This window comes from Cryptomeria japonica, chromosome 5 (assembly GCF_030272615.1).
Source record: "Cryptomeria japonica chromosome 5, Sugi_1.0, whole genome shotgun sequence".
NCBI lineage: Eukaryota > Viridiplantae > Streptophyta > Pinopsida > Cupressales > Cupressaceae > Cryptomeria > Cryptomeria japonica.
Window position 1 is genome coordinate 772,732,745 of NC_081409.1, and position 72,089 is coordinate 772,804,833.

The 72,089-nt window shown below is 37.8% G+C and overlaps 2 protein-coding genes across 2 annotated transcripts; both read right to left on the reverse strand.

Annotated features, from left to right (window-relative positions):
• Positions 1–15,439: 15,439 nt before the first annotated feature.
• On the reverse strand, positions 15,440–25,588 carry LOC131031316 (uncharacterized). The gene is made up of 3 exons (XM_057962413.2): positions 24,756–25,588; positions 21,894–22,262; positions 15,440–20,471 (listed from the first exon to the last, which is right to left on the reverse strand). Exons 1-3 carry the CDS (start codon positions 24,852–24,854, stop codon positions 15,849–15,851), a joined length of 5,091 nt encoding a protein of 1,696 aa, XP_057818396.2. The 5' UTR covers positions 24,855–25,588; the 3' UTR covers positions 15,440–15,848.
• Positions 25,589–35,576: 9,988 nt separating this feature from the next.
• On the reverse strand, positions 35,577–36,458 carry LOC131876154 (uncharacterized). The gene is made up of 2 exons (XM_059220970.1): positions 36,142–36,458; positions 35,577–36,018 (listed from the first exon to the last, which is right to left on the reverse strand). Exons 1-2 carry the CDS (start codon positions 36,456–36,458, stop codon positions 35,577–35,579), a joined length of 759 nt encoding a protein of 252 aa, XP_059076953.1.
• Positions 36,459–72,089: the final 35,631 nt, after the last annotated feature.

Consider the following 72,089-nt stretch of genomic DNA (forward strand, 5'->3'; position numbering starts at 1 on the left):
CATCCAATGGTCCATTCTATGAGGAGAACTAGGGGATACTATCTTTGAAAGGTGTGGTCAATAGAGATAATCCCTACTAATGCCACAATATGTCACCATAGCTTCTTGAGTTTTCCATTCTTCTACCTAACACCACATTTATTGAGTTCCTCAATAGGGAGGTTGGTTCTCAATAGGATGCACAAACATGTAAACACACAAGCATGGTTTCATCATACTTGTACAACAATACAAATTCATTTTTCTAGTTAATTACTTAGTGTAAAAATAACTCCATTACATAACATAGGGCAATAATCACCATAAGTTTTCAAATAAACTGCCCAAACATCAATTGGAGTTACCCTTTCTAAGGTACAAACATAATTTATTTATAACTTCAAAATTAAAATAATCACAATACATCCAAATAAGTTCAATAGTGCATGGAAATAGACAACATGATCCATAATTAAACCCATAAATTACCCTAATTGGATATGCTGATAAAATGGTGTCTCAAATAATAGAGATTATGTTGGACCTATAATAGAGATCTGGACTTTGTTTCATCATACACAAGCATGGTTTCATCATACTTGTATCCAAATACACCATCCATAGATAGGTACTTAGTACCACAATCTCATGGGTACCCTTTTAGCTGAATTTACCCTATATTTAGGTGAATCTACCCTTGTATCATTCCTTGATCTAGTATGTCATTCCACGAATCAATAATTTTTCCATATTCTTGGGAGAATACACTATCCCTTAGGTGAAAATGCCATATCCTTAAATGAATCCTCCTTGTCATCATCCTAAGTCCTCTTTTTGTTAAGTCTTATCCCTTCATCTTTAGGAAAATCCACCTATCCATATGTGAATCTACTTTCCCTTAGGTGAATCTATTTCACATAAATCATTTATCTTATCCATCTTTCTTACGCAAAAGGTGAATTTTTCCTATCCTTAGATGACTACACTCCCATTTAGGTGAATCTATCTAGTTTTAGTCTCCTTCCATTATTTTGTCCAAATTTGTATCCTCTAGTTTACATGAATCTACTTTTTCTTAGGAAAATCAACCCTATCATTCTAAGGAAAATTCACGTTGTCATCATCCTTAATCATCTACCTTTCAAGTCTATAGTCCATCCATCCTTGGGAGAATCTAACATATTATTGGGAAAATCCACTCCCTCTTAGGTGAATCCACCTTTTCCATCTTCTCATTAATCTATTATTTGTTCTAAGAAGGACACAAAAGTGGATAGAAAACAATAGAGGAGATAGTACTCAAACAAGTACTAAGGAATTGCATTAGTGACATGTCACAAATGTGAGTTATACATGTTCCAAATTGATTGATTCTCATGAAGGAACTAAGTTATCTACAATAAATAGCGACCCAAGAAACCCATTTACTTTAGGCAAACTATCTTCTTAGTAGTAGCTTAATTCTTGAGACACTTGATTTAGATATGATCTTGTAAATGGTGTTAAAAAGAGTAATTAGTCACCAACCAACCACACTCTTCATTTGTATATTTAAGAATTAGTTTGGTCAAACCTTGATTGTAACAAGCATAACCAAATCCTCCATGATAAAGTTAACAAACAACATATTATTGCATAACCAAATCTTTGTGGTGGTTGTGTTCAACAAATATATTATTGTGTGAATTGCTTTTGTCCAAAATGTAGGAACTTGATCTACATATCCATGAAGGCATGATTAGGTCTCTATACAACACTGTTTTGTTGATGCATATATGTAGTGGTTAGTTGTTTTCTTTTAGTTGTGGATAAACCATTTTGAGTGAATTTCTCATTTACTTGAGCATTTTGCATTTAGAGAACAACTGGATGACCATTCAACAAGGGGTTTAAACTCTTTGAACTTCACAAATGCTTGAGCTTTTCTTGTCAAGCAATGTACCCACATCTTAAAGACATCAAATTATGAAAGATGATAGTCCCAAATCTACAAATGACTGTTACAACATAGTGAATAAGGGAAATCCATAGATACATTAATGAGTAGCCCTAGATCAATACAAAGAGAGCACATGCATGCTAAGGGAGCATTGAACAAGCCTTTTTCAGGATAATATAATGGTAGTAAAAGAAATCAATAAAGAGCATAAGTTCGCCAAGAACAATTCTTAGCCACAAAGATCTAAGGTAATCATAGAGGAGCTGATAATAAGTGAGTTCAAGAAGACACACTCAAGCCTTCATCACATTCCATAAAAACAAAATCATTATTCCATATAATTGGAAGGAAATGATATATTGCAAAGATTGCTATGAAGGTCTAAAATAGTAAAAGAGATGAGACTAATCTTTTATTTCTACTTACAACAGTGAATTGGTTGAGATATACTCATAGACAAAGTGAATGACATGTATGAGAACAACCTCAATAAAGGTAAAAAGGACAATAAATAGTAGTGATAGATGACAATGCATTGAATGTGCCAAGAAAAAGACAGTGGAAGCCATGGAGAAATCACTATCAAAACAAAGCCATTAAATAAAACTATGTTGGTGCAGCTTGAGAAGCACAGCAGAACAATGAAAAAAGAACACTAGTTGGTCCTTGAAAAGCATGTAGTCGCAATGATTGAAAACCACAATGACAACATAGAGGGCATGAATGTTTGGAGTATTTCCATTCTTAAGAATCTCATGATAGTCCATTATTAGGACAAGTGAAGTGCACTATGAAAGTGTCTTAAAAAGCTAATATGGCCATAAGTGATAGTGCCAATGCTTTGAGTTCAAATCCTCATGAAATACAGTCATGTTTATCTCAATGCAACGTTTGCCAGCATCCTCCCTGCATGTGCCAAAATAGGAGCTTTGGAACAAGGTATGGACATCCATCAAAGCATAATCGAAGGGGGTTTTTGGTGCAGAAGCACCTGAGCACCTGAATGCTCAAATCACAGCAGGTATAGCATTTTGTTGCAAATTAAGCATGTGTGTTTATTTTATGCTTCTAGTAGGTTTAATAGGTTTGTTTTGTGGTGTAATGAGGTTTGGAACTCATTTTGTTTAAGAGTTTCCAAGATTTTTGGTTTTTGCTCAGTGGGCCAAAAATTGTCAATTTCGGGTCCAAATGAGCATTTTTGAATTTTTTGATGTTGTAAAGCCTTGAAAGGCATTGGAGCATGTTTATTTAGTGTTTCTAAATGATTTTGATTCATTGGTTTGAGTGCCAAGTCACCGGAAGTCAAAATGCAATTTTTGAGCAACAAAAGTTGTCAAAAAGTTGTCAAAAGTTGTCAAAAAAGTGGTTTTTGGTGGTTTTGGTTAGTTCCAGCCTGTACCTGTCCGTACAAGGGTTTCAACAAGTTGGCACATGTATATAAACCATGTTCCAATCATTGTATGGGTTGTTCATTTTGGAAAATTAAGAGAAATACTTATTTTGCTCTCATTTTTGTGAGTTTTTAACTAATTTTCTGCACTTTTGAGAGTACAGTCCGTACCATGGCTCCATGAGTCCGTACTACTCCTATTTTTCATTGTTGTGATCTCTCTTGATGTTTTAGTAGTGATCTCTGATCTTTTCTTGGGGTTTGGAACAAGTTTTGTTTGAAGTGCTCTTGAGAAAGGCATTGTTTTGTGGTTCCAATGGAAGATCATTCATGGTCCACCTAATTTCTTCAAAGTCTCTTCATCCATGGATTTGAGGGAATTTGTTGGATCTATACATACTGTACCATACATCCATTTTCCTTTTCTAGCAATGTACAAGTGTTTGTAAGCCCATGGCAAGTGTGTGAAGTGAGCAACTTGGCTTGGGTATTCTCAAATTTGTTTAAATGGTACTTTGTTGTTCATAGCACTGTACCTTGAAATGTTAAAGAAGAAACAAGTTGGCAAGAGACAGCATTGTGCTTTACCATCCTTGTCTCTCTCATGACTTGGTTGGAAGCAAGAGGCAAAGGTGTAAAACGGACTGCAAAACAGTGAGTCACTGTTTCATTGTTAGATCCTCATTGCCAACCTCTCTAAATGGATAGTATGGAATGATGTATTCTTCTTTCTTGCATCATGAAAATGTATTTGCAAGTGGTTTCAATGTGGAGAAGATAAGATACACCATTTTATTGTAAAGGACCTAAATAAGGATCCTAGAAAAAGTGTATTTCTTTGTCACAGTCTTATAAGGCTGTCATGTTTTGTGGCATCCCTTGAATGTTCAACTTTTAAGATCTTTAAGAGGCTATATGTATTGTTTTTGCCTTTCCATTAACACCCCTTTGCAGGCCAGCGACAGATTGAAGAAATAAATTAAAACAAAGAAAGAAAGTGCAAACAGTTTTAAGACTGTTAAAAGTGCAGTGATGGCGGTGTATGACCAACAGTCATAAAAAACTCCTTTCCTACTTGTTTGCAGGTTGCTCCAACTTCTATCAAGTCTTTATTGCATCTAGATTTGACAGTATTACATTGTATTTGGTGTACAAATGTTGAAATGTATGCAAAAACATTAAAATCATTGCTGTCCCAGTCCTCTAGACTATTTTTTCTGTGTAAGGGCAGCAGTATGGCATTTATTTGACATAATGTCAGTGTTCTAAGATAAGGTTTGAATCTTTGGGAGTGCTTGGTATATGTCAAAGAAAGGTTTAAAAATGTTTAATTGGGTCTAGTAACATGGAGAAGACTTTTAAATTGCAAACCCTCACTAAAACCTTCAAAAACCCTTGAAAAGTGCCTATTTTGTGGGGCAGTCCTAAAACAGTCCGTACAGTACTTGCCATAGAAAAAATCCTTGAGCTTTCATCATCAAATGACCACATCTCCAAGGGTTTTCCATGAAGTTTAGCAGATTGAGCAGGGTGAACAAATTTCACTAAAAACTAGGGCTAATTCTAGTAGCCTTTTTGGAGCAAATTTGACAATTTCATGAAATCGGTAAGGAAGGAGAAGTAAATGATTGTTTCAAATCATCAAAACTGATCAGTTAAGACCTGAGACACCCTACTACAAGCTCCACAGCATTGCATTAAGTCATTTGATCAAAATGACCACTTGAACCTAGAAGTTGTCTTGAGTAAACCAACGTTCTTTGCATCCAATTTGGATATTTTTACTATTGAAGGGTAAAGGACAGTCATCATACTTTGCAGACCTGTTTAGATGCTCAGTCAACACATTAATATGATTGAAATCCTTAAAGGTGCAAACAAGGTTAGGTAAACCATGGTTCTCCAACAGTTGCCCATTCCTGGAAGAGAGGAGATTCAGCCAGTTGGACAACCAAACTTGTTCATTTTTGGTGACACACAAGAGGACCTCATTTCAGACTTGAATGCCTTAGCATGGAAGGTTAGGAGGAGTGATGTCCAATACAATAGGGTGCAAACAGTGTTGAATAGAGAGGAGGAGATAGGAGAAAGGTTTGGAAGAATCCCATTTGTGCCTAGGGATTGATTGCACATTGAGAACAAAGCCCACCAACCTCAGAAGAAGACTAACTTCTATTCTACCTTCCTCATCAGTTTTTTGTCAGAAATTAGTTGCAAATGCTCCAATAACAAAAATCGCAAAATGGGGTGGCATACACACGGCATGTGAACTGCATGACGAAACACCTCAAAGAGATGTCATTTCATGGAATTTTAAGATCGCGGGATATGCACAAAATGGATTAATTCGCAAAAAAAAACCAGTTGCCCTTGATTGCGAAAAAAAATTAGTTGCCCTTCATTGAAAAACAAAGAGTTCCTTTGATTGCAAAAAAAACCTTACCTTGCTTGTGCAGAGATTGCTCCAGCAGGGGGGCAGGGAGGCAAGACGGTCGCTGCTTGCTTTGGTTTGCTTTCAAAATGAAAATGCGTTGTATTTTTTTTTTTTAATAAAATGCCCGAGGTCGTCGGAATTCCGACGAACACGAGCATTTTTTTTTAAAAAAATCAAATTTTCACACAATGCTCCTTGTCCATTGGAAACCTCCATCGGAATTTGACCCCAAATGTATTAGTGGCCTTTATGTTGATGATATGATGAATCAATAATGATCTGGTCAACTACTGAGAGGGGGGGTGAATCAGTAGATGGAAAACAAACTAAACTTTCACCAAACTCATAAATCAATCACTGAACTAACTGGTTCAACACTGAACTACAAACTGCAATTGCTCTGATAGTTTACCAGTTGACTGGCATAACAAAATAACAGTGTTACAGAACTGAAACTCTCAAACCATTTAACCAAAACATCAAATCATTTTACTAACATTAGTAAAAGCATATTTCAGATTACTGTCGGTCATCTTAACACATCTAAGTGGCTTTACCAGTTAAATAGATTAACCATATCAAAACATAGCCATAAAAACCATTCACCACTTGACACACTAATTTTTGACGTGGAAACCCAAATGGGAAAAACCACGGTGGGGTTGAATACCCACAAGTATTTTGAACTCTTATGAAGTTCACCCTGTTAGGAGCCAAGCATGTTAAAGCTTTACAAAAATGTCATGTTAGGAACAGATCCGATTAAGGACCACCCGGTTAAGGGATTGACTACAATGCCTTGTTAAAAGCAATACCTTGTTAGGAGTAACCTCGATAGAGGATTTGAAATCCAAGCTAATGGATCACCTGGTTAGAGGATTTAGATGGCACTAAGCCTGTTAAAGCTTACCCGATTAAGAAATTTAACTGTTGTAATTGTTAGAGAACAACAAGGTCTTGTTGATCTGGTAAATAGCACTACTCTGCTTGATCAAATCCTTTTCATGCTCCTATCTGCCTTCAAACATTTTGCAGGTACACCTTCTAGTTCGGCAATCAATCACACTAACACTTAACCAAAATTGCCAACGCTATTACTAACAACTCATCGGCCTTATAAGAAAAACAATAGGTCGGTAACACATCACAAACCTAAGATCTCATAGAGATTACAAACAAATCGGTTCAAACATGACCATTGGATTACATAGAAAGCATTGCACATTGTACAAGACAACCTCGACCGCTCCTTGATCACCGCTTCATCGAATCTAATAACTCATCACGCGGTTTCCACTTCATGCTATGCACTCACTCATTCCCAAGATAAAACAGTTATCTCTACGTGCCAAAACCACTTTGAAACTCATCACGTGCATCATGCATACGTGGCATAATCATCTCCGATCGCCATTTGATCATAGATCAACACAACCGATTCACCAAGCTCCATCGGTTAGGGTTTAGCGTATCAACCGGTAGGGTTACTGATTTATCTCACTGCTTCACTAGTAATACCAGTTTCCTTTACTTGTTCAACTACTGGCTGCATTACAACATCACTACCGGTTGTAATACAACTCTATTACCAGTTACAATTGACATCAATGACAACACTTATACTTCATTAATGCAATCTTCATGCAAATGCCAACATATGTTTGGTAAAAGATCTATTTTCACTAAAAATATACAATAAATGTCACAATTCAATAACATATATTATAAATTATATTTTTGCAAATCTTAATTTGAGGGATCCCATGTTACATAATCCCAAGTCATGTTGACACTATTTGATTGTTCAACCCTTGCTTCAAATGATAATTTTTTTCTGAAAAATTTATGATGGCACCAAAAGGACCTTTAAGTGAAGGTTTTCCTTTGTTTAAAGGTACCTTTTTACTTTCATTTCAAAGTCCCTTCCATAAAGTAGTTTGTACATGAAAAATTATAAATTGCCTACCTTCATTGTGACCCCTTTCATTTGAAGGTTTTGATTATATCACCTTTGAATGAAGGTCTATATGTTCATTTGAATTTCTTTTGCAATTTCAACATCTATCTATAAATTCATTTGAATTTGTTTTGCAATTTCAACATCTACAACTCATTCTTTGTTCTGCAACAACACTTGATCATGAAATGGTGAATTTTTTATGTGTTGTCTTTTTATGTTATGGGGATAAAAATAATTCATCTAGTGACTAGTTTATAAGATATATTTTGTGTGAATTTGATTCATGACATCATCAGGGTTTGATTCTATTGTCTCCAATGATTGATTTTGATATTTATATCCACTACTCATCACTTTGGATTAGATCTATGGATATAGACAACCCATTCCATTTCTATAGTCATAGATCTAAACCCTGAATTCTTAAAATTCTAAAGGACCTCGTAACACAAATGAAAGAATACAGCTTTGAGGTTTGCAACAATACAAGGTTGGACACTCTCCTCTCATGCAAGCAATCAAAAAGCCAATTAAGTTTCACCAAAACTTTCCAAGCAAAAACAACAGAATTGACGACTAAGATGGAGAAATGTACATATCCTTTACATAACCCAGTGCCTTTTGCCAATGGATTGGTTAACCACCCCAACCCCAACATCATGCATAACCAACAATGATGTAACTCAACCCTTCCACCACAATTCCTATCAATAATCCATGAATATTACCCAATTGTTCACGACACTTGATCATTTAAAGTGAGCATCAACACAAGGAACTTTAACCAAGGGTGGGCTTTTCTACATGATAAATGAATCCATGAAGAGGTTGGTTCTTGGTTGAAACTCTCCTTGATGATTATGCTAATGGGAATATTTTGGACTATCTCAATGCCAAATCATTTGTGGTTATCACACATCCCAATCTTGCTATGTCCTATTATTATTATATCATGTTTAAGCTCTTTCCCAAACATGGGTTCTCTTTAGCATTTTAAATACTCAATTGAATTTGTAACCAAATCACCTACACAATGAAGACCAGCCAAAGTAGTTCCAAATTTATCTCTAGACACTAAATATATTTTTATCATATCATTAAAATTGTTTAGGCAAGTTTGGGATGTTGTGTAGCCTGCCTCACCACTAATTAATAGAATATAAGAGGAGACTAAATGTACCTAACTTCAACTAAAAAGATGTTGCACAATTATTGAATAAAGCAGAAGGCATTCACCTTCACTTCAATTTCCAAAAAAATTCTCAATGAAGCATAATGAGAGATCAAGTCATAGGCCTTAAGTTGATAAATGCTACCAAGGTCAATGAACCAATTAGTATGATAACATTGAATATATCATTGATTGGAGAAACTTTACATAGTTGTCAACATTAGTTAGGTCTCCTTCCTTTGACTTATACACCAATTCTTGTAAACGAGTCTTATGAAATTTGCTAAGAATGCAAACATTGTTGATGGATAAGCACAATTATTGAATAAAGCAAAAGGCATTCACCTTCACTTCAATTTCCAAAAAATTTCTCAATGAAGCATAATGAGAGATCAAGTCATAGGCCTTAAGTTGATAAATGCTACCAAGGTCAATGAACCAATTAGTATGATAACATTGAATATATCATTGATTGGAGAAACTTTACATAGTTGTCAACATTAGTTAGGTCTCCTTCCTTTGACATATACACCAATTCTTGTAAACAAGTCTTATTAAATTTGCTAAGAATGCAAACATTGTTGATGGATTAAGAACAAGTTTTCCCCAAGGGATCTTCCTTGGATTTCTCAATTTCTTATTTTTTTCAATTTCTCATTCTTCCTAAAAGCTTTTTTCTCTACTTAGGCTGAGTTTCCCAAATACCCAACTTCAATGAAATTGTTATATGACCTTATTGGGATCTTGCCATTTCAAGTATTAACAATTGACAAAAATACCATGTTCAACTATTATCTAAAGGATTGAGTTATCTTATATTGAAGATATTTGCGGTTATTTACATATTTGTGTAGATTAATAGAATTATGAATTTCTTGTAACACAACTCCTACCTACTAATTGTAAACATAATAAAAATGTACCTACTAATTGTAAACATAATAAAAATGTTTGCATCTTCCATGATTGGATTTCAAGATGTTTTCTAATGTCTTGCCACCTCCTCACCCTCCTCACCCATATCTGATTTGTACATCATCCCAACTTTGAACGGAAAGATCATATGATAACTCTTTCGGACATGGTTTGTTTCGAAATCTTTTAGGTTTACAACGAAGTTGCATATATGCCCCTCTGAATTTTATGACAATATTTGGCTTTTTTCTCAAACTTTTACGTCTTGAAACAAAGTTTGATACATTTGTGCTTGCCTAACCATTTTCTAATAGCAGAATCTTTTTCAATATTTTTATTAATTAATGTCATGATTTTGCTTGGAATACAAAATCAATATTTGTTTTGGAACGTCCCTACTGTCACCATTCCATCTCACCAACCACCGAATACATTTGTGCTTGCCTAACCATTTTCTTGAAACAATGTTGATACATTTGTGCTTGCCTAACCATTTTCTAATAGCAGAATCTTTTAAAATATTTTTATTAATTAATGTCATGATTTTGCTTGGAATACAAAATCAATATTTGTTTTGGAATGTCCCTACTGTCACCATTCCATCTCACCAACCGCCGAATACATTAGGAATATTGTTGAATATTAATTTCACTTTGAAACCCACTATATTCTCAAGAATTTGAATTATCTATTGAATTTTACAAAGTCTAAATATTGATTTCACTTTGAAAACCACAGTATTCTCAAGAATTTAAGTTATCTATTGAATTTTACAAAATAAATCTAACTGGCAAAAGCGCATACCCTTCACTTTTACACCACTTTGCATGTGTCTTAAATGCATGGTTTAGTTCTCAAGCTGTCTTATTTGATTCACCCATCAACTCTTACTCCTGAAGCCACAAAACCCATCAGCTAATCACCACTGCATATCACCTTAAGCCCCATCAATCATCATTTCCTAGCATTTTCCCACCTAAGACTAGGCCACACAATACAATCTAGTCCCATCTTTCAAATTCTCAGGTTTTTGCCCCGAGGCCAACCTTTCAGAATTTTTGCTATTGTCCTATCGATCCAAGGATCAAAAATCTCAAGTTGAACATCTAGGACATGCATTTTAGGACATCTCCTAAGCCATTAAGATCAGAAGTATCATGAGCAAGCACAAACAGAGAGAACAACTAAAATGCATTGAGTCTCAATCATATCAATCTCAATCTCAGATAATAAATTTCAGTTGCATCATAATAGAATTCTCGCTTGGTATATTTTCCAAATCTACACAACCCTTAGGGCTTGACTGTTATCAAGACATGAACCTGCTCTTCATCTAATAACAGACCACAGTCTTTTCAACACAACCACTTCTCAGTGACAAATGCTGAAGACAAGTAGATTCTCTGTTAATAACAAACCTGATTGTAGCCTATTCCGGGACAAATTCACATGACACGGCCTAGTCCAGGACTAAGATGTATGACATAGTCACAATGTGTCCTCAACAAAAAAGAACAAATAACACCTTTGTCACACTTTCCTAATCTGAGATGTGCCCAAAGCCCTTTGTGACATTAAATCAAGCAATCAACAAGGTCGAAGTCAACATTATGCCAAAAATCAAATAAGCACATAAATGCTCTCAGCTTCAGAGTTATCCATTCAACTCCCATTTCTTACTTTTCTAAATGCAATTTGCTTTATTGTTAATTAGCTTTAGCCCTAGACTACATTGTCTGGGGAAGTATAAACTTCCGTCACAATGACCATCAATCATGCCTCAAAAATAATATTTTACTAGTTGAAATCATGAAAATGTATGGATCCTGCTTGCCTCATTTTAGGTCTTACAACTTTTTATATAACCATTACATTCAATTGTGTAAACTGAGGAAATAGTCATTCTATAGACATACATCCATCTGCCCAGACAGCTGTTAACCATCCACGATGTTCATTCGTTCTGAACCAAAATAATCCAAATTTAAAGAAGTATCCAAAGTAAATATCACACAATATCGGTTAGCAAGAATGCATTCATGGGAATTAGAATTCATCATTATTTCCTTGTCTGCATCTTTTGCTTCCTGTTTCTTTCTAATCTGTAAACTAAGAAATTCTATACATAGTTTGTGAAATAAAGATCTAATAAAAGGAATTGAATTACTGCAACATTTAATTCATTATTAAATATGACCTCAAGCAAATCACAAGAGAATGGATTTAGGGATTTACCTTGGAGAACCTAAATTCTGCAAGAAAACTCCTGCAAGTGAGGTCAGATGGCTCTCCCATTCACTGTCTCCAATCAAATGGCATACAAGAAGCAAGAAGAAACAACATTCTATTCCTACGATCAATCACAGGCTCTCATTCTGTTACAAACTTTTTAGTCACAATTGCTCACTAAATGACTGAAAATTCAACCACACATCACTTGTTCGCTTCCCTTATATGCTAATTCACATTTACAATGTTGATATTATGCTTTTATAAGCTCAAACTAAAGATGAAAAGAAGCTAGTGAGTTGAAAAGTGCAGAGTTTGGAACACCACAAATCCTTACCAGATGCAGGATGAAACTGCCACTTTAAGCAGATTGCCGGTTCATTGATCACCCAGCAGTTGCAAAAATTGGGTTTGGAACAGGTGGTTTCATAATCACCCTTAAAGAACCAAAAGTTTTGCACAGATGTCAAAATGTGTCTGTTTTCTGCCCTGCACCATTCGCTTGCTTCATCAAAAGCTGGGCCCCCATTTGTCAAATAAACACGTTTTCTAATCATTTTACAGATCACCATGCATACTTGGTACAATCCTCGTCCAACTATATTTCCCCTCTTCTGTCAAATTTTTTATGCTTCACTTGTTTATGGTGAGTGTCCAACTCTAACACAAACTAGATACACAAATTAACTCGGCCAAACTCAAATGTGTTTTGTCTAACTTTGTTTGCTTTTTGAACTTTTGCGTCTTTATGACAATGCTCAAATTTCATGTACTCTTTAATAATATTAACACCAAAGTGGCTGATGAATTTAATAGCCGTCTGTTCACACACCTAAGTCCTTCGCTGTCACCATTGCCTAGCTGGTGCAGAATGTTGCCTTCCACACTGTCACCTGCCACCAAACACTGCTCAAGTCTGTGTGAGGATCCAGAGATCAAATCCCTCTACATGGTTGTTGAACCATTTGAATACAGCATTGGACAGTACAGCTAGCTTCGAGAAAATTCTTTGAATTTTGCCAGATGTCAAATCTTCATCTCCAGGTAGTAATCACCAAGAAGAAGCAGAAGAATGCACAAGAATTGGAGGTAGTGGATCTTCCAGATGATAGATGTTTTTGGATCTTCCTTCTTTAGCATCCAGAAGGGCCAACAGGGATGTCCATTGGAATTGTAGATAAAGCATTTAACTATAAAACATATTTAAGTCCAAATTTCCAATCTCAGCATTTCATAATGAAGGAGGCCCCATTTTGTTGTCCATAAACATAAAAAGGCAAACCTTGGTTGACTGCCTTACAAGAAGTCAACCATGCTGGCAGAGCACTCCACTGCATTTGCTACTTTGTCCACTCACAGAAAACAAGGTTATAACAAAAAATCAGTTAAAGGGAGATGTTAAGACCTTACAGTCTTGTCACAAAAAGTCGATAGATAATTGTTGGAAGCTGTTTTTCAAGTCTTCAAATCAGGGATGTTGAAGATGATAGCATAGCAAGCTTTACTGCTGGTAAGGCACATAAAACTCTGTATATCAAATTTGACCTGCTACTATAATCAGATGTAATCAAATGGCTCCCAATTATGACATTTTTGTTCCGTCCTTATGTCGTGAAGGATGAGGAGATATCTCACCAGTGTTCCACAGAGACGTGTCACCCCAAAAAAACCTGCGTCCCCTGTAAGGAATGTTTCTGAGACTTGGGGACTTGGGGGAACGTTCCCCCACAGCACCACCTCTGTCGAGGAGGTCGCTGGGTCGCTTGCTATATGCCACGTGCCATTACATACTGATTGCTACCTTAACTTCATGAAAACTAGTTGACCTTTTATGGGGCACTCAGAGATGTTATATTACAGATTTTGCCTTGAAGAATTCAATTGACCTCTATTTTTATATCAGCAATGCTCCACCGCCATCTCCCCGCTGTCCCCTCACCATCCCCAAATTTAGGCCCTTGGTCCCTCCATCCCCGTGCCCCCCTGTCAGGGAACTCCATAAACATTGTATCTCACACATTCTCTAAGCCAGTCCCCACTTTTCAGGATCCACTTGCACTACAGGACTTGGCATAACCATTGTAACTCCTACCAAAATAATCAAGATTAACTCGTCAAGGCAGGAATAGCCAACAGCCAAATTTTCATATACCATCACATCAGTAGCCCCAATGATAGTTAACAAAGATCAAATTTGAGTCCAAGAAATTCCATAGAACACTAAACAAAAAAACGCTAATAAACTTGTCATTGACTGCCATTTTGTTTCTTCCTCTAAAAAGCATTCACAAATATCTGAAATAGACAGAGAAAAGTCATTCTAGAGTACATGAACATACAACGGCCAGATTTTTTCTGTCTAGTACTAAAACATTTCTTATATTCCTTTTATCATTTCTTATTTGTTGCTAGCGATTGTGCCCCTCTCCTTGTTGATGCAGACAAAGCTGATTTCAAGTGTTGAAGAGCTGGTTTTGACAGAAGTATCTGCGAAGCTGAAAACCAATAGAGATTCTGTTAAATAAAACAAATTTAAGGATTTATTTGAGGTGCCTATTAAAGTTCGGAGAAGTTTTGCAATTATGTCTGTTTGCTGGTATCACTAGATAGCATATTCCAGATGTCATGAAATCAGGCACCTTAATATTTAATAGCAAATATCTAAACTGGAACAAATGTCTGCAAAGCTTCTTTGAGACAAACCTGCATCATTCCACACGCCAGGAATTTGAGCCACCTTAGTGTAGTGGAGGTCACAGAATCAATGTTTTTGTAAGTATCTCATGTACATTTGACCAGAGTCTAAAGTTGGCAAGCTACAGCTTTTGGTACATACAAAGATAATATCTCTTATTCAGTACAAACATTTTTAATTGAACCATAGTTAAGGAAGCTTTCTAGTTGTACACAGGGTAGAGATATCCCGCCATTGGTAGCAAGGATTGTTTCGAGCGAACAGTTGTCATGTTTCCTTTGATATCATGACAACAAATACAGTTTATTCTGCCTGCCTTGCCAGTATACATGATGTACATATTTGTTTTTGTCAATTTCTTAACAAAGTTAAACAAAAGGACTTTCTAACAACAAAAAGTAAGCATCTGGTGGTGTTAACATCATTTGAAAACAGCAGAATACAACATTTACAAAGTATATAAAAATGAATTAAAAATCCTGCAGAATGTGTTTTGAATGGATAGTTACCAACAATGAGTAGGCAGGAAAGAAATATGAAGTCAAAATGTAAATAGCATATTGCCAGATCAAAACTAATGTTGAACAACTTTGATGGCAGTTAGCACGACGTTGATGATGAAAAGTTAAAACAAATACAGTAAGGTCTGCATAGAATTGCTCTTCAAGACACTTGACATACAATTTTGACAGCAATTACGCAAACATCCAAAAATTACTCAACATGATGTATCAAGTAAAGAGGATTTTGATATGAAATTTACAGATATTACAATGAGCCTAGACTCTTAACATTTGCCACTGTAACACAGGCAAGAGCAGCAGCAGTCCATGGGGGGAGATTGTGTAAGATAATTCTCAGATTTGTAAACTTTGGTATGCATGCAGCTCAAAGCAAAGTGTAAACCAACATTAGAAGCAAGATGCTTTAGATGTGGAGTATCTGCCATTATGTTTGTTCTGCTTTACAAGTCAAATATAATGCTGTGGGGATTGCAAACACCTTCCAATCACAGCCATGGGAAAACTGCCTGTAAAGCACACAGAAATAGTGACAGATGACAAATTCATCTGTGGTACAGAATACAGAACCAAGTGCAAGCAAGGCTACTACCATTGAGGTGGTACGTATCCAGTTTAATGTAAATCCCAACCTCCTTCAGGTTCTTTTCTCTTTGAAGATGTTATTCCTGAAGCTGCTGTCCGGTAGAATGCTCTTTGCTGCTGCTCCAGTGATGGCTGACTATCAGCAATGGAAAACTGCCTAGAAGCTACTCTATCCTCTCTAACATCTAAATCAATTGTTCCAGGGCCTGCATTTAGATCAAGAATTGGTCTTGACAATTTATGGGATCCCTCTGTCACAGACATATCAGCAGGATTCATCATATAAGGCCTTGCACACGAAGAAGGTGCTCCTGCGCTGACTAATTGGGAGGAAACTGTTGGGAAGCATGCAGTTCCAGACGATTCTGCATATGAAGTTGGCCCTCCTGAGAAAGGATTTGCAGCAAAAGGTAGACTTGAAGCAAATGAAAATCCTCCATATGGGAACATTGGTTGTGTTGCAGCTGGATATGCAATAGCAGAAGTGGAGCCATGTACTGGCCCTTTATAAGAATCGTTACAATACGGAGATCCAGATGTTGAGCTTAAAATTTGTTGTGTTGTACCTGTGGCAACAACTGGATAAGCCCGTTCGTTTCTATCCGAATGAAGTGAGGTGACAGCAAGACCTGAATGGACATTTCCTGGGGGCAACCATGATGTTGCATGTACCAACTCACTATTCATTTTCCACCCAGGTATAGATGGGAGATAAGAGTTCCCTTTACTCTTTGTGCCAGAATTCCATTGAGCAGGTTCTATTCCCGAATCTTCGATGGGCCCATCATTCAAGTCAAAACCCCTGGGAAATTGTGATTCCTTGTGAGATAAGCCATTTGCCAAAGTTTTCAAAGAAGAATCCAAAACTACAGTATTGGGTACAACAGGATCATTTTCTTCACAATCTTCAACTCGATTCAAATCTAAATTGAGCCTCCCAGCAATAACACATGGTTCTCTTCTTGAAGGTAAAAAGTCATGACCACTAGCAGTTGCAAGCTCTGAACTTTTCACTCGTGCAGATAAATGAGTTGTCAATCCATCTTCCACTACTCCTTCATCAGGCACATTAAGATCAATATCCAAATGGAAACGACTTTGACTTCCACTTGTACCATTAGCTGAACTGACTGCATCATTTAAGGAAGGAACTTCATGAGGGATGTGCTGTGTTTTCCTAGGTTCAGCAGGCCGGAAAGCACTGGTAGCAGCAGATCCTCTCCATCCTGTATCTCCATTGCTCCGCAGAGGACTAGCAGGTGGCATCAAAGGTCCTTTTGCTTTAATAGCCACCGGAATTGGTGTTGCCAAACCATTGGGGGTTGACATAGGTGTTTCAGGAGCACTATAAATAGGAACAACCATAGAAGCAGCTGTAGAACATATAACTGCATCATCTTGATTTGTTTCATCGACAGCAAAACCTTCATTTAAGTCAAAATCACATTTTACACTTGAGATGCTGACCTCACAAACCCCTTTTGCAGGAATCACTGTTTCTGTTGCAATCTTTTCAATCCCATCTAATTCACTTGCTTGGGCACTGTGTATTGTAGAGTGTTCAATCTGCTGCTCTTCTTGTAAAATCAATGTTGAGGAGATAGTTGTATTGGTTGCTAGGCCTGTTGAATGATTGGCAATCTCAAACTCTTCATTGCAAGTCTCTCTTCGACTTTCATGGGTGTCCAACCCTGAATCTGTTCTTGCATTTATCTCTGTAATTTTCCTATCGACCACAGCTGGAACATTATTTGTCTCATCTACTTCTACACCACCTGCATTTTTTGCAGTTTTTTCAACCTCTACGCTTTTCTCTTTTTCTGTCACAATTGCTTGATTATCATCTGCGGATGCAGTGCTTTTTATGCTAGAAAGGTGCTGTGTATCAACATCCATGTTCTTATCTTCCTCCACTCCAGAGTCCAGCACTTGTTTGGCATCCTGCAGTTCAAGATCTTGTGTCTGGTTGTTTTTTAGGCTACAGGAGAAACTGACACCCTGATTATCTATATATGCAGTTGATTTTTCATCTGCAACTGCTTCTTGCTCAACCTTTTCTGCAACCGGGTGAGCATGCTCTGATGTTCCTTTATGTAAATCTAGAACACAATTACTTGCCTTTATAGAATATTTACCTGTAGTCACTGCACCTGACTCCTCTTTCAAAGGTATCATTTGACCATCTGCAGTATTCTCTGTCATATCTTTGTCCAAACAAACCTCAGCATTACCCATTTCCATAGGTAGTTGAGCTCCTTGTTCATCATCATTCTTACTTGACTTTCCTGTCCTTATTCCTTCTGTTGGTGTATCTTGACTTATCTCTTTTGCTTCTTGACCCACTATCTGTTCTGTACATTGGTCCATACCTTTGTTTAATGATAAGACTTCTTCCTTTCCATCTGCAACATATTTATGTTCAGACAGCATGCCAGCAGAGACAGGAGCCATGCCCATGCTCTCAGAAGTGTGTTTTGAATCCTCTTGAACACATGAAGGGCATTCCAAATCCTTCGTGAGATCAGATGCATTCTTCTGATGAACAGACATTCCAATTGTTGAAGACTTGCCTGAAAAATCACTGTTATCAGTATCCAGTTGGACCTTTGTGTCAGTAAAATCCTTTAATTCCTTTGTATCTATGGTACTTTTATCATCTTCATTATCAACAGCTTGAGAATTCAGACCATCTATACAGCACTTTATTGTAGACTCAGCCAAACTACCACCTACTGTTTTAAACTCTCGTCTTGTAGAGTTGCCAAAGGAACCTTGCTCATCCTTAGATGGCTCACAGGCCGCCACATTAGCCAGAAGCTTCATAGCCCCATCATCTCTGCAAGTTGCTTTAGAAACATGTGCACGGCTCCTCCCTGATACTACTGTTTGAACTTTTTCACATGCCCTGCTTATCTCTGCATCAACCACACCCTTTGTTGAAATGATCTCTTTAGCTGATGCTGATGATAGAGTTGTTTTAGATGCTTCTGATGTTTTATCAATTTCTTCACCTATTCTACTGCGATCTTCACTTGGAATACCAGTGGATAATCTGTCTCCATCCTCACCCTCTGTGAAGCCATCTTTAACTTCATTGCTCTGCCAGGACTCAGTATTAACCTCTAGGGCAGTACTAGCATGACAAACCTCAACCTTCACTTTTGTTTTCACATTATTTGTCTCATGTTTGTCAGAAGTGATAGGAGAAGACCCTCTACTTGCCGAAATGACCATGTCCTCAGTTGTGCCACCATTGACACTTGGAGCAGGATTCCGTCCAGGATTGGGAAGTTTAACTATTAATCTATGACTACTTGCATTATCCCCACGGCCATTTTCTGTTGCCTTATCAGTTGCATGACCAGATTGCAATGTCTTTTCACATGTATTTTTGCCCAATACATTTACCTTCCCCCCACCAGCTTCTTTATGAGATCCTCCCTTACCAGAACCCACCATACAATTATTTGATTTTCGATGGCGTGAACCTGTACTTGATCCCTTAGCACTCAAAGAACCTGCAGTAGAACTCCTGGCATCCTCTTTCCAAGATGAACCTGTAACTTTTCCAGGTTCACTTGACCATGATTGACTGTTATTCTGAGATTGACTTGAACTGCTACTCTTCTCTTCCTTACAGTGTGAATCCTTGGAACTGATGGTTGATGAATGCAAGCCTGACACCTTAACAGATGCAGAGGGGGCAGATGCTGTTCTTGATAGAATATCTGTCTGCACTGACCTATTTGAGACTGCTTTTACACTAGAATTTAATGGCATTGAGCTTTTCACAGTTTCAGCAGGTCCTCCACGCCTACCTGCATGTGCATGAGACATTTCGCCTGGTGCCTGCTTACAAGGCAATAATACACCCTGGCTTGATCCAGACTTTGTATCACTGATCTTCATTTCTTCATCAACACGCTTCTTCCATGTATCAACTAAATTCCTTGCCTTTTTCTGAATGTCTGCATTCTTATGATTGCGCAAGTGGTTCACCGATTTCCCAACATTACAAGTCTTCAATGCATCAAGATCAACAGGCAGTTTGCCAAGAGCATGTAGCAATGTTATTAGAAGTTCTTCAACAACTTTATCACTCTCTTTTGGGCTGCCAATGTCTCCAGTCTTCCCTTTGTGGGCCTCTTGAAGCCAATCATCCAAAATAGGCAAGCCTCTGAGCTGTACAAATTGGCTGAGGCAGTCATCTCGATCAGTGGTTGCAACCACTCCTACAAGCTCTTTACGCCATAAAGCCAAATCAATTCCTTTCTTAGTGGCATCATTTCTATCCAGCTGCATGAGATGCACTAGCTGTCCAACACATTCTGGGTTTATAAGACTCCCATCTTTGTTAGTGATTTTTGCAATGCCTTCTGGTCTAGTGCTGCAATCTAGTTTGATATGCCCTGGCTCACTGGCATCTGACCTTGATAATCGCTCCCGTTTCACAGGATCTGTATTGTGATCAGAGCGCTCCCTCTTTTTACCCTTAACTTGAGAAGGAAACGAGCCATTTTGCACATTATCTGAACCAGTCTTCAAGGTTGATGACATACCATTCTCTTTAGGGGAGGGCCCTCCAGATTGAATTACTGCATGCATTTCGTGTCTAGTCTTATCCAATAACTGATCTACTTCAGATTGACGTTCCTGCCATGGCGCCAGCAGTCCAACATTAGAACATATAAATGCTTGAAATGAAGCATGCCATTTAATCACATTAATCAATAAAAACAGCTGACTAACCATAGGCAAATCAAATCAAATATCCCAAGACAAAACAAATAGAACAACACTGGAGCAAACAGCATATTTTTAAGTTACAGAAGCCAAGTGATAATCAGTCCAAAGCAGATAAATGAATCTGGTAATCTATTTTTTCAGTAGTTTAGACAATTAATATAACATACTAAAACTCTTATCCCTTGGTAATCAGTTGAAAATATGCAAATCATCGTTGCATGCCCCAACTTCCCTTCATTTACAATCCCATGATGCAAACTTTTATATTAATGAATCTCAGATGGCAGCTCGGACAGGATTCCAGTCCAAAAATAGAGGCAAATCATCGTTGCATTCCCCAACTTCCCTTTATTTACAATCCCATGATGCAAACTTTTATATTAATGAATCTCAGAAGGCAGCTCGGACAGGATTCCAGTCCAAAAATAGAGGCAACTCCCTTTTCTGAGAATTTGACAAGAAAATGTGAATTTGGCATGTCATTTACAACCACAAATACACTCATATTACTAACTTTACCATATCTACCCATGAAGAGAAGAAAATAGCCCATTTTGGTCTGCTTCAAACATAGAATTTTACTTGATATTTTCAAATGCCAAAAAATTGGAAATGATATTCATAGCAAAATAGGATGTACTGAGATTTATCTAAAAAAAGAGTAACTAGGCAGTATCCAATGTCTGCAAGGTTGTAGACACATAAAAAGCAACTATTGACTTGAGGAATCCTCTGAGATAGAGAACAATGAGACACCTTTTGAAGGATTTGCTTGTTTAACTAGTTTACCAAGTTAGTCCTTATATATAATGTTTCATTGGTATGTTTAGTTTCTTGTCTTTCTGATTAATCAACTGACACCACTATTCTGGCATACAAAGGTATTTTTTCACATAAAGGGCAAATCTGCAAGGTATTTTTTTAAATAAAGGGCAAAGTTTTATGACAAACAAATCCAATTTATTATACTAGTGAAGAACTGGCCCTATTTAGAGCAATATTGCTACAACCCTCACCAATTAAATATTGTATTAAATTATGAAAGAGAGAACTTCTCATTTAGTTTGAAACCTCATAGCGAAATCTAAGAATCTTGTTTTTAAGAGGCCAAATAGTTTGGAGTTGTTCTATATTTACACTCCCATGGTAAGAACATTTTTGCATCCAGCTTCAGCTCAAAGGTTAGTTCTAAAAGTATAAAGGAACAGAACTAGATGTGTCTCAAAACAAAATTCTTCAAATAATGCATTCAGAACAGCCAATACAACAAACAATTGAGAAACCTTCCTCTGTCCAGATTTCAAACAGGTAAGGTGCAGAAAAACTTACATCAGTATAGTCTTGATCAGTTAACCACCATAAACATTTGTTTGTAGTGTCATAAACTCTCCTACATACAAATGAGGATACACCTGAAGGAAGCTCAATACCCTTCCTAAGAAATGCGACTTTACATGGATGAAGCAACGAAGCAGCTGATATCTCATCCTTGTGGAATGAATAGAAAACCTCGTTTGGTGCCGCTTCAAGGAAAACCCCCTTCCCTAGCTTAACATCTGCTGGTCGATATAACCAGTTTACACCTAGCTTGACCTGACCTTCCTTGTCTTCTGTCAAGCATCGAATAATCCCAATGAAAGGCGGTGCATTTCCAGCTTGAAAGAGTGCACAATCTCCAGTACTGATTTTACGGCCATCCTGGAAATTCAAATGAAATCAGCCCTTTCTCTAAGCATTTTATGTTGAAAATCATATAGAACAGAAAAAACAAGTAAAATATGCAAACCTTTCAATAATATCAATGCAGAGAAACTCATTGAATACATCCAATAGTTGGCACTCTAGAGATTTAACTACTTTGGGTAACAATTTACTAAAGGAAAGGCAACAGATTGCAATACGTACAAAGGGAAAAATATATTATACAGGCTTCAACTCAAGGGAACACTCTCCAAAATTGATGGTGGGCAGAAGAATATGAATTTGAATGTGCTGATATTCCTGTTTCTCCCAAGCAGAGAGGAAAAATGTAGGAAATTACAGAAAAAGATGATCACAGCAATGCAAACAAAGTCACAGTAGATTAACCAAGATATGAGCTCGGAAAGCCTACTATCCTCAGTTTCTGATTTCTCTGTCACACGTAACTATCAGACATAACTTATCCTTTGTAGCTTTCCTTTGATTTTTAAAGTCTCATGTAGCATCCTTTATCAGCATTTGGTAAAGCATATAGAGCTTTGAATTCAATAGACATCAGTTGCCCACTTGATAACCAATCTAGAGCAATAAAAAATTTATAAGAATAATTCTACCTTTGATACACAAGAAACTGAATATTTTTTAACACAAATTATAGTGCTGCTAAAAGTAACAAGGGAATTACAATCATCTCGACAGAATTCATGTTACAAAATTTTGACAAACTAGAATTGCCCCCAGAAATCTACATGGTTCTGGTATAATACCCAATGTATATTTAGGTGCTGCACAAAAACAATTACAAATAAGGCAATCACAACTGTCTCTACCGCATCCATTTGAGAACATTTGACACATCAGAATTGCACGCAGAAACCCACATGCTTCTGGAAGAAGACTCCACACAGACTGAAGTGTTTCAAAAAGCAAAGAAAGCAATCATAATTGCGCTATGGCGCTACTGGACAATTCAAGCACTTTCCCATTAATCAAAAAATGGTTTTGTATTAGACTGCAATCATATTAACCACAACACCCCATACCATTAATTAACAAAAAATAATGTTCCGAACAATTATTGTTCCGGATCAGCTAACCCATGTTTTTAACCCGATTTATGTTCAAATCTTCAAGGAGCACACGGCCTTTCATTTATTCTTGCTCTGCCATTCTTTCAGAGCTGAATCCTTCAAGTGAAGCCCCCGCACAAGCCTTAATTGTTGACAGATTTCTGTTAGACAGCCACTGTCTCTCAACCCTATAAGCAATCAGTTGGATCGAAATCTTGATCATTGGCAGATTTATATCAGACAGCCATGTCCCCTAAAGCCTCCAACCAATCAAGCGGGTCAAACTCTTGATCATTGGCAGTCTTAGACTGCCACTTTTCCTCAAACCTATAATCAAATCAGGTGGGTCAATTTTTCCATTTTCTGAAAGGTTACAATAACAATATTAAACTTGTACTCTTCCTGCAATTAAGTGTCAATTGTGTGCGATAACCAGGTCATGGGGTTTCTCTTGTAGGTGCCTTCTCGTGGAGAATTTCTCTCTAGCTAAGCTGAGATTTTCTGGTGGGCACCCTCTCTTGGAGAATTTCTCTGCAGCTAAGCTTTGATCCCTGGCTTCGTGAAAAAGCATAGATCCCTGGTGTCTATACCATCTCAAAAAGAATTCTGCAGACAAACCTATAATTCACGCTTCCATAAATAGGTTTATTATTTGAGCCCCAAATGTCACCAGCTCTCAATTAATAATCCTGCAAAATTCTCAATCCAAACGGTAAGCCTACATGAACTGAACCTGAACCACCTTTTTCCAAATAACCCACCTCAACACAACACATACTAAGTACCACAAAATAAAACCATCAGCCTGTTCATAGAACCACTCCAACAAACCATGATTAAAATCTGTTTTCGGATGTTGATCAATAATCTCCCACGTTAAATCATAATCCATAATCTAAGCTAAAAATTTCCAATCCGAAATGATAAAATGACATCCAGTAATATAAATTATTAAACAACTATAGCAGACCAGGGGGTGATGGTGTTTCTTCCTAGAAATTAACAATCTAAGAACAAAAGAAATTCAGGGAGCAATAAATGAGGATTAAATAAAGATATACCCTAAAAATCTATATAGGAAAAAATCTAGACCGAAAAAATAAATAAAAGAAAACTGCAAACTCCCCGTCTCTGCAGGAAAAATAAACATAACCTAGTGACCCACAAACATAAAAATACAAGGAAACTATTTACATAATCTCCAGTTCTGTACGACAAATACAGCTGACTTGCAAATCTGCGGAGTGAGAAATACGAGGAAATATCTGCATAATCTCCATTACACGGCAGAAAACTTCTGCTTCTGTTGGTGCAGAGAGACTTCCTTTCAATACACTTATCATTCCGAATCATTTTGATATCAATTCAAAAATATTACGATACAAACCATCTCTCAGAAAAAAGATTAACAAATAAATACCTTAGAAAGAGACTTGGAAGAATCACCGACTGTAGCAAGAGCAGGGACAGGCCACATGTGCCGCTTTCGTTGTCGCTCTTCACTCTGCCGTCCATGCATAGCCTTGCATCTTCGCCAATTTTTTTCCTTCCTTTCAAAACCAAACAAATGATTGACCCTCCTTTAACCTTCTGAGCTCCTCTTTTCATTGTTCCCCTCAATATTCTCCATCTTTCCACTGCAATCCCTAGATCTCTCCAATTTGCGCGGAATTTCACAAGAAGAAAAGCGAAATAAAACGAAACTTCTTTACAAATGCCAAAATAGCGGTTCTAATCTCGAAATACGCGAATTTATCCGCTTAAGCAGCCTCGGAAATCTGGAAAAAACTCTCACCCAGATAATCTCCTTAAAGAACCCGTCTGGAGTCGTAGAAAACCCGATCCAAAGGCAAAATTCTTGAGAAAACTCAACATAAGCCTGTCTAATCAATGAAAATATTTCACAAAGCTCCGAAAGTATGATCTACCCCGGCTTTCCAAATTAAGGTTCAATACGGCCAAAATTTTCCACGGCGAGCTTCAAAAACAGCTCAAAACGTTCTCAACAAGGCCCGGCTCGTCACAGAGGCTTTGAACTACGATCTCACAGTACGTTTTGAATTTCGTCTCAAAACCGGCGAAATTTCCAACGGCAACCTTCGAGTAAGAGCTTAAAATGTTCAGATCACCGAGCTGAATTCGGATCCATAGAAAAACGGAAAATTTAAGCCCGTATTCGACGACTTCCACGCATTTAATATTTTTTTCTTTCCCCGCTTTAGGTTTTCTATGTCGAAACGTGAGCTGAAAAAATGGGGTGAGTATAGACGACGGTACCTGCTTCTCAGCCGGGCAGCCCGGGCACCGCGGGCAGCCCGCTCTGACACGTGTCGGAACAGTGTACCAGATCGTGGGACGGGCAGCCAGTGATGACGTGTCACCGTCCGTGCAATATTTTAACCGGCCTTTTGGCTTTGCTTTCTGTTTATCGGGTTTATCTGCTTTTTTATAAAATTATGGTTCTTCTCGATTTGTGTGGGCTAATTCTTTTTAATATTCTTTTTTGTCCTCGAGAAGGCCAACTTTAATGCGTCCGCTGCTCTAGGATGATCGGACGGCGATGGCGACCTTCGCCCTCTGCTGCCGCGTTTTCTGCCATCGATTGCGGACGGAAAGGAAGGTGGGCCTTTTTGTATTGGAATTTGTTGTTAAGCTCCTCTTTATTTTAACCCTGCGGTCATATGGAAAGGCGCTTAGAAGAGGGTTAAGCAGGTAGATAAGGTTTGAAATGGGATTTTCTTTTTTTTCTAAACGTGATGGCCAAGAAATTTGTATTGACCAAGGGCATAGAAGTCTTTTTTTTTTCCTCAACAAAATACAATTTAGAATTAAGTTTTACGGTGGACCTAATAATCTTTTGACAAGGTTGGTGAGTTGGATTTAATGTTCATAAGACTATTAGATAGAAAAATTTATTTAAATAATATTTTTTATAACAAGTCATAAAAAAACAATTTAATAAGACATTTAAGTTTATTAAAAATCTATGACTTAGTGTTTAAGTTATAGACTATTTTAGTTCTTTTTATATATAAAATATATTTTACTTGGGCTTCGACCCATAGCTCAAACGGTTGGTAAGGTTGTGTCAAGGCTTTGGGTTCTTTCTATGTAGGTCCAAGGTTCAACTACTCCGCAAAACCCAAATAAAATAAATCTATTTTATTTTTAAAATGAAAACGGTAACATTTATGTTTGATAATAATTCTACTAATGTGAGTTTATGTAAACACAAAAAACTAATCAATAGAGTAAGTCTAACTATGAATTTATTTTCAATGTATAAGTTACTTTTAATTATCAAGTATGCGTGCATATCTATAAATATTTAAGAATGTTTTTTAAGTTAGTTGAAAAACACACTAACAAATGTATGAAAATGTGAATCAAACAAGATAAGGAACAATGCAATGCAAGATCCAAACTCAGAATCCACATGATTATGTAATGAAGGCTAGGATCTATGCATAAAACAAATGATAAACAATAATACCAACACAAATGCCTTAGAGGACTCCTTTGTTACTTGAGATTCACTTGATGTAGATTTGCTCTAAGATTCTATAGTACAACTCCAATGTCATCATGATAGTATGAAGGTTTGATGCTTGATAATATATAGTGATAGTGCTAGCTCTTAATAACAATAATGCTTGGTAATTTGTTGATAGTGTAAGTATTAAAAAGTGTTAGGAGGAAAATGAGTGAATGAAGGTCTTATTTATGTCTCACATTATATTTAATCAATGGTGGAGATTAAATGACAAGATCAATGGTTGATAAAAATTGTGAGAGGGTGGGGGGGTTGCAATGCACATGGTTTGGTGAGGTGGAAGGATAAGGAAAGGTGTAAAATGTATAGAGGTTTATTTGAGGTGGGCAAATTAAATATATTATTTAAATTTATTCAATTTTGAGAGTAGGTGTTAGCTAATTAAATTTTTTTAAATCACTTAATTATGGACAAAAAATTAATTAAATGGTAAAATTATTTAATTAATGTTGGGATAGAAATAATTAAATACAAAGAAGAATATAATAATAAAATTGTGAAAAAACTAAAAAATGACACTCCCAAAATCTCCTACTCTACGCTTAGGGTTTCAAATCGAAATAATTATTGCTCTCTCGATGCAAATGATCGCTATGCACATCATGGCTCCAATCTTCCTGGTGCAAAGGCTCCAAACACCATTTCTTTAGGCAATACCTCCTTCAAATCGGCATCAAGTCTTTGTCAAGTCAATGATGACTTTGGCAATCATCCCTCCTTTCAAGCCTTTTTGCAGTTTGCTCCCTTTCCTCCTAGTTTCCCTGCTTTCGGTGACAAGGTTGTTATGGCGGATGCTCCTTTTCTTAGCGTGGCCTAGGTCTCAAATCTCAAAGCTTCAAGCATTGGGGAGTCGATGGGGAGGGAAAAGGCCCCAATATAACTCGTGTAGGTGATAAGGATCAAATCCCCTCAGTTGGTGCTAAGGTCGCTAGCAACACCATCTCCTTCTCTGAATCGATGGATTATGCTCATATTCTCACATATGTAAATTTGCTCTATGTTGACCTAGATAAAGATGTTGGATATTATTGCTGCTAGGATATGTTGTTGTCATTGATGTCAACATATTCCTATGTTTTGGTGTTGCAGAGAAATATTTTTGTGATCTAGTGATTGTAGTGAGTTGATCTGGTTGGTTTATTTGTTTAGGATGTTGAATCAACTAGAGATATGTTATTCTTTATCGATTCCATGATGCTATGTGATGATTTGATCGGGTTGTGGATTCTGGTATGAAGATTGGCTTTCAGTGTTCAGTGTTGCAGTGTTATGGTGTTTGATCAGTTGTGCTACGGTATGATCATATCTTGTGTTGCGGTTTTGGGAGAATGTTTTGGATGTTCGTGTGTATCTTCATTTCAGATGGTTCATGATTTGATGCTTCACAAGCTATCTTTCTTGATCCGAGTTGTTGTTGTTAAGTGTTCTTGAGTGTTAGTGTGTTGATCGATGAAGATTTGAATAAGTGATATTGGTGCAGCTATTGCAGATGGTTCTAACATGCTTGTTGATGTTTCCTAATCATGTCCTATTTTTTTTGGTGGTCTGCATTGATCCTTGTGCATGTTATTGAAGATCTTCTAGGTCCGGTGATATTTTTCATGTTATGCAGTATTTTTGGTGGTGTAACGTGTTGCGGTTGATCTTGCTGAGATTTTCGATGGTGATGCACGTTTGAAGAGTTGATTTAGGTCCATGCTATGTTATTTATGACATTGTATTGGTCCGGTGGTTGATTTATGTATCGTGTGATGTAATTTTGTAATTAGGTGTTAAGGGTTTGGCCGACCTTGTAGTCAAGGTTGATGATTTGTATAAATAGGTGTTATATTTGTGGTTTGGTGATGTATGGTTGTTGAGTCTGCATTATCAGAAAGTGGTGTATGTGTGATCAAGTGAGTTCATCTTTCAGTGTGGTGTATTGAGAAAATATCGGTGAAGGGCAGACATATGAGCTTAATCGGAACTGTCATTAGGCATTAGAAGATGCTAGTTTTGTACTTCCTCTTTGTTGGATTATAGTCTAAATCTTTTTGTAAGGTAGTGAACCTTCCCTGAGGGTTGTAGCCTTCTAGGTCATTGTAATTTGAGCAGTGAGCTCTAGGCAATGTGCCTAAATGCATGTGCATTCCTCATTGTAATATTTACACATACTACTGTTGAGTATCATCTCATTATGGGTAGGTTCCAACCGTGCTTTTTCCCTTAATCGGGTTTTCCATTTCAAAAAATTGGTGTTATGTGTGTTACTCTTAAACTGTTATCCTTATTTTTACTGCAGTTGATCAGATTTGGGATTGTGCTTAATTTGTTTAATCCAGTGAAAACTAATTCACCCCCCCCCCCCTCTCAGTTTTCCTTCCTTATTGTTGCCAACAAGTGGTATTAGAGCCAGATCCTCCGAAAGAAGCTTAACCGCTTGAGGAGATCTAGGATGGTAACCTATGTGTTCAAGAAGGAGAGTCCTAGATTTGATGAAAATAATTATACTGTATGGAAGGGCCTAATGGAAGTTCACCTGAAGTCTCTTGGATAAGATTATTGGAAGATTACAAAGAATGTCTACAATGTTCCTCTGAATGGACCAGTTACTACTAATGAGATCAAGGAAGTTGAACATAACATAAGGGCTAAGGAAGAGTTGATGAGTGCCTTGATCGATTTCGAGATGACTAATGTGATGGGTTTGAAGACTGCACATGAGATATAGAAAAAGATAGAGGTCTTATATGAAGGAGATGCACGAGTTAAAATTGCTAAGTTGTCGAGTTTGAAGGGAAAGTATGGATCATTGAAGATGGGAGAAGATGGGAATATAACTTCCTTTATGGCTAAAGTGAATGAACTTGTTATGAACACCATATGTGTTGGCGGAACTCTTGAGGAAGATAAGATTGTTGCTAATGTGTTGAGATCCTTGCCTTTTTCTTATAAAGCTAAAGTTGCTACTATTGATGAGTTCCGGAGTGTGACTACTGTGACAAGAGACATGTTGGTTGGTAAGCTAGCTGCTTTTGAGTTGAGAGAATTTGGAGAATCACATGGCAAATCTGAGATTGCATTTAAAGCCTTTGTATTTGGGAAGCAGATGTATGATCCAGGAGAGAGTTCATCTAGGGTTTCGAGGTATGAAAGAGAGATGAGAGAGATGGAAGAGCAAAAGAGAGAGTTTGATGATCTTGAAGCACATATTGCTCGAAGATTGCCTAAGGGAGCCAGTAAGTATGATGGAAAGTTACCTTTGAAATGTTTCTCTTGTAATAAGATAGGACATTTTGCTTCTAGGTGTCCTGAAAGAATGTCTAGACATGATAAGCTTGATAAATTTGAAAGACATGATAGATTTGATAAGCATGATAGATATGAGAAGCATGATAAGCCCTACCGGAAGTACATAAATTAGAAGAGATGCCATTACGTTGTTGATGAAGGTGTGACAAATGAGGAATCAGACAATGAGAATTTTGGAGATGAATTTATATTCATTGATATCAAGGAAGATGATCCTGTACCAGTGAATCCTACAAGCTACGTTGTTGAGGAGGCTGCTAAGATTGAAGAGAAAGATGAATGGGCAATTGACAGTGGTTGTTCACATCATATGATAGGTGATAAAAGTAAATTTGTGAGTATGGAAAGTTATGATGGTGGTATAGTAAGATTTGGAGATGATAAAGCTTGTGTGATTCATGGTAGAGGTTCTATATCCTTTGATGGTAAGAATAATATTGACGATATCTTATATGTTGAAGGTTTAAAGCATAATCTTTTGAGTGTTGGACAGATAATTGTTGGCCATTGACACTCATTTGGTGGCTTCTGGTGATTGATTATTGGTTTATGGTTGTCATTGATGGCAACTCTTCATGAGATTCTTATTCGGTGATCACGGATCTTGATTTTTGAAAGAGGATATCAACTGGTAGCCAGTTAACCGGTATTTTAGGATGAACAGAGCAGTTTTGGTCTAGAAGCTTTCTAGTAATTGCGGAGCTATGAATCATGTATGGGATGATTGAGCCGACATAGAGACATCATTTTATTATTGTTTTGGTGATCCACATTTATCCTTGGTGATCTAGTCTAGCCAACATATGACTACACATTACATTAGCAGGCCGACATGGTAAATGGTCTATTTTGTGATTGCGGATATATAAGACCAGTGTAGATGATCTTTTTGGTGGATGATATGATTGTATATGAGTGAGAGGTGATCGAGAATCCGATTTGGCATAGTTTCACGTGCGCATTCTTGATCTGGTAGCTGACTGAGACAGAGAACATGGTAGAATAGAGCATAACAATAGAGGTGATTTAGTCGGTGTATTTGGCACTTAACTGAAACTCATCCAAGCATTGTAGATGCTATCTTGGAGTTCATTTTGTTGTAATTCATCATTGTAATTGATTTGTAAGGCAGTGAGCCTTCCAGGGTTGCAGCCCTTATTGTATTTGAGCGGTGAGCTCTGAGCAGTGTGCCTAAATGTATGTGCATTCCCATTTTGTAATATTGTTTTGCTACTGGCCATAGTGGAATAATATTGTGGGTTCAAATCCCACCGTAGTTTTTCCCATTTGGGTTTCCACGTAAAAATCTGATGTTATGATTTTATGGTTGACTGTTTTATGTTTCTGCATTTCAGTTTCATGTGTATGCTTCCGGTCATTTAAAGTTAGATCTAAAAATTTGCTAACCGGTAGATCATTGATTCATCCCCCCCTCTTAGTGATCCTTGATTCCAACAATTGGTATTAGAGCCTATTTCCTCTGAGGAAGCTTAACCTCTTGAGTAAGATTCGGGAGATTGAATCAATGGATTCTAGTTTTCAGAGACAGCTTAGTGTGGCACTTGAGGATCTTGATCCAGTTAAAAATGAGATCAGTACCTTGAAAAGAAACCTGAATGTTGCTGATGAATTTATTAATGACTTGAAGGATCAGGTGAGCACTTCAAGAGACGAGAGGAAGGAATTGATGGACAAGCTAAAGGAGAAAGAAGATCAGGGTAAAGCTGATGAAGTTTGTTTTCCTCGTAGGGTGTCAGGTTAAGACATTGCATAAATGACAGAAGTACAGTACACAAAATATATGGAACTCACAAGTGTTTTATTGATTCATAATAAGCCAGTACATACAATGATCACAATATGTTCGACTACAATAGCATGTCCAAAGACTGGGAACATATACAATATAAAGGAGTCGGTCAGTTACACGGTGCCAACTGCTAACAACCGATGGGTTAATTGTCGATGCTAACACAATTTACCTTAATGCTTAATTACCCGACAACATCATCCCCCCAAAAAAGAAATGTCATCTCCGGACGACAAACAACCAAAATGGGAATGATGGACAAGCAAAACTGAAACCCAAAACAACAACTAAGGGGGTGTAGAGGGCGTCCCTGATGAAGAAGGTGTCGGTGGTGGGGTAGCGGTGGACGCCAACCGCCCACGTAGCTCGTACACTTGCTCTGTCCTCCTCTTCAGATCCCGTTCTACCACCATTTGTTGCTCCATTGCAGTCTTCACCATATAGACGGCCTCCAACACCTCCTTATCCTTCTTGTCCACGCTCTCCAGTGCACTGACCAATCGAGTCTCCAACTACTCTCTGGATGCCTTTTCCTTTTCTAGCTGCATAACCAAGGTAGACTTATCTGCCACCAGAATGTCCATCATTGTCTGAGTATGTGCTATGGTAGCCTCAACCTCCTGAAACCTGGCAGTCAGCTCCTCCCGAGTTGTCATTGTTGCTACGTGCAAGGCTTCAACTGTGGATGCCATGTGTTGTGTCCTTCAGAGCTCAAGATAGCCTTCGCGGAAGGCCTGCTCCACCTCTCTCAACAAGGACTGCATCTAGGTCTCACCAACCCCCTCAGTGAGGCGCCAAGCCTCCAACATCGCCAGGTTCTATGTCTCAGGCCACCCGATAGACTCGAAACACCTCCTAAACTCCTCTTGGCATCTGGTGCGGGAAAAGGTCAACAACCTCTCCATCCCCTCGACCATGGCAACATCCTCCTGGAGTCTGGCAGATGACACAAGTCATTGGGCTCCTAGAGTCGTCTCAGCAATGAACTGCTCAAATTCTCCCGTACCCTGATGTACTCCCACAGGCACCCCCTCCTCTCTGTAAGGACTGGTTACTACATCCGTCAGGGGTGACACATCCCTCTAAAGTGCCCTATTGCTCGGAGAACTCCCTTCCTCCAGATCAATGATATCCAAGGAATACATCTCCTTGTCTGGAGATAGAGTGGCCTCCCTTACAGGTGTCACAGGTGTGAGCTGGTAACGTCTCAACCAAGCGTTGAGGTCATCATGGAGAGCGTTTGCTTCCATCATTACCTCCTGCATATAACCTGGCACACCCGGCACATCCTGCTCCATGGAAGCCCCTGCACTCACCAAGATACCCAACCCATCCTGCTGAACGAACGCTGCTCCAGAGTCGGTCCCTATTGTGGTCTCAACCCTCGGTGGTGTCATAGTTATCGTCACCTGAGGCTGCCCAAAACTAGGTATTGGCACCGTGGTGACTACGCTGACTGTCTCGAATGACCGTGGCACTGCCAACTGACAAGTCTTCGGTAAGTGTGATGGTGTAAAGTGGACCCGAGCTTGGTGAGATGCTAGAACAGACCCTTATGTACCTGTCGATTCCACTACCTCCTCTTCAGGTAACTGGTCCCCCCTCTACCTGCTAACCGAAAGCTCCCTTTGCTCACCTGGGAGATGTCTGCGGATTCCTCCCTACCGCTATCAGCATCCTCCTCTGCGTCAGACTCTTCTATGTCAGACTTCGTTTCTAACATGGCGGGCTTCTTCCTTTTTGTGCCCAGACGTGCCTCTGCGCCATGTGCCAAGACGTCCAAGTGCGACCAATAGAATATAAGTGGCTGGTCCAGTGCAACACGACCTTGTGGCTCTAATGGTTGTGAGCCTGGGGTGATCAACATGCAGACTACATCAAGAAATAACCCAATGGCATGATGCGGCATGTAAAATTTCTTGTACTGTAGAGTCATGAACTCGTCCATCCTATCTGCCAGCAGTGATGCCCAATCATACACCACCCCATTATGTAGCCCATTCATCAACACTATTTGTGCGATAACTATGTCACACGCGCGGCTGTCACCTGTAAGGCGACTCTTCACTACGGACAACAAGCAATCGCCGTACTCCCTTAGCTAAAAATGTTTTCTTGACCCCCTTACTCTTGCCTGCACTTTTTAGGATATATTTTTCTCCCTGCGTGAGGTTATCCCTCAACATCAATTATAGCAAGGTGGCATGATTTTCTAGAGTGATTTTCTGTGAAGTATCAATTTTTTTCCCTTTCAACACCAATATGCCAAACACCCTACTGAACTCGTCTGCCATGTAGGAAATAGTTATTCGTTGGTGCTGATAGTCAAATACATACTGGTGGCGGTGTCTATCATAGCTGCCAATCATGGCACGCAAAACCACCTCAAAATCTTTTATGCAGAAAACTGGCATTTGGACAACCCAGTGTACCTGTACTTAGCAAAGGTTTTTCTTTATTAGGTCATCATGAGGTGTCTTTGCCCACCAATTCATGCAGTCTATTCCATTAAGAGCCTCGAACACAATATTGTCCGCTGTTACCTCTTCCTTGTCCTTTGTCGATTGGGTTTTTGGACGATGCGTCCTGCTTTTCTGACTGCTGCTCATCCTGAGGCTACCTGCAATACGCACACCAGATGGCAAAATTCGCTTGCCTGTGTCTGCACTTGATTCTAAAGTTTTTCGCCCTCCCTGTAACTTGTCTTCTAATGACTGGAACTGTTTTCTCCAATCCGCCTTGTTCCTATTTGTGTCCATTGATTCTTGATTAATTCCCTTAATTTTCTTTTATAGAGTTTTTAACCTTCTTGCACGTGTTGCCCTTCCTTCCAAATGTCAAGTACGGTGTACGACTGTGGCATGTGGTGTACTTGGCCTGCGCGTGTGCGGTGTATGGCATGCAATCTCCTTCCTCTGTGATTTTTCCTTTGCTTGTAATCTCCTTCCTCGGCGATGTTTCCCTTATTTATTTATTTTTGTTTGCCTCTTTGATGTTGTAGGTTAATATATGGCATGCAGGTAATATAGCCACCGCACGGTGCCACTGCACGGTGGGCACGCGGTGCCACCACACAATGACCCCACAATGCCACCACACAGTGGGCATGTTGTGCCACCATACGGTGGGCACGCGATGCCACCATACGGTGACCACGCGGTGCCACCGCACGGTGGGCACGTGATGCCACCGTACGGTGGATGTGTGGCCCCACCATACGGTGCACTTTTCCCTTTTTTTTTGGGTCATACGGTCATATGTCGTACGGACTCGTACGACTATGCTTTTTTTTTAATAAAAAAATTATGATTATTTCGTCGAGAGGGTTCGGGATCGGTCGTTTGTCTCTGTTCGTGGTACTATTTTAATTTCGACCCATTGACGACGTCTGGTATCTCCTTCCCGTCGAGCGTCCACAACTTAATCGCCCCGTTGGCATTGACCTCGCATACCTTGAAGGAGCCTAGCCATCGTACTTTAAATTTTTCGGGTTTGATTTCATTCCTCCCATTGAATTTCAACACCAATTGCCCCGGAGTAAACTTCATTTGTCAAAGATGCTTGTCGTGACAAACCTTTCGTCTTTGCTAGGCTGCCTTTGTGGCCCATTGTGCCATCATTCTTTTTTCATCTAGCTTGCTCAAGGCATACAACTTCTCTTGAAGACTCTCCATGTCGCCTACTCTGTTGTCAATGGTGATCCGAAGACTCGGCACCATGAATTCCACTGGTACCACAACTTCCTGTCCGAACATTAACTGGAAGGGGGTTTGTCCTGTGGTGACCTTATACGTCATCTTGTACGCCCACAATACCGATGGTAAGCATTCCTCCCAATCTTCCTTCTCCACTCCACATGACTTGTAAATCGCTGAGATGATTATTTTGTTTGTCACCTCGGTTTGCCTGTTTGCCCGAGGATAGTAAGGGCTTGATAAGGAGTAGAATATCTTGAACTCCGTTGTGAGCAACTGGATTATATGATTGACAAAATGTCCTCCCCGGTCACTCGTCAATTGGATTGGAATCCTGTACCATGTAATGATTTGCTCGTAGATAAATCTTGTCGTACTGACAACCGAATTGTCTGGCAGAGCCCGTGCCTCAACCCACTTGGTCAAGTATTATGTGGCCACCACGATGTATCTGCACCATCTAGCTCGACTTGCCTTCAAAGGTCCGATGAAATCCAGCCCCCATCGTTCAAACAGTTCCTGGGCATTGGATGGGTTGAGGGGCATAAAATCCCTCTTCAGCGGCCTCCTCGCCCATTGACACGTGTCACAACTCATCACCCACTCCCGGGCATCATTGTGCAGTGTCGGCCAACATAGCCTTGCCAATAGAACTTTCCTGGCCGTGGTGTCGGGCCCCATGTGCCCTCCTGTCGGCCCTTCATGTGCTTCCCATAAAATAGCTTGAATTTCTTCCTCCAGGACACATCGTCGTAGGATCTGGTCAGGTCCCATTTTATATAAAAGGCCATTAATGAGTTGAAACATCTTACTCCTTAGTGCGAGCTTCCTTCGCTCCCCTGGTGGAATCTCTCTCGGGAATTGTGATGTCGATAGATATTCCCCGATGCTTGTGTACCAGGCAGGAAGAACGACAATGCAGAATAAGTGGGCATCCGGGAAGTCTTCATTTACTCCTTCCGCTAATTCCCCTGACTTGATTCTAGATAGTTGGTCGGCTATCACATGGCTTTTCCCAGGTCATACAATAATGTTGAATGTAAACTCTGTAGCAGCAGCAGCCATCGGCTTATTCGCCCTTGAATGATTGGCTTATTCGCTAGGTACATTAACGCCTGGTGGTCCACATAGAATGTGAATGACGTGGCTAGTAAGTAATGTCTAAACTTCTGGACGGAGTACACCATCCCCAAGGCTTCCCTCTCTATCATACTATAATTTTTTTTCGCTTTTGACAAGAGTCTGCTCGTGAAGTATACCGGGTGATTTAGCCCGTGATCACCAACCTGCGCTAGTGTGGCCCCTATGGAAAAATTTGATGCGTCGACGTGTACATGGAACTCTTTGTCCCAATTCGTATATGTCAAGATTCGCACACCTACCAACCATGACTTTAGTTCTTGGAAGGCTTCCTCCTGAGCCGTCCCCCATGCGTACGGTTCACCTCTCCTCATCAGCTTGTCCAGAGGGCAGGATACTTGAGCAAATTTTTTGATAAAACCGCTTGTAATACCCTATGTGTCCTAGGAAGGATTTGACTCCCGTGACATCTGTCGGTGCCTCCATTTCCACTATCACTTGAATCTTGTCTAGGTCAGTCTTGAGTCCATCCTTACACACTGTGTCCTAACAACTTCCCTTGAGGCACCATGAATCTGCATTTTTGGGGATTGAGTGCTAGGCGAGCTTGCCTGCATCTCTCCATGCATTCGCCAAGTGCGGCCAGATGTGCATCCTGGTTGTTGTAGATGGACCAGTCGTCAAGGAATGCCCTGAAGTTCCCTACTGACATCTTGTCAAATATGTGAAGGATTATCCGTTGGAATGTCGTTACCGCGTTGCATAACCCGAACAAAATTCGGTTATACATGTACACGCCATCTTCCACTACGAAGGCCATTTTTAATTTGTCCTCTTCAACAATGGATATCTGGTTATACCCAGAAAATCCATCCATAAATGAATAAATTTCATGACCGACCACTTCCTCCAAGATGCTATCCGTAAATGGTATTGGAAACGGGTCCTTTATGGTGACTGTGTAAAGGCATCCGAAATCCACGTAGATTCGGATCTGGTTTGTCTCCTTTTTAAGGGATATCACTATGGGCGACACCCACTCGTTGGTCTGCACTTTAAAAATAATCTTGGCTTCGAGCATACGTTCAATTTCATCATTCACTTTCACAGCATAGCTTTTATTCATTCCGTACGACCTCTTTCATACATGTACGACCCCAGATACGAGTGAAATTTAGTGTATGCGCAGTTCTGGCGACACCCCTTTGAGGTCCTTGTACATCTAAGCGAATACATCCTTGTATTCCATGAATATTTTAAATGCGGCGGCTTTCAGGACTGGATTCCAGTCGTCGCCAACCAGGATGTTCCTTGACTCTGCTTTCATGTCGAGGTTTGTAGGTTTTATAGACTCTTCATACCGGATTGGTTTCATCATGTCAAACCTATGTGCTAGCGTCTCGTTGACAGGAGCATCCCCTTCCATGTATTTCCTGTACGCTGGCGAAAATTCATTTTCGTCAGGCTCCTCATCAACCTGCAACATGTTGCACCCATACAGTAGCTCGTAGTCTTCCATTTGCCAATGAAGAGCCCATTAAGGGAATCGGTCTCATCTTCTGAACATCCTTGGATTTCCAGGATGCCTTCCTCATCTGGTTCCCTTCCGTACTTTCCTTCGTCAACTCCACCCTCGTCGTCCGATTCCGATTCGGACACGAGTCCTTCACTCACGAGTTGTGTTTTCAGGTCGATAATAAATTTTTGCCTGGCTTTCTCCATGGACAACATGTTACGCTTCCAGTTGTGATTTGCTCTGGCCGCCACCAACCACCCTCTGCCAAGAATGGCGTCGTATCCTTTCTTGGCGAGCGGAATCACCACGAAGTCGAGGATAAATGGTTGTGTCCCGATGGTCACTTGTTGCGCCATGAGCATTCCAAGAGGTTTGATACCATGTTGATCCGCTCCCAGTAAGTTGAAGGTTGACGACCACAGTGTCGGCTTGCCGAGCTTCTTCCAGGTTTCTTCCAGAAGCACATTCACTTCCGACCCGCCGTCGACAATGGTGTCAATCAAAATGGTGCCAAGTATTCCCATTTCTACCACCGTCGAGTGCCGACCACTGTATAGTGTCAGGACCAATGGGTCTGTTGGTGTTCCACCAAGAACATCCGTATTCTGGGTCACCTAACTCTGTGGAGTTACTTGCACCATATGTAGGAGTGTTGTATGTAGTTACGGCATCGTTTCCAGGAGGTCCTTCATTTTCACAGGTACTTCAATCTGCAACATTTGTTTCATGATATTTTCCTCAACCTCAGAGCAAGAAGTACTTGCCGCTCCCTGAGTGTTCCCTTGTGCCAACATTTCTTTCACCACTTCAGCCTTCACCTCCAGCGCCCGCTGCTTCTCCGTGCGAGGGTCTGGGTATGTGGCCTTCTTTGCCTGTAACCATGTGATTGCCAATACCCATTCCTCCGTCCTGTCAATGTTGAGCAGATTCACTCTAGACTTTGGGCAAGTTCCATCATCATGGTCTCCAGGCCCACACCATTTGCATAGTTTTTGTGGAGTTTCTAATGAGGTGCATTCCCTGGCAAAGTGGCCCCATTAATTGCAGGCTTGACACTGAATCATTGGTCGTCCCTTCGCATCATATGGGATCCGACTCCTATTATTATTATTATTATTATTAGTCTTTCCCCCTCGTCGATTGTTCTGGTATCTGCTAGATGATGCATTATTGTTGGCGGATTGCGAAGTTCTAGTGGTCGGCTGCTCTTGCATGAAGAGAACTTGTTGGCTCCTAGTTTTCATATTGTAGGGACATTCCTTTGTCAAATGTCCGACAATCTGACAAATGTCGCAAAAAGCCTTCTTGGGGCAGGACCCCTTGGTGTGTCTGTCACCCCTACAGTCTGTACACCACACGTTGTTTTCTTCAGTCTTACTTGTACTCCCCTTCATGGCTTTGAATTCTTTCAACATTCGTTCCATATCCTTTTGGAGCGCGTGCACCTTTTTACTCGATTTGCCACCACTGTTGCTTTCCCTGTCAAAGTTCTCATCATCGTCAGATGAGTATTTATTACTTTTCTTCTTCTTTGACATTTTGTGCTCACTCTCGAGGTCCATCGTCCTATTATAGGCGTTGTCATATGACGTTGGGGGTACAATTTTCATCTTCTTCCATAGGGAAGATTTCAACCCTTCAACGAACCATCGTTTCTTCAACCCATCTGCGGGTTGGCTTTCCATTTTACCCAGCAATTCTTTCAGCCTCTGGCTGTATGCCTATACTGTCTCGTTGGGACCTTGTTTGGTATTGCATATCTCAGCTACGATTTGATTGTCATCACGGAGCAATCGAAACTCCTTGAATTCCTTCTGTAGATTGGCCCATGTGACCACTTTTTGCTTGTCAACATCGGAGTACCAATCTATGGCAACTCCACGTAACGTGGCTGGGAACTGTTGTACCCACTCATCCTGGTCCATTACTCTGTTGGTGAACCAAATATTTTCACATGTACGGCAGTCTCATACGGGGTCTTCCTTGTCATCCCCTATGAACTTTGGCAATTTTTGTTTACTTACCATCCCACCGCTGGGTCTCACTCCTCTGATGCCTTGTGTGCTTGTACTTGGTGATCCGCCTCTACCTCCTGCACTCGACCCTTCACTCGTGGGTCCTCCGGAGAAGGTTGCTGACCCCGAACCGAACAAATTGGCTCTCGTACGGTACCCTTGTGTTCTCACACCTTCGGTCGTCTCCTTCTAGTTGGTTGTCTCCCTCTGGTTGTCCTCCAAAATGGACAAGTTCTTTAGTAGGTCTCTGGTAGCGTCAATCAGGTTTAGATTTCGCCTTGTTTGTTCCACCAACTCTTCGCAACTTCTTATCCTATGGTGGTATTCTAGCGAACTGTAGAGTTCTCCTTTGGCACCCTTTGTGACTTCTTCTAGGTTCCCTTCAGGCAACCCTACAACAGTGTAGAGAGTGTAATTCTATCTGTCTATCTTTGCCTCTGCAACCTCCGTGACACCTCCTAGGTTCCCTTCGAGCAACCCCTCAACCGGTCGTCCGTTGGCAAGTTGCCTTAGCCTATGCCTTCATTCTATCTGTTGTCTGAGATTCAATGCTCTTTGTGCCACTTCCCATTCGTCACTTTGTATCTTTTTATTTTTGTCTTTATTTAGTATATTGGGTATAAATCACTTCCGTACACAGCAAGCACATACCATGTACACAACCAAACAAAAAAACTTTTATTATTTCATCCCTCGTACATAATATATGTCACTGACATACTCATTACAATGGGGGTGTTCTTATTTATTCTCGCTGACCGTTAGAGTTCATGTATTGCGCTCCTCTTCTTGGCACTCCCTAAATTCTCGTAGAATTTGTTGTCGGTGGTTCTCTCGGTAGATGTCTTCCCTTCTGTTCTGGAGAGCCAAAAATCCTTGTGCCAAAAGGTTAGGCAGTTGGCTCATCAATCGATTCACAGCGGGGCTTACTCCGAGCGAACTCCACACAACATCTTCTGGGACATCTTCGGCGGTGGCTTCCCTCCGTACGTGTGTTTCGATTGCCACTTGTAGGATGCAGGAGAAATCCTTTGTGAGTGTCATTTTCCCCTCGAACAATTCGTCGGGTTCTCTGTCAGGGTCACTTGTTCCTTCTGGTAATGGTTGTCTCATTATCCATGTACCATGTAGTACGTCCTTTTCCTGTTGCTCCCAGGTTTTTACTTAGGCAACTACGCCAAATTTTTTCCTCGTAGGGTGTCAGGTTAAGACATTGCATAAATGACAGAAGTACAGTACACAGAATATATGGAACTCACAAGTGTTTTATTGATTCATAATAAGCCAGTACATACAATGATCGCAATATGTTCGACTACAATAACGTGTCCAAAGATTGGGAACAGATACAATATAAAGGAGTCGGTCAGTTACTCGGTGCCAACTGCCGACAACCGACGGGTTAACTGTCGATGCTAACACAATTTACCTTAATGCTTAATTACCCGACAACAAAGTTGACAAGCTTGAGAGAGAGAACGTTGCCTTGAAGAATGAGATGCATTCCATTGTGATGAGGTTGACTAAGGAGATTGAGGACTGGAAGAAGAATGAAGAGAATCTGGCACAATCATTGAAGGAAAGAGCTAATGAATGCTTCAGGCTTACCTATGAGAATGATCAATTGAAGCTTGAGTTGACACAGTCAAGAAATAATGGTCAAGAACTTGAAATACATATTGTTTCCTTAAGAGATGAACTTGCTACTGCAAATGAATACAAGGAAAAATTCAAAGCTAGCTCAGTAAGGCTTGATCAGTTGCTAGAAAGTCAGAGACATGGAAAGGACATGCGAGGACTTGGATTTGAGAAAGTTGAATCCTCCAGATCTGGACAAGGTGATGCAAAACCTAACTAGAAGAAGAGCAAGAATCCTCTAGTAAGACAATCTAATGCTCATAAATTCAATGGTAGATGTTTTACTTGCAATAAATTCGGTCATATGGCGAATCAATGTAGAAGTAGGATGAATAATGGAATGAACAACAATGTGAATAATGTTTCTACCTTTACGAATTAGTGTTTCATATGCAATAATTTTGGTCACAAGTCAAATATGTGTAGAGAAGTAATGAATAACTTCCAAAACAAGAGGTGCTATGCTTGTGGGATGTTTGTACATGTCTCTAACCAGTGCAGGATGAGACCAAATCAGATGAACTTCATACCTATGCAGAGGAATGTTGTTTGTCATGCATGCAATAAAATCAGTCACATTGCAAAATACTGCAGACAAAAGAATAGTGCTCTGGTAGACAAGAACAAATAAGATGAGAAGGGAAAGGCAAAGGTATAAGAGATCAAAGACAAACATGAGAAGATGTGGGTTAGAAAAGATGAATCCAAAGAAGACAATGGATCTGCACCCAAATCGGGTGCATGATCTTCATCTGATAACTAGGACTTTATGCCTTAGGGGGAACTTTTCATGTAGATTCTAAGAACCCCCTCTTCGGTGATCTGCAATCGATTCCGGAAGGTTGCAGAAGGCTTAAATTGTATAGGTAGATGTTATCTAGAAGTTTCAGTGACTTGATTTGATGCTTCGGTAAGCAACTCCATGAAAATTGAGGTAATCCGTTGTAGCATTTATTGCAATGAAGGATTAGGTTTTCGAAGGTTAAAATTTTATTTCAAAGCTTCATTTGTCACAATGTGATCAAGAGAATAGTGCAGAGAAGAAGAGCACAGTGATTTGGCGATCACAACAGTGACTTCAGCGATCCTAAAGTGAATTCCAGCGCCTGGTTGTGAATTAAGGTATTTATCTATTTCAGACTATCTATTTCAACAAACCCTAAGATCAAAATGACTTCAGCTTCTGTTATTGCTACCCCATTGGTTGTTGAGATTAAGGATAGAGCTAGATCTGTTTTCAAGAAACACCCTTTAAAGTCTATTTAAGACGATCCAAAAGGTGCATTTTCTTTGATACCCTACGACGTCCTTCACAATGAGGATATTAGGGCATACATCCATTATGATCTTGAGGAGCTTGGAAATGCTAGAATGATGGACCTGTATAACAAACATTTGGTGGACAATTTGGGAAACATCAAACCAGAATACAAGGTTCTTCAGAACAAGGGTTTTTTCGCATTTCGTCCATTTTCCACTGTTTGACGAAGCAGAGTGGATCTGGTTTATTCTCAATCGATTCGATGATGAGTTCATATGGCTTGATAGGCCTCATAAGATTACCAAACATGCAATTCGAGTTGTGACATGCCTTAGTGAATCTTGTGAAGTGCCTAGGTTAAGAAAAGTATTGAATAACACAGTGATAGCGACTACTGGTTCCAAATTCGATAGCAGAGCAATGACCATAAATGACATTTTGGAGCATGATGTGAAGTTTGTATCAATGGTGGTTGGATACAAAGTTTACCAGTCAAGCAGACACAACTCTGTCTCTAGAACTGCCATATACTTTGCATATCAGATGTTGAAGAATGACATGAGGTATGATCTATGTAGAGTCCTTCTGAATGAGTTGATGAGTAATTTGAAGAAAATTAAGCAAGACAAGAAGCACACTTTTAAATATGGAACTCTTCTTATTTTCTTGGCCTTATATTTCTTAAATGAGATACCCGATGTGAATGGAAAGGTCCAATGGGCCTATGATAGACCGGTGGCAATGCAAATCAAAGAGGGATTGTAGGGAATAGGAGATGCTACAATGAGAATATTTTCTCTCTGGGGTTATTTCAAATATTTCTAAGCTATAATGAAGAACAGAGAAAGAATCCCTAAGGAGATTGTGGAGAAGTATGAGCAAACTATTTGCTTCATGGTTGATAAGTATCAATGTCAAATGGAAGTCGTGGAGCCTAGGACAGTGTGGATCATGCCCATGGGGTATGAAGTTGACTCTATCACGCTTGAGGCATATGCTCAACACCTACTAAGCCAATCGGTTGATCCTAAAGAAGGAATATTTGGAACATTCAAGGAGAAAGACCTTGAATTGAACAAACAATTCACTGCACCTGCTAGAAAAAGGAAAGTTACAAAGATGGCTGAGGAAGTGGCAGTGCAGATGGGATTCACCCAAGAGGAGGTGAAGCAGGCAAGAGAAAAACATGCTCAGATGGAGACCAAAGAGGAAACCAAAAATCCTAAGGCCAACCCAGTTCCCTCCAATGCTAAACCTAAAGAAACCAAGTTTACCCCTGCTCTAGTGGCACCATCTTCAGGACTAAGCCCCTTCGGAAAGGGAGTGTTGAAGCAGAAGGAGAAATATAAATGGACTTATTTTTTTGTGTCTCGGGTGGCCTCTGAGACAAAATATGATGAAGAAGCAGACAAAGCTAAGAAGAAGGGTGAATTTGTTAGATCGGTGAGGAATTCACAGTCCGGTGGAGCCCAGCAAAGCAAGAAAGCAAAATCTGATCCTGCCCCTACCAGAAGACCATAGAAAGGAAGTAAGGTTAAAACTCAACTTGAGTCCGGTGATAAGAAAGGTAAATCTACATCTGTTCCTTCGTTGTCAACATATCAGTTAATTGATGAGGTCATTGTGGATGGTAATTTGAAGAATATTAGAGTGTATTATGAAAAACTGAATGAGGTTGATTAGAGAAAAGTAGAAGTTGTTGTTTTATACTTGAACAATTTTAGTAAAACATTAATTGAGCTGGAGAAGAGAATCCCTAAGGACCTATACAACCTTATTGATGCAAGAAGACTGACTGCTAGTAAAGAAAATATGGAAATGGAGGAAAGAGGACTGATAAATGTTTGTACCTGTATCACTCGAGATGAAGTCAAAAGACTCATTGAGGAAGCCAACAAGAAAGAATTTAGAAGCAAAAATAGGGCTAACAAGTTAATGATTGGAAATGTGGAGGAGGTAAGGAAGGAGATAGAAGATATATAGAGAAAAATAATTGTGAATGATCCGTTGTATAAGGATGCATTTAAGTCTTCTCAAGCGGAAGAAAAAGAAGGCGTTTCCAATGATCAGAAGGATGAAACTCAGACTAAGGGACATTTGGAAGACCAAGGTAACACAAATCTTGATGTTGAAACCGGTGATAATCCTCTGGTGGTAGACAGTTCAACAACCCCTGAGATATAGAAGGATGATACTGCACCAAGTGGCAACACCGATGCACAAGATAAAGGGGATAAAGCAGAGAAAAAGGAAGCTGAGAATGCAGAGGTAGACAAGGGTGAAGGAGTTGTTGATCTAGAAATTGACACTCCTCAGGTTAAGACCCTACCCCAGATATCAATAAATTTTGATGGGTTGTTATATATTGGAAAGATGTCTCCCACGAAGAAGTTAATGCTAGCAGCAACGGTTCAAGTCCAATCCAGTCATACCCTAGTTAAGTCAAAGAGTGATGACATAATGCTTATTCAAATGTCAGTTGATGTTTTGCAGAGGGTGGTTTTGAATGTACATTTAGATTCTAATGTTAGCACCACTGGTAAATTGTCACAATTGATTAATATTGTAAATACCAGTTTTGATTCTTTAGAGAAGTCTGCTACCAAGAGAGTTTTGGATTGATTTAAGGATGTAAGGATGCAAACATTCTAGAAGATGATTGAAGATGATAGGGTGAGATTGAATAAAAGCATATAGATTATTTCAGATACACTAACATAAGGTGGTAAATTGTAAAAGTCTTGTCTAATTTTGCCTAAATTCACTGTAGATATAGACAAGCAAATAAGTGTTTGCCAAGGAAAACTACCTAGTATTTCACAGTCCTTTGATCCCAATGTAGCTCCAACCAGCAGTGTTGAAGAACAATTTTTGGCTCTAAATGATCAGATCTCAAGTCTCTATGCGAAGAAGGATAGGATTTTGAGGAGATTTGGTGAACTCCGAAACTTAATTGCCCCCCGATTGGACACCATGTTAAGCAATAAGGTAGACTGTATCAAGGCAATGGCTCAACCTATTTCTTCTGATTTGAAGGAAGTAGAGATTCATGCAACTGTATTTAGCGCATTCATTACAATTTTGGATAAATTGAAGAGCAGGTGGGATACCCACCTAGGATTTTTGAAGAGCATTTTTGCTGAGATCATTAAGTATTTCTAAGGTCTCTATATATAAGTTTTGGGCAGCACCCCATCTTTGGCATTGCTGTCAAAGGGAAAGAGAAAAGATGAAAAATATACAGAAGAGTGCAATTACAGTTTTAGAATTCTTGGACTAAGGGGGAGCCTTAGAAATTATTTTGATCTGGTGTACAACTCTCAACACTTAGCCATTTTTCACGAGTGTTGCCATCAATGCCAAAAGGGGATATTGTTGGCAATTAACACTCATTCGGTGGCTTATGGTGATTGATTATTGGTTTAGGGTTTTCATTGATGGCAACTCTTCATGAGATTCTTATCTTGTGATCATGGATCTTGATTTCTGGAAGAGGATATCAACTGGTAGCCAGTTAACTGGTATTTCAGGATGAACAGAGCAGTTTTGGTTCGGAAGCTTTCTGGTAATTCTAGAGCTATGAATCATGTTTGGGATGATTGAGCCAACATAGAGACATCATTTTATTGTTGTTTTGGTGATCTGTATTTACCCTTAGTTATCTGGTCTAGCCGACATATGCCTACATGTTACATTAGCAGGTTGACATGGTAAATGATCTATTTATGATTGTGGATATATAACATTGATGTAGACGATCTTTTTGGTGGATAATATGATTGTATGCGAGCAAGAGGTGATTGAGAATCCATTTTGGCATAGTTTCACGTGTGCATTCTTGATCTGGTAGCTGATTGAGATAGAGAACAGGGAAGAACATGCCATAACAACAGAGGGGATTCAATCAGTGTATTGGCACTTAATCGGAACTTATCCAAGCATTGTAGGTGCTATCTTGGAGCTCATTTTTCTGTAATTCATCATTGTAATTGATTTGTAAGGTAGTGAGCCTTCTGAGTTTGTAGCCCTTATTGTATTTGAGTAGTGTGCTCTAGGCAGTGTGCCTGAATGCCTGTGCATTCCCATTTTGTATTATTGTTTTTCTACTAGCCATAGTGGAAAAATATTTTGGGTTCAAATCCCACTATGGTTTTTCCCATTTGGGTTTCCATGTAATAATCCACTGTTATGATTTTGTGGTTGATTGTTTTATGTTTCTGCATTTTAGTTTCATGTGTATGCTTCTGATGGTTTAAAGTTAGATCTAAAAATTTGTTAACCGATAGATCACCGATTCACCCCCCTCACTCTCAATGATCCCTGATTCCAACAAGATGGTTTACAAGGGATATGATTTGTAATTCAAGAATGGTAAATGCAAGATTTTGAATGCCTCCATTATAGAGATTGCAATAGGGACTAAGATTAAAGGTAATATCTTTCACTTGAATGTTGGTGAGAAAAGTTGCTTTATTGCTCAGATAGATGAAAGTTGGTTGTGGCATAGAAGGATGTGTTAAGTTAATTTTAATTGCATGATAAGGATAAGTTCTACTCAAGTTGTTAGAGATTTACCTAAGATTGTAAAGCCCTCTAATCTGGTATGTAAAGAATGTCAGTTGGGAAAGAAAACAAAAACATTTAAAAGTAAGTTGTATACATCTAATGGATTGTTAGCTCTTGTGCGTATTGACTTGTGTGGTCCTACAAGAGTGAGAAGCATGCGAGGTGACAATTATTTCATTTTGTTGATTGATGACTACTCTAGAATGATGTGGGTGACTTTTCTAAGGGAGAAATTAGAAGCATTGGAGAAATTCAAGATATTCAAAGCTAAGGTGGAGACTAAGACAGGGTTGAAGCTGAAGTGTCTGAGATCTGACAGAGGAAGAGAATTCATGCTCGATGAGTTTGATACATTTTATGAGAGGAATGGAATTAGAAGACAGTTATCTACTCCTATAACCCCTCAGCAAAATGGAGTTGTTGAAAGAAATAACAAAACTATCTTGGATGCTGCTAGAATGATGTTGATTGAATCAAATGTTGCACAAACCTTTTGGAAAGAATTTGTTAACACTGTTGTTTACACATTCAACTAGGTGCATAGGTGATTCTGGTAAGACTCCCTATGAGCTATGGTTTGGTCATGTTCCTACACTTAGATATTTCAGAGTTTTTGGAAGCAGATGTTTGATTTCAAAAGAGATGAGGATATAGGAAAGTTTGATGCAAGATGTGATGAAGGAATATTCTTGGGATATTCTACTAAGAGCAAGGCCTACCGGTGTTACAATAAGAGGTTGAAGAAGATAGTGGAAAGTGCAAATGTGGAGGTTGATGAATGCCATGGGAAGCAGATTAGAGCATGTGGATATTAGATTGATGATCATGATATTATTTCTAAGCCTACATAGACTGAGATCCTAAAGTAGAATGCTCTGGTAAAGAGAGTTAATCCAGATATTACTGTTGTTGGTGAAGAAGTTCAAGAGGCTGAGAATTAGAATAATCTGAAGACTCTGAGGTATGTGAAATTGAATCATTCTGATAATCAGATTATTTGTGATAAGAACAAAGGTGTAATGACTAGCAGAAGACTTGTTGCTAAAGAGATATGCCTAATTTCTAAGATTGAGCCTAAAGATGTTGTTGAAACATGTAAGGATGAGAATTGGATCAAAGCAATGGAGGAAGAGTTGAATCAGATTGAGAAGAATAACACATGGGAGCTTGTTCCGAGACCTAAAGACAAGAATGTGATTGGTACTAAATGGGTGCTCTAGAATAAATTGAATGAAGTCAGTGAAGTGGTAAGAAACAAAGCAAGATTGGCATGTAAGGGATGCTATCAGATTGAAGGTATTGATTATGAGGAAAATTTTGTTGCTATAGCTAGAATTGAAGCTATTAGATTGTTGCTTGCATATTCTGCTTATAAGAATTTCAAGGTTTATCAGATGGATGTCAAGTCAGCCTTTTTGAATGGTGATCTTGAGGAGGAAGTCTACATTGAGAAACCAGAAGGATTTTCATTATCAGATGAAGGAGACATGGTATGCAGATTGAAGAAAGCACTTTATGAATTAAAGCAAGCCCCTAGAGCCTAGTATGCAAGATTAGATAAGTATTTGATGAAGTTGGGATTTTGTAAAGGTACTGTTGACAGTAACGTATACTTTAAGGTTGAGAATGATAACATTTTGATTGTTGAAGTGTTTGTGGATGACATTATTTTTAGAGGTGGTGATGATTTGAGTATGAAGTTTGTTGATGATATGCAAAAGGAATTTGAGATGTCTATGATAGGTGAGATGAAATTCTTCTTAGGACTGCAGATTACTCAGACCGGTAAAGGTATTTTCATTTATCAATCTAATTATGTGAAGGAACTGTTGAAGAAATTTGGGTTAGTTGATTCTAAACCTGTTGGAACTCCTATGGTGATTGTATGCAAGTTGTCTAAGCAAGAGGAATCTTAGAAAGTTAATCAAACCTTATACAGATCTATGGTTGGTGGACTGCTACACCTGACTCAGACTAGATCGGATATCATGGATGTTGTGTCTTTGTGCCAGATTTGAGGTTGATCCTAAAGAAACTCATGTTACTCTTTTGAAGAGGATTTTCAGATATTTAAAGGGAACTATTGATTATGGGTTGTGGTATTCAAAGAATGATGATTTCATGTTATGTGCCTATACTGATGTTGATTGGGCAGGTGATGTAGATGATCAAAAGAGCACTACCGGGGGAGCTTTCTTTTTGGGAAAGAAGTTGGTTTCATGGGCAAGTAAGAAACAAGATGCTATATCTCTATCTACTGCTGAAGCTGAATACATTGTTGTTGCTAGCAACTATACTCAAGTATTTTGGATAAATTAGATGTTGAAAAGACATTAGAGTTATGTATGATGAGCCTGTTGTTATTTACTATGATAATTCAAGTGCTATTAATATTTCTAATAATCTGACACTACACTCTAAAACAAAGCATATATCAATTAAGTATCATTTCTTGAGGGAGAAAGTCAGTGATGAAGAAGTAAAACTAGAATATGTATCTACAAAAGTTCAGATTGCAGATATTTTCACTAAGCCTTTGCATGTAGATACATTTGTGTATTTGAGAGACAAGTTAGGGGTCTCTGCCCCTCCTGATGAGAACTAAGTGCATGGAGATGCATCAATCCGATGGACTTCACAGTCTTATCCTCTTATCTAGGTTGATGAGTTGGTGTTGCTACTCAACTAGAGTAGTTAGTGTGTTGTTCAGAGCTGTGAGTTTATTCTTAGGGGGTGAGTTTATGTAGTTTGGGAGAGAAGATTGATTAGTTTATATCTTTGGCATTGTTATCAAAGGGAGAGAGAAGCATGTGAAAAAAATTGCCTTATCTTTGGAGCTTTATGTGCATGATCTTAGGGGGAGTTTGTTGGTGTTGATTTATGCCTTTGAATTGATTGTTTTTCACATCATATGTTGCTATCAATGCCAAAGGGACAGATTGTTGGATATTGTTGTTGCTAGGATATGTTATTGTCATTGATGTCAACATATTCTTATGTTTTGGTGTTGCAAAGAAATGTTTTTGTGATCCAGTGATTATAGTGAGTTGATTTGGTTGGTTTATTTGTTTAGGATGCTAAATCAACTAGAGATATGTTATTATGTATTTATTCCATGATGCTAGGTGATGATTTGATCGGGTTGTGGATTCTGGTTTGGAGATTGCTTTTCAGTGTTCAGTGTTGCAGTGTTCTGGTGTTTGATCAATTGTGCTCTGGTATGATCGTATCTTGTGTAGAGTATTTGGGAGAATGTTTTGGATGTTCGTGTGATATCTTTATTTAAGATGGTTCATGATTTGATGCTTGGCAAGCTATCTTTCTTTATCCAAGTTGTTGTTGTTAAGTGTTCTTGAGTGTTAGCATGTTGATCAATGAAGATTTGAATAAGTGATATTGGTGTAGCTATTGTGAATGGTTCTAATGTGCTTGTTGGTGTTTCCTAATCATGTCCTATTTATTTTGGTGGTTCGCATTGATCCTTGTGTGTGTTATTGAAGATCTTTTGGGTCCGGTGATATTTTTCATGTTATGCGGTATTTTTGGTGGTGTAACGTGTTGCGGTTGATCTTGGTGAGATTTCTGATGGTGGTGCATATTTGAAGAGTTGATTTAGGTCCATGCTATGTTGTTTATGAAATTGTATTGGTCTAGTGGTTGATTTATGTATCATGTGATGTAATTTTGTAATTAGGTGTTAAGGGTTTGGTTGACCTTGTAGTCAAGGTTGATGATTTGTATAGATAGATGTTATATTTGTGGTTCGGTGATGTATGGTTGTTGAGTCTGCGTTATTAGAGAGTGGTGTGTGTGCGATCAAGTGAGTTCATCTTTCGGTGTGGTGTATTGAGAAAAGATCATTGAAGGGCAGACATATGAGCTTAACCGAAACTATCATCAGGCATTAGAAGATGCTATTTTTTTAGTTCATCTTTGTTGGATTGTAGTCTGAATCTTTTTGTAAGGTAGTGAACCTTCCTTGAGGGTTGTAGCCTTTTGGGTTATTGTAATTTGAGTATTGAGCTCTAGGCAGTGTGCCTGAATGTGTGTGCATTCCCCATTGTAATATTTACACATACTACTGCCGAGTATCATCTTATTGTGGGTTGGTTTCCACCGTTCTTTTTCCCTCAATCGGGTTTTCCACGTCAAAAAAATTGGTGTTATGTGTGTTGTTGTTATTATTGTTATCCTTATTTTTTCTATAGTTGATCAGATTTGAGATTGTGCTTAATTTGTTTAATCGGGTGAAAATTGATTCACCCCCCCTTCTCAGTTTTCCTTTCTTGTTGTTGCCAACAAAAGAGGCATCAAAGGATGCTCTGACTAACACAAAGCATGCCCTAATTTGTTGATTTCATAATTTTTGGCCCAATCTAGTGGAGATAGATAAATGGACTAGGTAGAAATAGCAACCCATTCTTGATAACAATATTTATATCAGTCACTGCACGAAAGGGTTTCTTTTAAATGTTATCTGTGTATTTCTTGAATATATAGATTTGTTGTTGAAAAAGGGTCCATGGATGTGGGATGATGCCATTTTGTGTATGAAACCTTGGTTTCTAGAATTCAATCCTTTTTTCTGAAATATCAACCACAACTCCAATCTGGGTACACCTTCCCAACCTCCCACTACATTTCTAGGGCTTCTCCTACTTGTCTGCAAAAAAGAATTCCATTGGCAAATTTCTCTTTGGGCCTACACTCTTCCAATGTTAAATCTTCTTTCACTCTTCAAACGACATTCACATTTTCTCACATTTTGGTGGAAATGTATATTTCCAAACCTTTACCTACAAAAATTGAGCTCAAATCCTACAAGAAGGTGTGGAAGCAACTAGTCAATTATGAAGGAATACCATTTAGATGTTGAATATGTTACTACATTGGACATAATGCTTCAAAGTGAAACAAATTTTTTACTGATTCCAAGAGAAGGGGCACTTGGTGGGTTGGGGTTGAACCATATCACCAACATTTTTCTCCAATTATTGAAGATGCTCCTATCATGGATAGGTCTCTTGTGATGTAAGAGCCTCTCATTGAACAGGCCACAAAATATTCTAGCAAAGTTTCTTCCTTGCTAAATTCTTGTAATTTAGCACTTAATAAGGCCTCTTCCCTTTTTGTGGATCCTCCACAACTCAACAACATGGTAATCTTGGCCCCAGTCTACAGGTATCCTTCAAATTCTTTAGCCCCAGATGTGGGCTTCCACTCCCCTATAGTGGATAAATCTCCTCCTTAGGCTTTTTCTCACCCTCTAAAGAACTCTATTGAGGGAGATGGAGCTCATGCGTGGCACACAGTCCAGACAAAGAAAAAGAATTCCAACAAATGTGCAAATGTTAGCAACAAAATTCTTTTGCGGTTTCACACCGAATTTGGAGTTTGACCTTTTAGCAATGATTTTTAGGACATTTTTTGTGTGCCTCATTTGTTGATGGGACTGTAGAGTTTTATTAGTGTATTGAGAGAATATTAGGTTTTAATAGTGGCATAAAAAACCAATAGGAAGTAGTTATGATTGGTCTATGGACATCTAAGTTATAGCTTCACTCTTTGTCATGATTTTTTGAAGCAATACAATTCTCGCAACCTTTGGATGCACATTACCTGGCAAAAAAAAATTAAATACAAGTATTTAATTAATTATGGATAGAAAAGGTTAATGAAATAATTAAAAAATTATTTAATTTAATTAATACAAACAAAATAAATAATGAGAAGGTGATGACGATGACAAGATGAAAATGAATTAGCCACTTTTAAATGTCTATATTTTTTATGCAGAGGAAGGAAGGACACATTAAAGTGTTTCAATTCACAATGGCAATGGTTTCATAACCTATCCCTTATAGACACCCTTGGACACACCTATTGGTCTCTAGACTTTGATCACCATTCACAGCTTGATCCAACATTACAAGGCAATGTGAACATCATGGTACACTAGTCTTGGGCTTGTGACATCATAACAAGTACAACTTGGTGGCTTCCAACATTGTCACACACACACACACACACACACACACACACACACACACACACACACACACACACACACACACACACACACACACACACACACACACACACACACACACACACACACACACACACACACACACACACACACACACACACACACACACACACACACACACACACACACTCATTATGTTAGGAATGCAGTTACTTTGCAATTATGATATCGTAAGGAATGATAGGTATGTATTGAGTATATTCCCTATATGTGTAGAATGACGTATCTTTCTCTTTTCTTGCATATGTTCTCTTACGTCTAAGATAATTTCATTAACTTCATGTGCACAAAAATATTGCATTGTAGAAAAATATATGTAGCTAACCTAATAGCCTAAGGTGTCTATTTACATTCTCTAACTCACTCAGGACTTGCGATCTTGGGTGTTGTGTAGTGGTTACTCCCTGCAACGTGGCCGAAATTGGTCGCCTCGTGTTGAGATTTTATTGTGACTGTGATTTCTTTGACTTGCTTATGAATTGTGTTTTGTGATTTTGGGGCTAACATTATTCTTTTGAAATTTCTTATGAAAGGAATGACCACTAAATCCTCTTTTCTTTCCATTTAATTTATAACACTTGTCGTGTTTTTGGTGTTGTTGGTTGTCGAAATCGCCAACACTTTTCATTATTTAATGTTGAGCTTGATAGTGTTGCTTCTTGGATTATTATCTCTTTTGAAGTTTTGGTGGTCATTCTGATTTTTTTTTATAGCTAGCCCTAGTTATGTGTTAGTGTTATTTCTATCACGTTCACTCGAACCTCTGATAGTGAGCTAAGGGAGAACACAACAAAGATTGGATCTGGGCATGTTGGGTAATCAAATTGTATTAATAGTAATTTAAGAAAATAAAAAGTGTAATCTCTATGGGGCTATCCCACATTAATGGTTCCCACGTTTGCCAACGAAGAAAATTGGTGGAGGTGGGGAATTTTATTTATTTTATTTATTTATTTATTTATTTTGGGGGGGGGGTTCAAATGAACTAGGGGTGTTCGAGCGAACCCCCCCTCAGGGTTTGATCGAACCCACCATCGGACACGGGTTCAATCGAACCCCAGGTGGGTTTGTGGGTTCAATCAAACCCGTTAAAATATTTATTTTTAACGGGTTCGATCGAACCCCTTTTTAATTTTTTTTTTAAACTTCTATAAAAACTGAAAATGATAGTTTAACTGTCATTTTCAAGTTTTTAGTTTTCTGTGTCCAGAGGGGGTTAGAGAGAACCCGATGTCAGCACCACGTCATCGTGCCCTATCAGCAACAACTAGCGCATCTCACCTTTCAACTTTCGACCAACATTATTTCAGGTGCACAAAATAACCTTTTTTTTTGTTTAATAATGTTTCTTTTTATTAAATTTAGTTAAAAATTAATAAATAATTTGTTTGTTAATTAATTTTTTTAATTAAATAATTGTATATTTATTGTTTTTCAGCATTTTAGAAAAACATTTGAAAATTTAATGTTTTGATTTAACGTCAATTTATTTTTAAAATTAAATAACTGTATATGTATTTTTTTCAACTTTTAAAAAAAATGTTATGAAAAACTTAGAAAACTAAGGTAGTAAATTAAAACTTAGAAAAACGTTAAGAAAAACATTAGCAAAATAAAAAATTAGAAAAATGTTACAAATCTGAATATAATAAATTAAAACGTTAGAAAAATTAATAAATTTAAATTTAAAAAAATATTATAAAACTTAGATAACAAATTTAAACAAATTAGATAAAATAAATCCTCTACATGACCCCTTTTCATATTTTATTACACACACAACATGACCCCTTGGGACCCCTTAAGACCACACATGCCCCTGATGGCACTATACACCCCGTTAGGACCATAGAGGATCACATAGTGGACCCTAAGGGGTCACACATGTGTTCTAACACATGCGTGACCCCTTAGGACCGCATGTGACCCCTTATAAAATCCTAGTGTGTACGACATACCCCTTAGTCCATCACATAGTGTCCTAAGGGGTCATATGTGGTCCTAAGGGGTCACACATGTGTTAACAAATTCATGACCCCTTAGGACCACATATGACCCTTTATAACATCCTAGTGTGTACGACATGCCCCTTAGGATCACATAGTGTCCTAAGGGGTCATATGTGGTCCTAAGGGGTCACGCACGTGTTCTAACACATGCATGACCCATTAGAACCGCATATGACCCCTTATAAAATCCTAGTGTGAATGACATAGCCCTTAGTCCATCACATAGTGTCCTAAGGGATCATATGTCGTCCTAAAGGGTCACACATTTGTTAACACATGTGTGACCCGTTAGGACCACATATGACCCCTTATAACATCTTATTGTATACAACATGTACCCCTTAGGATCACATAATGTCCTATAAGGGGTCGTATGTGATCATAAGGGATCATGCATGTGTGTTCTAACACTGTACATGTGTGACTCCTTAGGACCACATATGACCCCTTATAACATTCTAGTGTCTACGACATACGACCCCTTAAGATCACATGTATAGTGTCCTAAGGGGTTGAATATGTGGTCCTAAGGGGTCACACATGTGTTCTAACACATGCATGACCCCTTAGGACCACATATGACCCCTTATAACATCCTAGTGTACATACAACATTCCCGTTAGGATCACATAGTGTCCTAAGGGGTCATATGTGGTCCTAAGAGGTCACGTGTGTGTTATAACACATGCGTGACCCCTTAGGACCACATATGACCCCTTATAACATCCTAGTGTACATACAACATTCCCCTTAGGATCACATAGTGTCCTAAGGGGTCATATGTGGTCCTAAGAGGTCAAGCGTATGTTCTAACACATGCGTGACCCCTTAGAACCACATATGACCCGGGCTTATAAAATCCTAGTGTGTACGACATATCGGTCCCTTAAGATCACATACATTAGTGTCCTAAGGGTTCAAGAATATGTTCTCCTAAGGGGTCATGCATGTGTTCTAACACATGTGTGACCCCTTAGGAGCACATATTACCCCTTATAAAATCCTTATAAAACCGCATATGACCCCTTATAACTATTATATACAACATGTACCCCTTAGGATCACATAGTGTCCTCGAAGGGGTCATATGTGGTCATAAGGGATCATGTATGTGTATTCTAACACTATACATGTGACCTCTTAAGACCATATATGACCCCTTATATCATCCTAGTGTCTACGACATACGATCCCTTAAGATCACATGTATAGTGTCCTAAGGGGTTGAATATGTGGTCCTAAGGGGTCACGCATGTGTTCTAACACATGCATGACCCCTTAGGACCACACATGACCCCTTATAACATCCTAGTGTACATACGACATTCCCCTTAGGATCACATAGTGTCCTAAGGGGTCATATACATGGTCCTAAGAGGTCACATGTGTGTTCTAACACATGCGTGACCCCTTAGGACCACATATGACCCCTTATAACATCCTAGTGTACATACAAAATTCCCCTTAGGATCACATAATGTCATAAGGGGTCATATACATGGTCCTAAGAGGTCACACGTGTGTTCTAACACATGCGCGACCCCTTAGAACCACATATGACCCCTTATAAAATCCTAGTGTGTACGACATATTGGTCCCTTAAGATCACGTACATTAGTGTCCTAAGGGGTCAAGAATATGTGGTCCTAAGGGGTCATGCATGTGTTCTAACACATGTGTGACCCCTTAGAACCGCATATGACCCCTTAGAAAATCTCTCTTCCCTTAATTTGCTTAGCTGGCATGTGTTTTAATTTTTAAAAATTATGTCTTAATTTAGTGCATGATGTATATATCTTTAATGGTCTCTCTCTCTCTCTCTCTCTCTCTCTCTCTCTCTCTCTTTGAAATTACTGTTATCTCTCTCTCTGTCATGAAAATGATCTCCCTCTCTCTCTTGAATTGATATTTTAATAATTTAAAATGTATGTATGCAATCTATATAGATAAATTTATATATGTTTTAATTTAGTAACTGTATGTATATATCTTTAAAATGATCTCTCTCTCTCTCTCTCTGAAATTAATGTTAGATCTCTCTCTAGATGTCATGATTTAAATGATCTCCCTCTCTCTCTCGTTAATGTTTTAATAATTTAAAATGTAGTTATGCGATTTATATAGATAAATTTATATATGTTTTAATTTAGTACATGATGTATATATATCTTTAACGATCTCTCTCTCTCTCTGAAATTAATGTTATCTCTCTCTCTCTCTCTATCATGAAAATGATCTCCCTCTCTCTCTCTCTCATTAATGTTTTAAGAATTTAAAATGTATATATATATATATATTATGCGAGAACTTCACATGTGTACCTTTTAATTTTTGATGAGCTCGAGATCAATGATCTCTCTCTCTCTCTCTAGAATTTAAGTGATTTTAATTTTTAATGTTTTAAATTGAATGCACTTCATGTGTGTTTGCTTACGTATTTATTTTAACTTTATGACCTACCTAGATAGATGGCGTCCCAGGATCCACCTACACAGGCTTCTGATCAGGATCCACCTGCACAGGCTCCTGATCAGGAGCCACATGATGATATAGATCCTCCACACCAGGATCCCCTATTGCCCGATATTGCTACCATTTTCCAGTACAGTGACTGTGAGCTACATAGGTTGAGGGTCATATTAGATGACCCCTGTACTGATGGAGTGTACAAGAGTACATGCAAATCCATTTTTGATAGTTTGCAGACATTGAGGGACCTCTTAGTTTCTCACACCTCATTCTCACTTGAGGTTATAGATGATATTTATAGACAATTGAGGAGTGAGGTGAGGGGTCCTAATTCTTTTGCTGATGTGGTGAGGGTGGTCTCAAAGGAGACCATCAAGGAGATATTTTTTCCACAGTATCAGGAGAAGAGTAAGGTGAGAGGATATCAGGTCATGAGATGTATCGATCCACGAGTTGCATTGTTGATTTACCCATGCTTCTTAGCTACCCATGGTCATTATCCTAATAACGACTAGATACCGTTATACTTTTCACAACAGGTATTTGCTGAGGTTCATTATCAGATGAAACCAAACTACATTGATATTCTAGCATATTATGGACAGGGGAGAGGCATGATTGCTGATAGAGATGCATATCGTAGGCGTGATAGAGCTCCGCCTAGACACAGGGACCTTGTTGGCGAGAGATTTCTGGCAATAGTCCCAACCCTCACCCCCATAGCAGATCACATTGTGATTGCTTCTGAGAGAGAACAAACTGATAGGATTGGAGAGATTGCATCAGCAGAAGCCACCATATCATCTGACAAGCTGGGAAGATATATGATGAGCTGAGCACGTTCGAGATCATCCACAGATCATGCATCTTCTAGTCATGGGGTGGTTTCATATTCAGATGATCAGTATATTACTATTGGCATCCCCTCCCCAGATGAGGTAGCGACTATAGTAGGAGGTGGTAGACATGTACAGATGTCGCAGTATTTAGCCGAGGACCTACTACATTCTTACCATTTTATTTCATCTCGACTTGGTATACCATTGGCTGCTGTTAGAGAGGAGATTCTTAGAGACGAGCAGGCTACTACTACATCGATGCATACCCCGAGGTAGTCACATCATTCTCATCACTCTACGCATGCTCCGAGCATCGACCCACCTACAGATCACTATGTTGTTGCAGAGGAGGAGATACAAGCTGATTAGGTCCATATCACAGATGAGGGCTTGGATTCATTTGAGGAGCAACAATGAGGTTTGAGCCATACTGGGTTTATGGATATGCTACTACAGTTAAACACTTCATCCACGATGCCTAGTCATCTAGTTAGCCCCTTACACTCCTCAGTCATACGTACAACCAGAGAAAGATATGCAGGCACCAATGATGTGGTTGATATGATCACAGGACATGATAGACTATACAACCTACTCCTGATACACAGGTATGTACATGTGCGTTTAAATTTTTACAAGATGTATATGTTGTAATGTACGATAATTCTATATATAGATCATTTAATAAATAATAGAAGTTAACTTGTATCATTTAAATTGATCCTGGACAAATCCTTAAATACATCATGTATATATATGTATATGTATAACAGTTAGCTCATGTCACTCATAGCTTGAGCTCTGAGCGTGTGCGTAGGAGAGATTATTTCGATGCTACACAAGTTATTAGTGGACATGTTAGTTATGGTTTTTTGTATATATGTACATGTATGTATGTGTGTTACAATTTATATTTTAATTTAAATTTAACTAGTCAAATAATTTGATTATATTTTAAAATATGCACATATGTATATATGTGTCTAGAGATATTTATTTAATATTTAAATAAATTGTACTTTTACAGGCGTCTATTGGACATCCAGAATCTCACCAGGACTCTCCCTCAGATGGTCACTCTGTTCGTGGCCTAGATGATGCATGTTGATTTGCTGGACTTTATAGCTCATTTGTTTATCTTTTTATATATGGACATCTTAGACTTTCATATTATATATTCATGCATGTATGAAGTTTCTAGATTATACTTTATACAATTTGTGTTTGATCAGATTATATATATCATGCACGTATGTTAGATTATGTACTTTATATAGTTTGTGTTTGATCCTGGATTATATATATCACGTGCATGTATGGTTAGATTATACTTTATATGTATAGTTTGTACATTTGATCCTGGATTATATATTGCATCATTTGTATTCAAATTATATATGATCATGCACATGTTAGATTACTTACACACTTTATGTGTGTGTGTGTGTGTACAGTTCAAGTGTTTGATCATATTTGCACATTTGATATATATACTTTAAATATTTATTTAAGTTAAAAGATGTGTTTGATTATATGTAACTTATTAGATCACATGTGTACATATGTATGCGCATGTTGGATTATTCTTTTAAATTATATTATATAAGATCATCTAGATTGAATTGGTGTAAATGTTTAATTTAAAAAATGTTTTTAAGAGTTCTCTAAAACTTTCAAATATATATATATATGTGTGTGTGTGTGTGTGTGTGTGTGTGTGTGTGTGTGATTGAATTTGTGTACATGTATCTATAGATTTAAAAAAGATTGATATGTTTATAATTTAAATTTTAAATTTTAAATTACACTACATGTAACATGTATATGTAGACATGCATTGAATTTAAATGATTTTGTGGACAATATATCCACTCCACTGTGCAAGCTATGAACAATATAAAAATCACATGCTTGTTCATATCAAATGAACAAACTCAAGTTAATGAACATATTCAATAATTTAAATTCTAGGTGTACTAAATAGTTCACACCATGTACTTCTAGGTACATACTAAATAGTTCACAATACATCAAGTGGTTCAGACCACTCTTCAATTATTACACACATGTCCTAATTTAATATCAAATTTACACATACATCCTAATTTAATATGCATTTTTAATTCAATAAATACACGTCCTAATTTACTTTACATACATGCTATATTATTTTAACAACTTACAAATTACATATGCATACATGCATTTAGAATTAGATAGACTATACATCCTAATCAAGTGCATACATCGGGCCTTAACACATTTTCAACTCATTCACATGTCCCAGATTACTTTACATACGTGCACACAAGTATTATTTAACACATGTACATTAACTGCATACATCCTAATTTAATATAATTGAAAATTTCATATTTAACTAAACAATATATGGTCCACACAAGCCATATATATATATATATATATATCAAATATTAAATTCAAACACTTTAATGTATAAATAATAATTTATCCAAGTTTCAAAAAAAGTTAAGTTCTAATTTATCAAGTATTAATTCAATTCATGGGTTGAAACACATGTACTTTGGTTTACTAAATAGTTCATACCACATCAAGTGGTTCAGACCGCTCTTCAATAACACTTAATATTTTCTCACGATCTTCACTATCTAGTCTCCACTTTTGAGACTGCTTGCAATGTGGAACTGTATGAAGAATTAGGCCAACAACAATGACCAAGTGGCTATACTGATATACCTTGTTGTCATTTTGGTATTCAGTGAAATGAATCCCATGTTGAACAATTTTAACTTCTTTGAAATATGTCCCTTGAACTACAACTGAGCCTGCACATGTACATGTATATAAGAAATGAGAAATTAAAAATTTGCACATAAGCAAGCCGTGTACATATAGAAAATAAAACATGTACAAATGTGTGCATGTTTAAAATAAATTTATTTAAAATAATTTAAACGTTCAAATCAGTTCAAACATGTGGGAAAGGACATTCCATCGCTCATTTCAGATTTTGTTAACTTCTTTCTCTCTTTTGTGCAACGCAATAAATAATAACTAACACCTTCTATATTTTCATCTTCTGCTATGACTGCAAAAAATCACCTGCAATTTGAAACAAGTTAAATAAATTTAAAATATGTATGTTTGATTTAAAACTTATATAATTTATTTACATGTACACAATATTTTTAAAGTAAATAAATAAATATAAATATATATATATATATATATATGTGTGTGTGTGTGTGTGTGTGTGTGTGTGTGTGTGTGTGTGTGTGTGTGTGTGTGTGTGTGTGTGTGTGTGTGTGTGTGTGTGTGATATACCTTTTTTAATCAATCCTGAAATATGGTCATAATCACCAGAAATCAAAGGAATGATTTCAAATATTTCGTCCTCATTTGAATCCTCGTATGTGTCAGAAACATCTAGTGGCACCAATTTCCATTCACTAACATATCAAAGCTCTTGGGTTTTGCAATCAACATAGTTTTCCAAAATGCAATCAGAACAAAAACATGAATAATCCCTAGTGTACAATGTCCATGGGCGATTATCTGTACTCTTGACACAATGCAAAGATCTTGTCCTCTCCACGCTCTTGCATCCATGCATTGATATTCTATCCACATCTGCAAAATATACATGTGTAGACGAACATACATGTAGATCAAGTTGTTAAATTAAAACATTCGAACTAGGAACATTTTAAAAAATTAAAAAAATATTTAAATAAAACACTAAAAGAGAACACGTACCGGTTATCTCCCAAAACAGTCTATATGGAATGGGTCTGTATTTTCTCGATGATGATTCATCGGGATAATTAGGTTGCACAAAGTGTTTCTTACACCATTCAACAACATCATCTGCATCATCTATACGATCTCCTGTATAATTTATTTGATGCTTTCTTAGAGCACGTTTGATACAAGCTCCTGCACCATCATGTTTACCCTTTCCATGACCACTCTAAAAAAATAATCCAAACATGTGGTATTTTGTCATTTTGATGATATCTACATAGTGCATAAAATAGCCTCGAAGATTTGAATTGTGTCGCACATCCATAAGACCAAACAAAATGTTTAAATATTGTTATGCCTCTCTCTTTCAAATATTCAAAAAACTTCTTAAAGCAATGTTGTACAAAAAGTGTGTCATGCTCCTTATCATCATTGATATAGAAGTGGTACTCTTTCTTAATGACACTATTTTCAAATGTACTATCAACACCATCCAAATCCATTTGTGCATGTCGATAACACACATGTACCATAATAGTGATTTGCTTTGAAAAGTAATACTTTGATTGAATCTCTTTTTGATGTGTAAAAGAGTAATTTTCTGCGAAGTCCACTATGGATAAAACAATTCCAAGTGAGAAAGTGTCTCTTAATCTTTTAAATTGTTTTGCTTGCCACTTGGCAAAAAAACCATGGCATATGTATGGTTTTATCAACTTATGAAAATTTTCCATAAATGTTCCAATAGGTATTTCCTCTTCTACACAATCTAACCTTGTAGATTCCTTTTCAAATTTTGTTTCAAATTTTTTGTACTTGTAACTCTTGCAATTTATCATCTTCCTCATGTCAGTATATTCATCTCTCAAAGGCAATTTAGCCAGCTCCCTGCATGTTCCACAAATTCCTTTTATGCAATTTATTTGATCGGTTGCATTATCATCTGATTTATCACATAAGATGGATGTTATGAATTGACTTGTTCCTTTAGGAGGAGCTTTTTCATAACCATCACTATCTTCTCTAATATTTCAAAACACCTGATAGTATAGATCAAATTCGATGTGATAACGACAATAACAAGTTTCGAAGACTTTGTTTACCCTCACATAATATGGCATTAACCATTCAAACATGGTTTGTCCAATCTTTATGAGGGTTGGTTTTAGTAAACAACACATACAATTCATGTTTTGTTGTGTCTAACCAATGTTTTACATGGAGATCATAACGATCAGGGCCAATCCTTTGCTTGATAACATCTCTACTGTTTGATGAAGGACGAGTATTATCATTCCAAAAACTTGTCATGAAGTTCCTAACAACATCTTCAATTTTATCAAAACAAGGAGCTCTACACATAATTGCCCAATTCCCTTCTGAGGTAGTATCATCCAAACTCTTTCTCCTTTTCACATATTTTGATATTGTCCTTCCACTAAAACCAAACTCAGATGACAGTGAAGAGATTTGTTTTTTTTGAGGCAATCTTTCATTTACTAAAGATGTCAACATCACTCTTCTTGAAATGGTCTTATCTACTTTTCGAGATTTTTTACCAATGTTCACCAAACCTTTCTTAACATTATCAACAATAGATTTTTGTAGATGAGAAGTTTTCCTCTTTTGACTTTTTGTATCTATACCCAACAATTGAGCTTTCTCTAGTGTAGTATCAATATTGTAAAAATGAGACATTATTTCTTTTGCACTTTTACTCATTGACCTCCTTTTAGTATGTCTAGGTTATCACTGAAACATTTCAAGTAAATGATCTAAATTTTTATAAGAAATATTTCTCTTCACCTGTTTAGCTAGATCCACAATATGCTCATCCATACCGGTGGTAGGAGGTAAGGAGCCTGACCCCTCTCCTTCAACCTCAATTGGTTCAACTTGGGAAAGCTCCTCCCTATGTTCATCAACTATATTGTGTTCTTCAGCAGGTTCGTTTGCCTCGACTCATGCTTCAGAACTCCCTTCTTCTCAAGCCCGTTCTGCACATAATTTAAGACGACAAAGAATATTTTTGATGCAATGAAACTCCAAGTTTAATTTGAAACCAAATTTTCAAGACATTTAGTAAGACCTAAAAATCATGTCATAACAGGTGGACTATTATGTCATATTTAAGACCTATTATTGCATAATAGACCTCCTAATATCATGTATGTAATAGGTCCTAATATGATATGCATAATATAGGTCTTACTTGAGGACTCTTGAGTATAATGTGAAATGTTTTTGCATACGTCCAATCATATAAATAGAGCCTATTATGACATAATAGGTTCTAAATTTATGTCATATTTAAGAGGTTATAATCACATAATAAGTCCTAATATCACATAATAGGCCTTATTATTACTTAATATGACCACGTATGCAAAAACATTTCACATTAATATACTTGACTCCCCTTAAGACAACTATTTTATGTGATATTAAAGGACCTATCACATGAAATTAAGTAGGTCTTAAATATGATATAAGTTAGAACCTATTATGACATAATAGGTCTTATTAATTATGACTTAATACATGGCCACATATGCAAAAACATTTCACATTATACTTTCAACTCCCCTTAAGACCTATATTATGCAAATATTAGGACCTATTATGTATGTGATATTAGGACCTAAATTATGCGATAATAGGTCATTAATTTATCACATGTACATAATAGGCCCTAATATATCATAAATATAGGTCTTAAGGCCCAAAATCAAGTATATAATGTGAAATGTTTTTGCATACGTGGTATGTGAAATGTTTTTGCATACGTGGTCATGTTATTAAGTCACAATAAGACCTATTATATGTCATAATAGGTTCTATTATGTCATATTTAAGATAGGTATTATCGCATATAATAGGTCTTAATATCACATAATAGGTCCTATTATCACATAATATAGGTTTTAAGGGGACTCAAGTATAATATGAAATATTTTTGCATACACTTGAAAACAAAGAAGACACAAAGTTTGTTTGTTTGAAAGTGTTTGATTGTTTTGATCATGCAAGCACAAATCCTAGAGCTAGATGAGACAATAGTTGTTGAATCTCACTTGGGGGGTTACGCCGAGCTATGCAATTCACAGCGGATACTTAGGTGCTTGACCCCACTAGCTCCCCTCCACAACATTCATTTCTCCGGGGCAGCCAAGCACCAGTCCCCATGACAACTCCCCATGGCGAACTTTGTATCTCTACTAAGAACCGTAAGAATGTGAGCCGCTTCAGAGGTCCGACCTCCTGTGCCAACAACTAGAAGGTTTTTGGCTTCTAACACAAAAGGTGTCTAGTAAGGGCATCCGTTCGAGTGGCTATAATCAACAACATGTTACACTCCGTTAAATGGAAGGCCTCCTATCCTATAGAGGTTGCGCTCTATAGGGTTTATGGGGAGTCATAACATTGTTATAGCAGCATGTAACACCCATTGCTTACAACTTTCGTCACAAACACATTTATTTATAGTGGCTTGGAAGAGCTTGGCTTTAGCTTGTTACCACTTTGGGTTGTTCCCTCTCATCGAGCCTTAAGGGCTACTTGGGAGGTAGGCCCCTTTCTAAGGATAAAACAAAAAGAGCCTATTGCTGAAGACACAAATGACAAGTTTGTTAATTGTAGATCACCAATTGAAGTGTTTTCTAAACTATAGAGACATATGGTTTCAAAAACTAAATTAAATTATATATTTATGGACTATCTAAATTAAATTATAAATTATAAATAATAAATGGGAAAGAGAGGGGTCCTAAAGATCTAAATTTTAAATTAAAACCATGATCTATTATAAATGGACTTAAGGGGGGAGAGAAAATGTCAATTACACAACAAGCAAGTTAATGGAATTTGAAATTTGCAAATACACATATTATTTCAAATTAAAACATAATGATTTTTAATTAAAATGAGATTATTTTTAATCCTACCATTTCCAATTAATTTAATGAAAATAACATCATTTAGAATTAATTAAGATAGAATTATTATATAAATTAAATTAATTAAATTAATATTATTTAAAATAATTTTCATAAAAATATTAGATAAAAAATATTTAACTAATACTAACAAATAAACACCAATTACCGATCAAAAAATATATAAAAAAATACTATCAAATAAACACAATTTTTGGTACGTAATACATATAAAATTAAATAGAAATAAAAATAAAAATACATACTTGCATCATGATATCTTTGCCTTCTTTGTTCTCGATATCTTTGTTCCGTTTCGGGAGAATAATTCCTTGAAGTCTTGTTTTGCCTTTTCTTCTTGTTCCCCATGCTTTTAAAATAACCTTCAAATTATTTCCCTCAAAATATTTTTCAAATGTCTTCTTTCATTCAAAAATGCGAATTTTTTTAATTATTTGTATGTAAAAAAATGAAAAAAATTATGTATATTTATATGACTATTAAAATGTAAAAAAAAAAAAAATTTGGGTCGGCCAGGGTTCGAACGAACACCGACAGTTACAAAAGGTCGGGTTCGTTCGAACTCGGTCGTTACATGAAAGTATGCATCATAATTTTGCCTAGGGGGTTCGAGCGAAGGGGGGTACGATCGAACCCTAAGGGGTTCAATCGGACCCCCCTTCGCTCGAACCAGTGTTCGATCGAACCCGCTTGTTAGAGGTCTCACCCCAAATTTTTCAGAATTCTGAGAAATTTTTGCCTTCAGACCTTTGTTTCAAGGCACAAATGAAATAATCTTGATAACTCAAAAATATAAGATGGTAGTGCTTGGAGAAAGCTTTCCAACAAGTATAATTTTATTACATTGTTAATTTATTATGTTCTTGTTTTTTTAATTTTATGGAATATTGGTTTTTCACCGAACACGAACTTCTCTATTCAACGCATTGGGAAAAATAGGAAACTAATTCAAAAAAATTCTGAAAAATATCTATGCCCTAGGTATTGATGTCTTCTTTCTAACAAAAAAAATAAAATTGAATTTCGATATATATAGAACAAGTTATGTGTTCAAACTTAAACCTATGTCTGAATTATGACTAGTCGGACTTCAAAACTTAATAAAATGAAAAATATTCAACATATCACGATCAAAACAACAACAAGCCCTGGATATTGATGTTAGAAACCAAAATTCAAAAGAATTTATTTTTTCAACATATCACGATCAAACCAACAACAAGACATGGATATTGATGTTACAACCAAAATTCAAAAGAATTGAGTTTTTATCATTTATAGAAAAAAAGTTATGCGTTTCGGGAGGCACATCACTCTTAAAAAATGTAGTTTGTTGTAAAAAACTACTTTTCGAAGGAGATGGAATTTTTTTAAAAAAAATCTTCAAAAAAAATTGAAAAAAATATATTTAGAATCTACAAACAAAATGCTACAAATTACTTATTTACATCATCTTCAAATTCTTAATAGTTTAAAAGTTATAGTTGTCGAAAGTTGAAGATTATTTAAAAAATGTTCATCTCATTGTCAAAAGTGGCAAAAAAGTGGGAACCATTATTTTGAGTTCACCCATAGGTGAGATGCTTATGTAATTTAGGTGTCGGTATTGTGTATGCATTATCAGAGAGAGATGAATGTGCGAACAAGGATATATCATTCAACAAAGTGTTGATGTGTGTTTGGTGTTGTAGAGCAGACAACTATACTTAACCAGAACTGTCATCAAGCATTTGTAGATGCTATCATTGTAGTTCATTCCTTTCGGATCGTAGTCTAAATCATTTGGTAAGTCAGTGAGACTTCCTTGAGGGTTGTAGCCTTCTGGGCATATATCTTTTGAGCAATGAGCTCTAGGCAGTGTGTCTGAATGCATGTGCATTCCCCATCGTGATATTTTGACATACTACTGCAGAGTATCATCTTACTATGGGTAGGTTCTGACTATGTTTTTTCCTTAACCGGGTTTTCCACGTCAAGATCTTGGTGTTGTGTGTTGTGCTGTTAATTTGCTTGTTGATGCGGTTTATCAGTTTATGTTTTGAAGTTTAATTTGTTGTGATCTGGTGAAGACTGATTCACCCCCCCCCCCCACCCCCCCCCCCCCCCCCCTCAGTTTTCCTTCTTGATTGTTGCTAACAATTGGTATCAGAGCTAGATTCTCTGGTAGAATCTTAATTGCTTGAGGAGATCTGGGATGGCAACTCAAGGTATTATTTTCAAGAAGGACAACCCGAGGTTTGATGGAATAAAATTTACTGTGTGAAAAAGACGGATGGAGGTGCATCTGAAATGTCTTGGAGAAGATTATTGGAAAATTACTAAGAATGCCTATGTTGTTCCTCAAATTGGACCATCCACTCCTGATGAGGTTAAGGAAGATGAATATAACATCAGAGTGAAGGAATCATTGCTTAGTGCCCTGACTGATTTTGAAATGACAAATGTAATGGAACTTCAGATCGCACATGAGATCTGAGTGAAGCTTGAAATCCTGCATGAAGATGATAGTCAAGTGAAAGTTGCTGAGTTGTAGATTTTAAAAGGAAAGTATGAGACATTGAAGATGGGAGATGATGAGAACATACATTCATACGTGGCTAAGGTGAATGAGCTTGTTCTTGGTATCAGATCTGCCGGTGGAAAGATTGAAGAATATGAGATTGTTGCTAAGGTACTGAGATCTTTGACTCCTGCTTATAAATATAAGGTTTTCGCTATTGATGAGATCCAAAGTGTAACTACAGTGACAAGAGATGTGTTAGTTGGAAAGCTTGTTGCATTTGAGCTGAGCGAATTTGGAGAATCACATGGAAAGTCTGAGACAACATTCAAGGCATCAACATCTATTTCCAGTAAGAAGAAATATAATCCCGACAAGTGCAGGATATCCAAATATGAAAGAGAAAGAAGAGAGGTAGTAGAGAAAGAAAGAGAGCTTGATGAGCTTGAATCATTGATTGCCCGAAGATTTCCTAAAGGGGTCGGTAAGTATGATGGAAAGTTGCCCCTGAAATTTTTTTCTTATAATAAGATAGAAAATTTTGCTTCTAAATGCCTGGAGAGAATGGCTAAGTCTAACATACATGATAAGTTTGATAAGTTTGATAGGAATGATAGATATGAGAAGCATGATAAGCCTTATAAGTCTAATTGAAAGTTTAGGAACTAGAAGAATTGTTATTATGCTATAGATGAAGGTGTTATAGATGATGACTCAGAAGGAGATGAAGTTGTGGTTATTGCCATCAAAGAGGATAGACCTATGCCTATTAATTCCACTAGCTGTTCTGTTGAGGAGAAAGCTTTGGCTGCTAAGGTAGAAGAAAAGGGTGAATGGGTGATTGGCAGCGGTTGTTCACATCATATGACCAGTGATAAAACCAAATTTGTAAGCATGGAAAGGTATGATGGTGGAGTAGTTAGATTTGGAGATGACAAAGCCTGTGTAATCCGTGGGAGAGGTTCTATTTCTTTTGATGGTAAGCATAACACTGATGATGTCTTATACGTTGAAGGTTTGAAGCATAATCTTTCGAGTGTTGGATAGATGGTTGACAAGGGTTACGATCTACAATTCAAAGATGGTAAATGCAAGATCTTGAATGCCTCTAGTATAGAGATTGCATCTAGGATTAAGATTGAAGGTAACATTTTTCATTTAAATGCTAGTGAGAAAAGTTGTTTGATTGCTAAGTTAGATTAGAGTTGGTTGTGGCATAGAAGAATGTGCCATGTAAACTTTGATTCATTGATCAAGATTAGTTCTACACAAGTTGTTAGGGATCTGCCTAAGATTGTTAAACCTGTTAATCCGGTATGTAAGGAATGTCAGTTGGTTAAGCAAACAAGGATTTCTTTCAAGAGCAAATGGTATACATCAGATGGATTGTTAGATCTTGTGCATACCGACTTGTGTGGACCTACAAATTTTAGAAGTGTGAAGGGTGATAGATACTTTATGCTGCTAATTGATGATTATTTCATAATGATGTGGGTTGTCTTTTCGAAAGAGAAATCAGAAGCATTTGAGAAATTCAAGATATTCAAAGCTAAAGTTGAAACCGAGTCCGAATTGAAGTTGAAGTGTCTAAGATTTGACAGAGGTAGAGAATTTTGTTCTGGTGAGTTCAATTCTTTCTGTGTGGTGCATGGAATCAGAAGACAACTATCTGCTCCTAGGACTCCACAACAGAATGGGATTGTCGAAAGGAAGAACCATACTGTTTTAAATGTTGCAAGAACTATGTTGATTGAAAGAAATGTTCTGAAGGTCTATTGGAGATAAGCTATTATCACTGCAGTCTATACATTCAATAGAGTTCATATCAAAGATGATACTTGTAAGACTCCTTATGAGCTTTGGTTTGGTCATGTTCCTACTGTGAAATATTTCAAAGTTTTTGGTAGAAAATGCTATATCAAGAGAGATGAGGATATTGGACAGTTTGATGCTAGAAGTGATGAAGGTATCTTTTGGGGATACTCTACAAACAACAAATCCTATAGGTGCTATAATAAGAGACTGAGAAAGATAGTTGAGAGTGAAAGTGTGAAGGTGGATGAGAATCTTGGGAAGGAGATCAGAGCTTATGATGAAGGTCAACATGTTGTTTTAGTTCCTATTCAGCCTAAAGAACCTAAGCATAATGATTTGGTAGAGACTGTTAATCCAGATGTTACTACTGCTGGTGATGATGTGCAGGAACCCGAAGATCAGAACATTCAGAAGACTCCAAGGTATGTAAGATTGAATCATTCTAAGAATCAGATTATTGGTGACAAGAGTAAAGGTGTGATGACTAGAAGAAGGTTAGCTGTAGAAGAAATATGTTTGATTTCCAAAGTTGAACCTAAAGATGCTGTTGAATCCCGTAAAGATGATAACTGGATTAGAGCCATGGAAGAAGAGTTAGATCATATTGAAAATAACAACACTTGGGAACTTGTGCCTAGACCTAAGGATAAAAATGTTATTGGTACTAAATGGGTTTTTAGGAACAAATTGAATGAAGCCAGTGAAGTAGTCAGAAATAAAGCCAGATTGTTCTGCAAGGTTATTCACAACAAGAAGGGATTGATTATGAAGAAACTTTTGCTCCAGTTGCCAAAATTGAAGTTGTTAGATTGTTACTTGCTTATGCTGCTTATACAGATTTCAAGGTATATCAGACGGATGTCAAATCTGCATTTTTCAATGGTGATCTAGAAGAATAAGTTTACATTGAACAACCTGATGGATTTTCATTGTCAGATGATGGAGACATGGTATGTAAGTTGAAGA

What these genes read in the sequence shown, in the direction of transcription:
- LOC131876154 (XM_059220970.1), bottom strand. Translation starts at nt 36,458, where the DNA reads ATGGGACCTGACCAGATCCTACGACGATGTGTCCTGGAGGAAGAAATT. An exon ending in AAGGCAAGTCGAGCTAGATG is followed by an intron (nt 36,019 to 36,141) that starts GTGCAGATACAT and finishes TACATGGTACAG; the next exon opens with GATTCCAATCCAATTGACGA.
- LOC131031316 (XM_057962413.2), bottom strand. Translation starts at nt 24,854, where the DNA reads ATGCATGGACGGCAGAGTGAAGAGCGACAACGAAAGCGGCACATGTGG. An exon ending in CTTCCAAGTCTCTTTCTAAG is followed by an intron (nt 22,263 to 24,755) that starts GTATTTATTTGT and finishes TTGAATTTCCAG; the next exon opens with GATGGCCGTAAAATCAGTAC. An exon ending in CTGATCAAGACTATACTGAT is followed by an intron (nt 20,472 to 21,893) that starts GTAAGTTTTTCT and finishes GCGCCATGGCAG; the next exon opens with GAACGTCAATCTGAAGTAGA.